Genomic DNA, 54992 nt, shown 5'->3' with positions numbered 1-54992 from the left:
AATAAATGTCAAACATTCTTTCTGTCACCTTCTTTTGTCACCCCTTGTTTTTAATCCCGTGATGGTTTAATTTTCAATATCCCAGCAAGGAAGCTCTTCACATTGAGCCGGTCATCATCAGTCTGTTTTTGGAAGTGAACGTTCTGATGACACATCACTGTGTTTGTGGAATGACACTTTGATTTTGCTGCCGAAAGGAGATCCTTCTGTAGTTTTCCATTGATCATCAGGCTCACGGACGGCCTCAAAAACAGGGTGTGATATGTCCGCTGAGGTGCTAATTATATACTGGAGGAGCCATTGTGTGTTATTTGATTTGAAAGCAGGAACGGTGGGGGAGGAGAACATGTCTGTTGGATTAATCCACTTTAAGGCTCTCTGGGTATTTACACACAGGGGACCTGTGATCAAATTTGGGCACATCTGCAACCCATTTGGCATTACGCTGATTCATCTGCTACTCTCTGAACATACAAGCCTCATTCATTTCACATGTGCAGCAGTCTGCCAGGCAGACAATAGATCTGAAGTGAATTATTACTCCTATCAGAGATTTTATATAGTCTTTACAGTCCATTGTGCACAATAGGCTATATACATCATAGCATGTGAACTGCAGAAGACTGACATTGCCATAGGAGTGAATAACTTAAATACAGTAAACTCCCTGACCAACCTTATCATATGATTCACACACTGGGTAAACGATATGGTCAATGAGAGGACAATTCGATTTTCCCTTTGAGTGATCAGGGAGCCTGGATCAGGTCTCAGATTGGGTATATAATGGCAGCAGTGCCAAGTTTTGACACAACGCTTGCATCACTCTCTCTTTGGTTCTTTCTCAGAATTACTACATTGGAATTATCTGTTCACATAGATCAATAATACATTCATGGATGGATGTATCAACACAATCTCATGGCAATTTGTAAGGCAGGGACACCTTCATGCTTACTTTATTCTTATTCTGTAGGCTATTACTTTATTCTTACTTTATTTCGTAACATAGTTCATTTGAATTTTCAGCATCATTACTGGAGTACTTCAGTGTAAAAAAAGATTTCAGGGCAGGATTGCACATTGCTACCCAATAATTTGCTACCCAAATCGAATCTAGAATTAAAATTCTTGCCATGTGAATTCACATACATCACAAAAAGAATTTTAGAATGGTCTGTTTAAGGACCATAACTCAGGACAGACATTGATGCCCTGTCTCTGTTTAAGAGCCTGGTCAGGTTAAACATCTTGACCTCATGGGATCACACCACTGAATTCCCTTTCCCAGGACAGTCAGGGTGACAGGCATTGTTGCTCCTCTTTTTCCCTCGTCTCCTCCTTTTGTCTGATTTATTTTCCTGGCTGTCTCAATAGGGGGATGGGCTGGGGTTAATAATTTAAGTGCTGTGGTTAGTGTAGTGGCCGTGTCATCCCCTCTTCTGCAGGTCCCCTCTGAATTAGACGGACTCATTCATCATCATAAAGTGGATGTGTGCACTCTGCCGCTCTTCTGCGAGCTTTCATCTTTATTTCTCACTCTTCCCCACTCCACTTCCCTGTTCTGTGGACACTGCCTCCCGCTTCAGTCTGGTGGGAGTGGTTCTTCTGCTACGTGGGTGGGGTCCACTCTGATGACCCACACCGTACCGTCGCCCCAGCTCTTTATTCTCAAGGTCAAGCATTCTCAAAGACCCACATTCTTACACTGTATTCTGTGATCATTTTCTGTTTTCTGTTTTCTGTTTTCTCTGGTCATGTTCATATGTAAATTGTGTGAGCTTATTAGATTGAAAGATCTGAAAAGCCCATAAATTTACCCGGCCATAGACCCTCCCCTCGAAGAAATTAGGACAGAAGTGTTTGAAAGTGGACAAAAGAGACGGATTAAAACACCAGGTGTAAACGGGTATGTGTCTCAGTCATCTACCATGTGATGCAATCGACCAAAACACATCTTAATACCAGGTGTAAACAGGAGGAACTCTGCTCAGTGCTATAATACCTAGCTATAATTGCTAGATTAGCAATCCAATTCCTTTCACTGTCTAGCATTACCCATATTTTTATCAATGGTGTAGAAAAACATTGTAAGTTTGTTTGTGTGTGTATGTTTGGCTATAATTGTGAGGCCCAAATGTCCTCACTTATATGGTGAAATATTATGACAACCAACTAGTAAGGACATTTTACTTTTCCTGATCTGATAAATCCTACATTATGGGGAAAAATGTCCCCTCAAAGATGGCAATATCCAAAATCCTTTTCTTTTGGGGACATTTTTGGTTCCCATGTGGAAAACAGCTTATAAATCGCTAACTAATGTTTTTTGAAAATGTAAAAATGCAGAAAGTTTTCTGTGATAGATAGGTTTAGGGGTAAGGTTAGTGTACGGGGATATAATGTACAGTTTGGACAGTATAAAAATAAATATCTCTATGGAAAGTCCCCACAAAACATGCACGTGCGTGCGTGCGTGCGTGCGTGCGTGTGTGTGTGTGTGTGTCTGTGTGTCTAAAAATACTGCATGAAAGCTGGGCTTCTTATATTGTATTTGATTAAAATGCTACTGGATTTGGCATTTTGTATCTATTGCAATGACATCATGCATTTTGAAGTGTGGTTTAAGTGTCCAAATATGTTTCGAGGGCACAGTATGTAAATTGACAGTGGCATCACAAGGACTTCATTTTCTCTCCCATATGTTAGTTTCCTGTTCTATTGAGCAATTGAGTGTTTTTTGTGTGAGATGAAGGATAAGGCCAAGTAAGAGCGCAGGTGTTGGGTAGAGTCTTTTTGTGTGGCAAAAGAATGAGAGAACTGTGTGTTTGTTATACACCTGAGTCTCTCCCCCCTCCCCTGTCCTCATTGCACCTGCTATACACACCTGTCCTCACTCTCCCTCTCTTCCCCCATGGGAACCAATCAGAAGGATTATTTGAGATTTGACACCTAGACATAGTGGTGATAGGAGCTTCTGTTCTCAAGCAGCAATGGAGCAGAAAGTGGAGATTCAGCATCACGTAACTCCCATGAAACTCTGACGACTCCTCCACTCTATTGCTTTCTCTGCTGTTCTCTGTTTGTTTGGCAATTTCAGGACTGAAAGTGACTTGAAAAGTAATCAGAGGTGTCTTACAGTAATTAGTCGTCTTTGTAGCTGTGGCGGGGGCTTTGAATAGTCATGGGGGTTTTGTGTGCGGGATGGTTGGCTCCTTTTGTAGCCCGCCTCGGTTTGCCCTGCACTTGCTGCGGAGAGGGAGGGAAGAACGAGAGCGAGGGGCTGGAGGCAGCTGTCACTTAACATGTGAATGTTCGGGAGCAGCCTGGGGGTCTTTAGAAAGCTTTTTTATCCACCTCGTTTTCATTAGAAGCGGAGTTTGTGAGCCAAAAGAGGAGCTGGGGGAGGGGCTAGTGCTGGGAGGGAAAGAGGGAGGTGAAGGGACTGCTCCTCTTTCTAAATGTCTGGCACAAGAGTTCACACAACAGGCTGCCGACTTACGGACCTGCCTTAACTCTACCAAAATCACCAGATGGGGAATATGTAGGATTCTTGACCTGGAAACACAGGATTTAAGGAACTTTTTTTAACCGCTGAATGTCCCATCATTTGGTTCACCAAGGAATTCCTCTATCGGAGTGTGTACAACAAAGGCAAGAGAGAGAGAATACCGCTGACGGGAGGGGGCAGCCGGAGGGAAAGAGGGACATTGTTTGCTTGTGGCTGTGGGCGACGGAAAAGCATGGGTCATCTTGCATAAAGTGTGTGTGTGTTTAAACCGGGATTTGTGAGTAAGTGAGGTCCTGTTTGAGCAAGTGAATGTGAAGGTTTCGCATGTTTATACGTCGCTCCCGCTGGAAAGGAAGGCCTCTCAAAGGATGCTGAGAGAAGACAGGTTTTTTGTTCTCCTGTTTGAATAATGACGGAGGAACTTGTGGAATTGTTCGGTTAGCCGTTTGTCCTACTCTATGAACAGGGGTAAGTATGCACCACCGAGACCCCAACCGCCACAACCGCCACCGCTTTCAGCTCATGGTGGGCTCATTCAAACTTTCTCACTGAAACCGCCAGCTGCTTTTGGATGCAGGGAGACAGTGATGCTATGCACTGAAGGGGATTTTGGCACAAATGTGGTATGGATAGAAACAGCTTGCAAGGATTTGGGTGTAATTAGTTCATTTGCTGCTTTTGTGACTGCTGCTACTGTACTGTAAGTATCTTTTTTTTTTTTTTCATATTATATATTCATTGGCAATTACCAAAACCCTCTACTAAAGTTAAATAAAAAATATAATTTGTTATTCATCCCTTTTGTAGTATAAACTTTTAAATTCTATATCAACATGTTGGCTAAAGTATAAAATCAATCGCTAGCACTTTATTTTACAGTCCTGTTCCCCATGTACATACTATGTACTTATTATAGTAATCGCAATAACTGGGTAATAACTAAGTACTAACCCTGAACCTAACCTTAACCCATGTAGTTTATTTATATTATTATTTATATTAACGAGTACTTTCTTAGGTACGTACACTGTAATTAAACGTAAGTGCACATACTGTAAAATAAAATACAACCAATCAATTGGACTAAAAACAGTTTACACATATTTTGCATTTATGCATTGACTTTGTATTTATGAATTATCATCAAACACTCTTATCTTTCTAGTGGGTTACCACACTGCTCTCCTCGTTAATTAGAGAGACCACTATAATGATTACCGCTCAAACTCACCTAGACAGAGAGCAGTAATTTATGATTATTAGGAAACACATAAGTACACTTCAAGAGAGCCAACACTCTCACTGCTTTGGATACGAGTTAATCCACCAGCAGAAGGACACCAGTATACACCGTCTGTCTGCCATATTGAGGTCAGATTAGGAAAGGGTATTGTCAGGGTGCTCTGACAGCACCCACACCCACTGGTTTAATAGGTAAAGTGGAGCATTTCTGCCCCCTTTATTTATTTAGCATATCATTAGTTAGAATATGACAGAAGAATCTTTCAGTTTGAGCTCAGACTTAATTAATCTTGCTTTATGGATTGTTGATACACAAAGCTGTCCATCACAGGGGTTAATATAACTCACTGGGAGGCCAGTCACAGACTGGCCTCATAAATCAATATCAAGAGGCTACACGGGGTGGTCTGAAATCAGACTACATCAGAGTTAGGCTAAGTGGAAGGTTGGTTCAGATAAGCCTTGATAAACATGCAAAGGGGAATCAATCGGTATCATTTATCACAAGCTTTAGAAAATGACTTTCATTCACTCAGTGATGTTAGTGTGCTGCTATAACAAAGTTTAACCAGCAAGACTTCCATGGTCAAACAGCATCATTACAAAAACCTTGCTGGCCTTTTAAGCAAACAAGGAATTGCCTCATTAAATGTAAAATATGGCATCACCTCTATTGAGATGTTCAGTGCTGAGGTGTAGAATGTTGTGTCACCTCCAACTCCATTGAAACGGCCATCACAGGTGTTAGACACCATGCCATAATGCTTGTAAATCTTTATATTCAAATGGCTGCGGTGTCACTGCTCTTACATCAATGACTATTTCTACTTTCCCTCCCATCCTCCTTGTGTAAACCACCAAGGCTAGGCATGAGATGGATGGAATGAGTTAATTTAATTAAAGTTAATTTGAAGAAGAGCATTTATCAATGTTGATATTGTTACAACTGCATATAGATTTTATGGCTTTATGTGCTCATGAATGAAGAAAAATGGGTAACACTGGGTACTGTTCCGTCATTAATTAATAACTACACTGGAACAAATGAGTAACGCAAAATAAACATTCTCATAACTACTATTAACTAATAGGAAACTTTGATTAACGAATTAGTAAGTAATAGTGCTCAGCTGAAGGAGGTAGTTCACTATTAACTAATCAGTAATTTTTTTATACCTTCCAGAGAACTACTAAGAACTACTATACAGGTTCAGAATTAATGGGAATAATGCATAATATACAGTTATTTTAATGTGAAGATCATGATAACCTACTAGTAACACCTCAAGTATTACCAAATCCTCCAGACAGATTTTTTATTTTTTATTTGGATCAGTATTCTAAAGTCAAAAACATTATAACTCTCTAGTAATGACTGAAGTCATTGTAAGCTTTTGAGGTTTTTGTAAGGTTTTGGATAGTAATGACTAAATTTTTACTACGTCCTTCTAAAGGAACTACTAATTATTGGATCAGTATTCTAAAGTGAAGATCATTGAAAACCTCTAGTAATGACTCAAGTGTTACCTAAAACCTTACAAAAACATTTAATGTTTGCAATGACTTCAGTCATTATTAGGTAGTTATCATGCTTTCACTTTAGAATACTGTTCTAAATAATTTCTAATTCCTTTACAAGGATGTAACGCTTGATTCATTACTAATGGGTTACTATGATCTTCACATTAGAATTAATGGTCACACTTTAGATAAGGGTCCATTTCTCACTATTAACTAACTATTTACTATGACTTTTGCCTCAATAAACTCATAATTACTGCTTATTAACAGTAAATAAGGTAGTTGTAGTATGTAGGTATTGGGTGGATTAAGGGATGTAAAATATGGTCCTGCAGAATAAGTCATTAGTACGTGCTTTATAAGTACTAATAAACAGCCAATATCCTAGTAATATGTATACTAATAAGCAACTAGTTTATAGTGAGAATTGGACCCTAAACTAAAGGGTTACCAAATGAATTCTACATTAAGCATTAGTCATGTTAATTATGAACCTGTATATAGTTGTTATAAGTAGTCCTCTTGGAGGTATGACAAAATAGTGGTTACTGATTAGCTAGTGACAGTGAACTACTGCATTCAACTGAGTGCTATCAATTACTAATTCGTTAATCAGAGTTTCTTGTTAGTTAATAGTAATATCTTAATTGTTTCACTCAATCAGTTTTTACTCCCAACATTTTTATTGGTATTTAACAAGAAAAAACATAACTGTACATTCATTGAATCGAAAAATTACAGATTGTCTCAAATGAAATCCCTCCCCCCATCCAAATTAACATAAACTCAGTTACTCACACGCTACGTTCAAGGTAGGGGAAGAAGTAAAGAAAAAGAAAAGCTCAATCAATTTTTATTCTATGTCCAGTGCATCAGACTCATCATTACAGTATTTCCTGTCACGTGTTAGCAATGTCAATTCACACATTATACAAGTTAATCCACCCTGCTAGAATGTGGGCTGATACTAAGTCTTCTGCTCCAGTGATCTAGAAACACTGAGTCTGTCTGGTGTCTGGAGCCAGTTCCCTCAGCACCCGTCATTAGCATGCAGTGAACCACAATGACCTGGACTGACCCAGATCACCTGTGCCAATTAACATACACTCTTATCTGCATTCAGTAGAGCTCTGTATTACCTACGCAAACAAAACTGCCCGGCATATTGTGCCTGGAATGTCCAGCTAAAAGGTCAAAATGTCATTGCATTCTTTATTTGTTTTAAATGAACAAAATGTAAATAATGAGCAAGTACATCATAAATAAATAAAAACATATCTGTAAATAAAGGAAAGAGGGTCAAACTACTACTATATGCTGTGTAAGTAGCTTGAAGCCACAACATTTGAACCTAAAACTGAAAAGAATTTGTAAGCAAAAAAGAAAGCGACAGTGCCGTATAAATCATGAATCAACACATTTTGCATACCATCACATTTGCTGTGCATTGATTAGTTAAAAAAAATAAAAAAATAAAATAAAACAATGTTAATGCTTTTAACAATTCCAATCTCTAAACCAGTTACTAATTTGGTATATTTGCCAATAAAATTCTTGTCAAGTTATAGTTTCCACCATTGCCTGAAATTAATAGCAATCATTATGTCTAATGTCAGCAATGCCAAACTTTAACGTTGTTTTAAACCAACTGATTTCAACAAATCAAAACAACAATGGCATTTAAGTTACTTTCCTGCTAATAAGACATATTTTCCACATATCCTTCTTTGATTATTGGGGGAGTTTAGATGTTGTTAGTGGCATTTATTCTGACAAGGTGATTTTTGTAACCATGGGCACAGTGGTGCACCTCAAACCATCAGATGCATCTGCACAGAATAGCAGAGCCGAAAGCACAACTCAAGCAATGACCAAAACACTGTTCCCCACAAGTAACTTGCAGTTAGAGGGCCAAAAGTTACATAGTAAAGCTTTAAAAAAGTATGAATTTGTTATGTATAAAACTTAGAACACGGTTTGAATCATTTAGTTTTGATGTTTGTTCGCTTTTTTCCTGAGAAAGAGACCATAGTAATTATATAGTCTCCTATTGTTTCAATATCTTCTCAATCAAATAGTGTTGATAGTATCGTATAGTATCTGTGCAGAGTAGACTGGTTGTGTCTACGTGTTCATCCCTGTCCTGATACTCAGGCTTGTGGTCTGTGTCTCCCAGTAAACCATGAACACGTGCACTAAAAAAACACTGTTCATTCTTTTGTGGCAATGAAATGAAGCAGCATTTCCATGCCTGTCATATTTGATCAGGAGCTAAATAGTTTCCCAGGGCCATCCCGGGGACAGTCTTGGCAGAGAACAGTGGCTGTGTCTGCCAGGAGGAACCGTGGGTATCCTGGAGGAGACTGCCCTCATAAACAGGCTTGTCACTTGCATTTGTATGGCTAGTACTAGCAATTCTGTGTTCATGTTGTAGTTCTCCAGCAGTAATCTGGCCCCTCTTGATCAGGACAGAGTCTCAGTCAAGTGTTACCCTTTCTGCCGTATAAATAATGATGGTGGTGTTTGTTGGCGTGAAAGTGGTAAAAGACTCTCCTTTGTAGGACTAAAAGGAATCTAATTGAGATTTTAACTCAGTGGTCTTCGTCAGACCTGGATGAACCTGCAGTAGGAAACTGGAAACTAATACCATTTCCTTAAAGGGGTAGAAGTGTTTTTACTGTTTAAGAAGAGTATCTTCTCACTTTGACCTTCCTTGTGTTGTAGGTAGTTTAGGCGACGGCTGTATGTATGGCAAAGGGACCCGATTAACCTTTGGGTTGAAGAATCATGGGTAACCTCATTAGCAGACCTAGCTGTTTGGGACAAAAGTCCAAACATGTTAAGTCAGATGAGAGCGTCTTGAAAGAGTGCTACCAGCAACGGAGAGAATGGCCGCTCCCAGAGCCTCCTAGAGAAGAGAAAAGGAAAGAGGATGTGGAAGATGTTCTTCGACAAACTCCAACACCGGACAAGCAGAGGAGTTCCCCAGCCCCTACTGTCACCACTACCAGCACTCTGGACAATGCTTGGAGAAGCACCCCATCCCCAGTTAAAACACCACGAAATGGGTCTTTGCCCAGAAGGTCTAACGTTCCCGAGTACAGAAGATCCCCCCTTAGTCAATATGGATCCATGGACAGAAGAGCCAGCCTGCAGAGAAGGGATTCTGGAAGTCCCTGGTCCTGGAAACCTCTGAACACTCGAGAGGTTACCGAAGTCACAGAGGTGACAGAGACTATTGTGACAGAGATTGTGGAGGTGACAGAGTATCCTCCTGGGGGGAAAGGAGGTGACCCTATTGTCACCAGAACTGTTAGAGTCCTTACTGGAGCTGCTGAGGAACTTGCAGAGGTTATTCAATTTATAATAATGATTTTAAACAAAAACAAACTACGGTTCTTCATCGAGTTTTTCTTTTCTTTTTTACCATCATTTACCATTTTCATTTAACTGATTTTGGAGTCAGTGTATCAACTGTGTTCACCAGTTGTTAATTTTCCAATCAATTAAATTGTTGTGATTCACAGCTGCAGAGTGATGGTCAGTCAAGCTCAGACCAGGAATCAAGTGTAAATCAATGGAAGGTACAGTTCAATGACCTTTTCTTAAATTGTACTTTCTTTATGAATTTTTGTAAAATTTTTAGCATATTGTTTTGTCTTATGTTAAGGATGGCAGAAGTGCTTTGGCTCTGAACGAAGAGTTCAGGGATCCGTTGACATTCCAGCAAAATCTGGAAACACTGATGACTTGGGTCTGTGATATTGAGGAGTTGACAGCCAATCAAAAACCACCATCCTCAGAGTTCAAGGTAGTGAGAGCCCAACTGCAAGAACAGAAGGTATGTTAAAAAATCAGTTACTGCTATATAAACAAACATGCAAACAATAAATACATAAATATGTATACAAATGAATAGTAAAAATAGATTGACCTATTTTAAAAGTCTTGTCATGAAATTCCACATCCTTGAGTTGAGAAGCCGAAGTTCATGCTTATAATGAGCCTCTAACTGCCTTTGTGTATATTATAGGAAAGGGAGGGAAAAACAAGTCATTCACCTCATAATTTGAAATAGCCATCTTTGTTAGCTTAGTGAGTGGGGTGAAACATACCCGAAAGTACACAATGCTCCTCTGATACATGATACAAAGCGTTTGGCTTAAGTGCCACAAAAAGAGAACAAGGTGCATTATAAAACTTGTAGATTTTCAGAAGTAGCAATACCTCTGTAAGCACAATGTGTGTTTGCTTCCTCATACAAAGCGTCTTCAAAAACAAAATAATGATTTTGAGACGGAAATGTTCTACAACATTGTGTTAGGAAGTTAATTCTGCAAGTTTCTTCAATAGTCTTCAATAAGCCTTCTACAAAGATCAACACATTAAAGCAAGCCACTTAAAAAGTCCAAAATTGTACGTGTCCAAAATTGCCAAAGGGTGTACAATTTCCAGTGCTAAGGTACTCTGGGACCAGGATTGAGAACCACTTGCTTGCAAGCCCTTGGCTTTGAAGGAAACATATTATTTTTCCAAAAACATTTCTTGTCCTGCAGCTCTTACAGCGTCTCCTAGAGGACAGAAGACCCAGTATGGAGACCATGATGCAGGAGGGTCCACACCTGGCAGAAGGGCTACAGGGAAATGACAGTGAAACGACCAAAGTGCAGCTCTCACAGCTCAAACTCAAGTGGGAGACTCTACTTGAAGGTGCAAACAGCAGGTCAGTCTGGTCCACACTGCAGCTTACTTTGGTCCAGAACTACCCACTTAGATGGGTCTGCCTGATTGACATATAAAACAACCAACCAGAACATCTTTAACATTATGCTTTGGGTGGGTAAATCTGAAACCCTTAATATCCCTGGCAGCAGAGATAATACACAGGTATACTCATATATTGCTTGAGACTTATCGATTTACCATTATAAATATTCTCAATGCAAATTTACACTTCCAAAATTATGTTTTATTGACAAAATTCTGGAAGAACACGTTCAGATACCTCTGTCCTATGACAGTTTTCGAGCATCACTCCACTACCCCAACTCCTCACTCTCGATTGTTCCTATCCCATTCAGGGATATGGGGGGAGAACTCTGGGTTCGGGCCAAATTCCGAACTTGGAGCCCTCCTCTCGGACAGCACACCAAATATGCATACTCTTTACTCTATCTGATTAGATGTTAGTGTGAACTCAATAAATAATACTGCCACATATAGAAAGCAGTGAAGGAATACAAGTTTTTTGACAGACACAGGATTCTGGAGGTCATTCTTCCAAGGGCTCAGCTATTCCAGGAGAGGACAGACAGACTTCAGCAATGGCTCATATCTGTGGATCAGGACTTAGCCGAGCTCCGCTCTGCCGAGAGAGGGATGCTCCATCTGCAAGAAGCCACAGGACAGGCCAAGGTTAGCAAAACATTGCAAAATTTCATTAATAAATGTACTTGCACAATGGCAATGTGGAAAGAAATAACATTTCTCTATCACCATTTAGTCAGTCATGGAAGAAATCAAATCTAAGAGTGTCGACCTGGGGAAACTTCAACAATGTGCTCATGAGCTCATGGAAACGATTTCAGGTGGGGTTTCCTCCATTTCTACTTTTATTTAATTGATTAAACTAAACTTCGTACAATACCCACAAGAACATTTTTCAAACATGTTTTGGTCCTTCACATGCTATTCTAAAGAGGAGGAAACCCAGCTGGTGCAGGAGCGGGTAGACAGTCTGCGTATCAGGTACTCAGTGATGAGTCTGGGTAGTGCTGATGTCCTGCAGAGGCTGGAGCAGGCTCTAGAGGCGTCTAGTCGATGTACCTCCAGTCAGGAAGACCTCCACCTGTGGCTGGGTCGTATTGAGAGAGAGCTGCTGGTTCCTGCTGCTCAGAGTCAGACTGGGGACGCAGTCTTGTGTTCTGCTGAGAGGCAGAAGGTAAGAGGCATATGGATAATTGCTTTGTCCATTATTTGGCCATGTCAAAATCTATTCACATACACAATATATTGTTCTGATGGACCGCTGTGGCCAGTGCAGTGCAGCATTGTGTGTAGTGGTCTAAAGTGTTTTAGGAAGTGGCTTCCTGAGCAAGGCATCTAAATTCAGGATGCTGAACTTTACTGTAAGTCACTTTGGATAAGAGCAGCTGCTAAATTAACCTGTTTTTCTTAGTTGGAACAGGCTGTTGAGAAAGAGTTGGGTTGGTTTCAAGACACCTCACTGGCACTGGAGGAGCTCAGAGTCATTCATCTTGACCCAGACATCATTGCATCCCATCTCAATGAGCAGAAAGTGAGTTTTAGCACATTTACAAAGATTTTTTCTGTGTGTATATATACAGTACTGTTAAAAATCACAGACGGACTCGATGATGGTGAGCAGGGGCGTTTCTAGGTTTTAAAAACACCAGGGGCTGAGCCCAAAACATCAGGGGCTGGGTAACAAGATAACATGATTCGATACAGAGAATAATGTATATTTTGGGCCTATATGCAGGGGGGCAGACTGGTTAAAAAATGCAGTCCTGGCACTGCAGCCACACCATGGCATACTACCACACAGACACACACATTAAAATGTGAGGTAGTTAGGGGGGTTGGGGGGCATGCTCCCCAGAGAAAATTTGGATTTCTCAGACCTACATATGTGCATTTTAAGGTGTTTGAACTTTGAAGGCCAACATTTTTTGATAACAATAGCTTTAAAAGCATGTCATTGGGCAGTAGCATAAATTATTTGTCAAGCAGATAACAGATTCTTAAACATGAGAATGAGGATAAATGTTGAAATTAATGATCCACACTATAAAATGGAAATGCAAAATGTTTCTGCTTATTGTTGACAATACACAACCACATATTCCAAACAGGAATGGCCTTAAATGAGAAATCTTTCAAGGATTATTTTGCATAGATGTAAACTTTTTAGCATTAAAGATTGGTTTCAGCAACTTGTTTCTTTCTTGAGTTAATCAATGTTTTTGGCACTATTAAATCAGTTCAATTAAATTTCAATTGTTCACTCATAAAGACAGTCACTTGTCACCATTACTGGCCTAATGATGCAAGTTGTGCAAACACAGACAAGCGGAGTGATAGAAACTGTGAAAAGGCTGATGCTGGTGAAATATTCGAACACATTCGAGGACCTTATATATAGGCTACATATCAGAGTTAAATAGGAATACATTGTAATAATGTTAATCAAGCAGACTAAATCACACGACTGCGCAGCAATATTTAAGCACATTATACAAAGGAAATAATACAGATCTAGACAAATTGGGTTGCTTATAGTTAAAAGAATGTCATGAACGATCATTTAGGCTAGATGTAGGCCTATTTTTCACATTTTTGGTCACAAAATATTTAGTCAGTTTTGATGACTTTGCAATATTGATAAAATATTAGAATATTAATAATGAAAATTGAGTAGGGCTACGCCAAAATGTGTATGTAGCCTACAAAGGAATACAAAAGCCCCGACATAGAGTTTTGACGCAGCTTTAATCTCCCTTTTGGTTATTTCAATAAGTTACTTATTCAATAAGTTAATTTTTTTTGAGATCCGGGGCTATACAAAAAACATCCGGGGCTTCATGTCTAACGACGCGCCTGATGGTGAGATCAGATCATCCTGGCTGTTGTCAGACTCCTTGTGCATACACAAATCTCACTGGATTATTACAATTAATGGCAAAAAGAATGTTTGGAAATGTAAACTGATATTTGGGGGGATATTAACATGCCTAAGACTTTTGCACAGTACTGTATCTATATATATACTGTTGTAAATGTTGTAAAGTTCTTCAAAATCAATCATATGATGTATGTTGTTCTGCAGATACTTGCTGTTGAGATTCTGCAGCATAAGTTTAACATTGAGAAAATGGTGAAGATATTGGAACTCCTGCAGACATACACTGAGGAAGGGGAGACACAGAGACTCCAGGTAAGATAATGTCCTGGAGATAATGTCACTTTTGAAATATTTCAACACAAGGACCTACTCAAGGACCAACAAAATACTACTCTGTGTTAACATCTATCTTCTCTTTTTTTGTCTCCAAAGTCATCCCTAGGCACTTTACAGGAGCAGTGTCAGGTTACCACTGCCACTAATTCCCACGTTGTGCTTCAACTGGAGCATGCTCAGTCGCTCTTGTCTCAGTTCTCAGAAGGCTATGCTGAGGTATTACCATGGTTACAAGAAACCAAAGCCCTTACTGACCAGTTTACCCTGAACACCATCAGCTACGAGGCTTTCCGAGAACAACAGGACCTCTTGCAGGTACTAAACAACCTGCATCTTTAGAGCTCCTTATTAACTAGTGTATTAACACACTATTTGAGTGTGTTACATGTGCTACAAGTACAACCCATTGGACTATTGGACTATTTCAGAAAATGTATAATTGTTGTGCAGTATGCAGTATTCTCTAAAGATTTGAATAGCTCATTTGTATTTAATAATCACACAGTTCATTGGAAAATGATTTAACTTTGTAATGTTATTCGACTTCATAAATAGTTATTCATTAAGTAGTTTCAGATAAAGCAATACAAAGACCAACATTTAGTCATGGTGCTCCATTACTTCCACACAGGGTATCAGAGAGTCCATAGCAGAGCATAAGCCACTGATAGCACGGCTGATCATGCTAGCCCAGCGTCTATCAGACCTGAATACAGCTCAGGGACAGGAGTTCTGCCAGAAAGCCAGAGACACTGAAGAACAGCATCTGTCCATCAGAGACAGGGTTCGAGAAGCTGCTGGAGTTCTGGAGGAGTCTCTACCCCGCTATACACAGGTGACATACCTGTACATGCAGACTTTTATGTTAGCTACATTTATGCATTTTGGCAGACACTTTTATCCAGAGTGACTTAGATTGCATTCAAGGTATACATTGTTTCATCGCTTGCTTACCCTGAGACTCATGACATTTCTAGTGCTGTGCCCAACTGTTTGAGCTACAGGAACGCCACCTTAAACAAATATAACCTGTTTTCCAGAAGGCATATGTTTCATGTTGCTATAGAGGTATAGAAAGACATTATTGCCACATTTAGCAATATAAATGTTAGCTCACTCCATACTCTCTGTATGCCCTTGTCAGCTGAATGAGAGGATGACTCTGATTGGAGAGAGACTGGAGCGTCTGTGTAGTCATCTGCAGGCCTCAATTGCTCTTCAAGGCCTTACCCCACGAATTCAGGAGCAGCTACAGGACAACAAGCACACACTGTCTGAGCTCTCCAAATTGGATCTTGACCTCAGCAGTGTGAGGACACAGGCTCAGGAGCTCCTGACCAACACAGGGGCTGTTGGGGACAGTTCCATTTGCGCAGGTACCTCATCTCCTTGTACAAACAGCATTGAAAGATACACATTATAAAGCATCTCATAAGCATATTGTTTTAAATGCACGGTCTTACTATGATAATCTTGGTCAATCTCCTTCTAATTCCAGCTATTCAAGAGCGGGTTTGCAGTCTAACAAGCCACTGGGAGGAGGCTCAAAGACAAGCTCAAGAGAAAGAAAAGTTGCTTCTCAACCTCCTTGATCTGGCAGTCAGGTTCTGGAATGACGTGAGTGACATGACAGCTGGACTGAATGATGCACAACAAGCTGTTCTGGACCTCAATTCCAGTCGATCAGATTCAGAAACCATCCGACAGAGCCTGGAGACCATGCAGGTAGGGTACAAATATGACACTGTAGTCAATGTTTCCCTGCTTAAACAGCTTGGACTTTGCTGGTTTGGTGCTGGTCCAGCTGGTGAAACAGAAAAGCTGAAAAAAGCTGGTTGACCAGTGTAATCTTGCTAGCAAGTACATATTATGCTGGGGACTAGCATCCAAAAGAGTATTTAAGGATGTTCCCTCATTGTCTCCTGAGTTTTGAAGAAACTCTTTGTCTCATGCCATCCATATTTTCTTATTCTGCCTTCTCAGACTCTCAGGGAAGACATTGATTCTCTACAAGGTGACCTGGACACACTAGGAATTCTGGGAATGGAACTCATGTCAGCCTGTGGTGACACAGACAAACCAGAGGTCACCAAATGCTTGGATGAGGTTTGTATTTGAAACTGAAATGAGACTAAACCCTATAGAATTGTTGTACATCATACAGTTAATTATTCAAATTTCACTACCCAGCAGTCTTTCTCCGCAGCTTTACGGCACATGGAACAATCTCAGTAAGATTTGGACAGGGTGCAACAGTAAGTTAGAAGAATGTTTACGAATGGCTCTCCATTATCAGGACAGCATGCAGGTGAGTTAGCCACAAGAAACAAGTCTAAATTCTTTTCAAGACGTCATAATGCATGCTGTACTTGCTGCTGACAACATTTAAACAATCACAAAGGATTGTCTGTTCATCCCTATTTCTATCTTGTCTCCTCCATTGGTGGTAGGTCTCTGTCTACAGTTGTAGTATTTCAGTATTCATGCCTCCATGTGGTTATAGTAATGAGTCTCTGACAGACTGGCCAATGTCCTGCCAATTAGATGCTCTTCTGAAAGAGACTAGCAATAGAGAATTTAGATTTAGATAGAAGTCAGTTTATTTCAGTACATTTTCTTGTTGGTTTTCTTGGATTTTCATGTTGACAGTGAAAGAACCTGACAAAATGTGCATTTAAAATATTCATATCTATTTTAGGGTGGGTAAAGAAAACTTTACAAAAGGGTTTTTAAAAACAGGTTTAAAAATAAGACCTTCTTTTGAAGGGGCTCTTTGAGTGGCTGAAGTCTGTGGAGTTAAAATCCACTGAGGAGTTCTCAGTGGGATCTGACCTGGGATCAGTTAAAGAGCAGCTATGTGACCTAAAGGTGAGACCAAACAAACAACCTACCTTCAGAAACTGAAAATTGTGTGAATGAAATGAATTATCAATTTCATTAGGGCTTTTGTGATGATGTCATCACCTCTCTTGTCAGGAATTTAAGCGGGAGCTATATCAGAAGAAGATTGAGATAGAGAGTCTAAACCATCGCTTTGTGTGTCGTCTTGCCCCGGGTACTGAGAGGCCTGGGTCCATCTCTCCACTGTGCGACTTCCGTCAGCGGTGGGACAACTTGGAGTCAGTGACTGTTAGCAGACAGGTAAGATCTTAGCTAAGTGAATACAATTATTGTTTCATCATAACGATACTTCAACGGAACAATGTGTTTTTGAGCAGCACCAGTTGGAGTGTGCACTGCTGGGCTTGGGTCAGTTCCAGAACACTCTTGATGAGTTGCACTCCTGGCTCTCCCACACGGCTGACCTCCTGCAGGCCTCTCAGCCAATCAGCATTGACCTGCAGACCTGTGAGATAGAGCTAGCCAAACACAAGGTACAAACACAAACTCTAATGGCGCTTTTCCATTACCAGTACCAGCTCAACTCGACTCGACTCGCCTCGTCTCAGCTCGGCTCGCTTTTCGCTCCGTTTTCCATTGCAGATAGTACCTCAACAATAGTACCTGGTCGTCATAGCGACGCCGCAGGAAACTGCCGTGACTTAATCTTTTACGCGAGACGCGCGAGACACACCCGCTACCTACACACACAGGACAATGGAGGAAATCGAGTGTATGCTGTTTTTGGATGTTTTTGTTTTTGTTTTTGCTGTTTTTTATTCAGGATACTCCGTCTGGCGCGTGCAATGATGACGCAGTGAATAGTGACGATTCTCTCTGACCAATCAGCAGTCTGCCTTGTTTTCACGTCATATTTTAGTATCGCCTCGGCTCGCTTAGAACCTCGCCGGAGGTGGTACGAAAAAAAGTACCTGGAAGCAGGTACAGGTACAACTTTTACACAGTGGAAAACCAAACAGAGCCGAGTCGAGTCGAGTCGAGGCGAGCCGAGGCGAGCTGGTACTGTGTAGTGGAAAAGCGCCATAAGTGTCAGCGGCATGTTTTATTGTTGAAGATGTGGAGTCCCCTCTTTTGCAGGGATTTCTGCTCATTTCAGAATGAAATAAGAATGTACTGCTTACTGTATGCTGCATAGTATCTACCGCATGGCTACTACTTTAAAAAAATACTGTGTGAAACAGTATATCGTACAGCATAGAGTAAAAATTGTAGAATGAAAATGTTATTTGTATTCACTGCTTAGTCACAGAGCTTGAAAAGGGTATAGCTCAGTTTCACATTATTATGATCATTATTATGATCATTATTGATCATTATCGTCAACTAGCCAGCACTCATCAATAAGAACTATCAGTGGATGCACACATTAAATAAGCATGATCTGCAAATATGCAAATGTTTAATTTTATTGACAAACTGCCGTACACTATCAAATAATTAAACTTTCAACCTCAAGTTGCTGATATTTCAAGTGTGTGTGCAATCAAGTGAAAACAGCAACAAAATATACAAGTATTTTTTAAAAAGCCTGCGTAAATGTGAGGTGACAATGTGCAACAAATAAAATGTACAAAGTACAATAAAAACTAACCAAATATGGGACAAAAATGTGTTTTTCAAAATATTTTAAGAACTCTATCTATGCAATTGTTGTGGTTTTCTATCATTTGAAATCTCTAGTACAAGGCAGCAGGGAAAATACATTAGGTTTGCAGTATTTTGGCTAAAGTGGCCCACCACATAGGCTACAGACAGTATGTTTCCATCGAAAGTTGTGAATATAACTTATGCGCAAAATTGGAATATCGCATAAAAAATCCAGCGAGTCGAAGAGAACAAAATGGTCACTTCCTGATAAACGACATAACTGTCGATAATATCACTAAGAAAAATGGAAGTCTATGCAGTAGGAGAAGCCACTGTGTATATATCACACTCCTCACAGCGTGCAGACGAACCACAATAAACGCGGTCATGTTAACTTGCTTTCTGAAGCAGATGTCTGCCGTTTGGGAACACAGTCGTGTAAGACAATTCTGAAAGGTAATTAAACGAAACACTTGACAACAAATGTTTCTCAGGCATTTCAGAATGACCAGAACAGCCACGAGATGCTGCATGTGCAAAAAGATCGGTCGGCTGGTTGGCCCAGTTATGTCGTCCCATTGCAGAGTCATGTCTTTGATGCGTATTGAGGAATTTATTCGGGAAATGTGTTTCCATCGTAGTTTATTCACATATTTTCTTATCAGATAAAAAGCGCATACATTGAGTTGAGCGCATACGTTTTATGCGCATTTTAGAATGTATGCGTATCTTGGCGTTTCTTTTATGGGATATCCCAAAATGCACATAAAAATAGTTGGATGGAAACATAGTGATACACAAATGTAGTTATCTAAATTTAAGCATTTCATACAATGAGCTTAATGTCACCATGCAATCAAAATTGACAGTTCTCATTTTTTGTGGAATACTGCAGTATTTTTTTTATAAATGATTTTCCTGCAGGCACATCAATACATTTTTTTATTCATGTGTCCTCATAAACTTGAAACAAAATAACTCCCCCTCCCTTGTTGCCTACATACACAGGGGTTCTTTTTTGTGTAGCCTTTTAGATTAGTAGATTAATTTGGGAATTAATTGTTCAGAGTGATTTGTGAACTGATTCAACGGCTCAATAGAGTAATTTGTTAATTAATCTAGCTATCTAACGAATCTATCTAATAAAACTATTGCATCTGGGATCAGGTCCTGATTTCTTTAGTTTAAAATAACAAAAACAGTGTGTGTTTAAAAAAAAATAATGTAATTACATTTTGTAAAAAGTAGTATGCTTTGGAGTGAATTAAATGTTTCCCGGAATAAATTATCTGTTTTGATAATAATTCTAGAAATACTTCAGTTTCATTCTTGAAAAAAAAAGTACAGTAACAAAGTAGAAATATTAATTATTGTCCCCAGTAATATGTCATTACTATAGTGGTTATTACATAAAAAATTACTCACTGTAATGGTTGTTGTGTGCATCTAGGTTCTGCGGAATGACGTGATGTCCCATGTGCGCACGGTAGACTCTCTGAACCAGGCCGGCAGAAACCTGATGGAGTCTGGGGCGGGAGACAGTTCACATGTCCTGCAGACTCGCCTGGAACAGCTGAATGAACGCTGGGAATTTGTGCGCTGCGAGACAGAGCGCAGACAGCTAGAGCTGGAAAATAACCTCAGTCAGGTGACCACAAACACCAGCAAATAAACTTATAATAAAATTACAGAATCTTTAATCAGTCTCAGTCCCATTGTGCTCATATGTTTACATTTCACTTTTCTCAATTTACATAACCCGTTACTGTATATATACAGTTAAGGGTTATACATATATATTTATACATGCATACATACATACACTTAATGTATAAGTTCAAGTTCATGCAGAACTCAACAATTATAACTGGATTTCAGGTTCAAGACGTAACCATGGAGATCCAAGATCTCCTGCAGTGGCTGGAACACACAGACCTGAGGCTGTCGTCCAGTAAGACAGTGTGGGGTATGCCAGACTCTGCCAGCGAGAGACTAAACACTCATTTGGTAACAATGACTTTCATTTTGCTTGCTGAATTTGCAGTCTCAACCCTGCAAACTGTGTTTATAAAACATGATTCTACAATGAAGCCTGACTAGTTTCGTTCTTGTTTTACAGGAGTCGTGTAATGAGATGGATTCTAAAATGCACGCCTACACAAACGTTCGCAACGCCATCCACAGGATGCTAGAGGGCAGTGAGGTGGCCCGGGGCTCCAGCACGGAGCATAGCTTATGCATACTGGAGCAGAAATGGAGCACTGTCTACGCTAAAATGCAAGAAAGAAAGGTGATGACAGTATACTCTGCCTAATTATATACAGTTGTGCTAAAAAGTTACATACATCTTGCAGAATCTGCAAAATGGTAATTATTTTGACAAAATGAGAGGGATCACACAAAATGCATGATATTTTTTTATTTAATACTGTCCTGAATAAGATATTTTACAAAAAAGATGTTTACATATTAGTCCACAAGACAAAAAAATAGCTGCATTTATAAAAATGACCCGTTCAAAAGTTTACATACCCTTGATTCTTAATATTGTGTGTCGTTACCTGGATGATCCACGACTGTTTTTTGTTTTGTGATGGTTGTCCCTCATTTGTCCTGAGCAGTTAAACTGCCCAATGTTCTTCAGAGAAATCCTCCAGGTCCCAAAAATTACGTTACGTCAGAACTGAACTGACGAAATTGGGATCTCGCTGAGAGATCACGACAGCCTGTGCTTCCGGGAGAGTGGAGACTCCATCCGCAGGTGGTCCAGCTGATCTAGAGGCGCTTCGGGACCGCACAGGTAGTCCTGTTTGAGGGGACTCCCTGACCGAGGGGACCCTCGGCACAGATGCGCTGGCACACAGCTGGCCCCGGGGCCTACGCATGTATGTGTTTCCCCCAGTGCGCCTACTTGCACAGACACTGTGCAAAGTCAGGGAGGACGAGGAGCAGGTTTTGCTAGTTGCACCATATGGCACCCGCGTCCAGACCTCTGGAATCCCCACCCAGAGAGAGAACCCTCTACGAGGTGTGCTTATGCTTTGAAGTGGAACCTGTTCATTGAGTGGTGTTCTCCTCACCAGGAAGACGCCCAGAGATGCCTGATCAGAGCTGTGCTTTCATTCCTGCTGGAAGGGTTGGAGCGAAGGCTGTCACCCTCCACCCTGAAAGTATATGTTGGCACTATTTCCGCACATCACGATGCAGTAGATGGTAAATCCGTGGGGAAGCACGACCTGATCATCAGATTCCTGAGGGGTGCGAGAAGGCTGAATCCTCCTCACCCTCACCCTGTACCCTCTTGGGATCTCTCATTGGTCCTAACAGCATTACAGAGAACCCCCTTCGAACCACTGCAGTCCAACTGAGCTGAAAATTCTGTCATCGAAGATGGTGCTCCTGACCATGCTGGCTTCCATCAAGAGGGTAGGGGACCTGCAAGTATTTTCGGTCAACGAATCGTGCCTGGAATTTGGGCTAACTCTCACGTTATCCTGAGACCTCAGCCCGGATACGTGCCCAGGGTTCCTATCACTCCTTTTAGGGACCAGGTGGTGAACCTGCAAGCGCTGCCCCTGGAGCCCTTTCTTTGCTCTGTGCCGTCTTCGCTTTGCATCTGTACGCGGACAGAACACAGAGCTTCAAGACCTCATACCAGCTCTTTGTCTTTTAAGGAGGCCAGCAGAAGGGAAAGGCTGTCTCTAAGCAGAGGTTGGCTCACTGGATAGTGGATGTCATCGTCTTGGCGTACCAGACCCAAGGCGAGCCGTGCCCCCTTGGGTTGAGAGCTCACTCTACCAGGAGTGTTGCTTTCTCCTGGGCGCTGGCACACGGCACCTCGCTGGCAGATATATGTAGAGCTGCAGGCTGGGCAACACCCAACATGTTTGCCAGATTTTATAATCTTCGTGTCTCAAGTAGCAAGTAACACTGGGGACCCATTCCCCTCCTAAGGACCAGATACGTGCACTTATCTTGCTCCTCAGGTGAGTTCCCTAGCTGGTGAACCCTGTTGGACTTCCTCAACCACCCTCGGCAGTCAGACATGGCGGAGACTTCCTCCTCCAGGCCTTACGTTCGTAAGTACGCCCAGTGGTTGACACCTGTGCTAGGCTAGTTGCCCATATGTTGTGATCCCTATGGTAATCCCATATGTGTATTCTTCCATGGTACGGCTTCCCCTGCAGGTGAGCCTGTGTCTTTCCCTTGGCAGAGCCCGCTCTGCCGGTGTTGACTCCCCCCTAAATAGGCCGGAGCTACCTCAGAGACCTTCCATATCTTGCACTGCCTAATGGCCAGTCCATATGTGTAATCTTTACATGATATCTCCCTATGGGCAGGATGTGGCCTCCGTAGCATCCCTTTCCGCTTGGAAAGGGTACGCTTTCCCAGTGTTATCCAATAGTCTTACTGTATGGGTCAAGCGGAACAGCAGTAACCCTGCGTAAGCCCTGTCCCATCTGCCGCTCCAGTAGGTGTGGGGGGATCAGGTGGCTGGACACGGAGCGTTGGAAGAGGCAGCTATAATGGCGCTTTGGTAGGGATCCCAATTTGTCAGTTCAGTTCTGACGTAACGTTGAACGTGACTAAATGAAAGGGAACGTCTTGGTTACGTATGTAACCCTCGTTTCCTGAAGGAGGGAATGGAGGCTTTACGTTTCTTTGCCTTAATTGCTGTACCAACGCTTGTCGGCCGGGTCACCGGCTCGGCTCCTCAGCGAAAACCTAAATGCGGGACCGGGCGGAGCGCGCAATGCAAATCTCGGCACACCCCAATGTGCATTGACTCATTTAATTTACACTCGAAGGTGTTTGGGCTCTCAGGCAAGATCCCAATTTATCAGTTCAGTTCTGACATAATGTCTCCATTTCTTCCTTTAGGAAACGAGGGTTTCATATGATACCAAGACATTTTCTAGCATCTTTTGCATATTTTAACCCTTTCCAGCAGTAACGGTATAATTTTGGGATCCATCTTTTCACACTGAGTACAATTGAGGGACTAAAACACAACTATTAAAAAAGGTTCAAACATTCACTGATGCTCCAGAAGGAAACACGATGCATTAAGAGCCGGGAGTTGAAAACTTTTTGAATTTGAAGATCAAGGTAATTTGTACAAAATTTGTCTTCCAGGAAACATGTATAGTATATTCTGTTGCTTCCGAAGGGAAGTACTTATTGATTTTTTTTAACAAAATAAATGTGGACGTCTTACACCTGTTCAAAAGTTTTCACCCCGGCTCTTAATGTCATTTTGATGTGTTTTTTTATTATTAAATATGTCAATAGTTTTTATACATTTTTATTTCCGTATTTTTACATTTTATTTTAAAAACCTTTTTATTTTATTTTTTTTTAGGCAAAGTTAACAGAGGGACTTGGTCTTGCAAAGGAGTTTAACAGTAATGTCCAAGACCTGCTGACCAAAATGGCCAAGTGTGAGGAGACCATAAACACTCTACCTGCGCCCAGCTTCATCCTGGACACCATCTCCTCACAGCTTCAGGAGCACAGGGTATGTGTATCTGCACATGGATTTGTGTATGTCTGTGGTAGTGTACGTGTTTGTGTGATTTTGTCATCTTGTGTGTAGATGCTGATAGGTGAGGTGCAGTCTTATGGAGAGAGGAAGATGAGCGTGGAGAACGCTGCTACACGTTTGTCTGAGCTAAGCAGGAAGGAAGACTGCGATGTTGTGCAGAACCTGATCATGACCGTTCAGGACAGATTCAAGAAACTCCTCCAACACACTACAGAGAGGGGAAAAACGCTTGAGGACGTCAAAAGACATGCTAAACAGGTATTCACTTTCAACGCTATCTCACGACCAATTTGTACGAATTCGTATGAGTGATTAAAAAGGTTGCTAATTCATACGACCTCACTCATACAAATTCGTAAGATTTGTCTAAACTTACGTAATGGGTAGGTTTAGGGGCGGGGTCAGGGGTAGGTCATTTGTACGAATTAATACGAATTGGGCAACTCGTAAAATATTTACGATTTAGCAAAACTCGTACAAATTCGTACCAGTGAGGTCATATGAATTCGTACAAATTAGCCATCTCGTAAAATTCGTACGAATTGAGAACGTGAGATCGGGTTGTCACTTCTCATATGGACTTCGACACAGACAGAAAGAGTTAGTTCAAAGTATCCAGGAAATAATTTGGCAAGTACTACTAAACTTTTGTGCTTTCCACTTCCACAGTTCAATGAATCATGGCACTTACTGGTGGACTGGATGACGGAGGTTGAACAGACACTGGATACACACAAAGAGATCGCTGTGTCACAGGAAGAGATCAAACAACAGCTTACTGAACAAAAGGTACTTCACATTTCAGGTCTCAACAAAGAGGGTCTGAAGCCAATGTCAGAACGTTTCGGGTCAGTTGACAGTTTGGCCTTTTGGGCTATTGCTGCACTGCCACAGAAAAATGTTCATTCACTGGTCTTGTTTTAATTATTATTATTTTATTTTTTTGTTGGAAACTAAATATAATGTTTTGCATTGTAAATGTAAAAAAAAAAAAAAAAAAAAAAAAAACCACTTTACAGTGTATTGCAATTGCAAAAGAGTTTATGAATTCAAGGAGCTATATTATAGCTGTATATACGGTGGCCGAGAGGGCTCAATGCGCTGCAACCGAAGAAAACACATGCAAATTAAGAAAACATCTTCATCAGTTTCACAACACATGTGTGCTCCAAGTACTCACAACCAAATACAGAAACGCGCTGCAAAAGTTCACAACACAACCAAACACAGAAACGCTGCAAATAGCACAGACCACAACAGAAATGTTTCCAGGGGACCCCAATAAGTGTCGAACCCGACTGGGACTGCTTATAGCTCAAAATCTGCTTTTTTTTTATTTTTTTTAAACATACAGAGATGACATGTTTATGACACATAACTTTGTATACAATATACAAAATGTTTTAATATGTTCAATGTCATCAGAATAAAAATAAGAAAAGAAGAGTTAACAATGAGTTAAAAAAAAAATTTGAGAAAAGGAATATGAGGGTAAGATATTAATCTATACATCAGTTACATTGTACACATTTTGTCATGTAATGTTTAAATAAGTTTCATGGGTCCAAAGATGAGAAGGCACGTTTTAAAGTTGAGACATTCCACACAGATATATAACGCATATTTTAAAAGCTTTTTTTGTATAAAATGTATATTTATTTGCAACAGTTATGTTAACAGTAATAATAAGACATTTCTGTCATAAATAACAGCTATTCAGCTGATGGACGCCGTGCTGCGTTGTCATGGGAACATCCCAGGTGAAAATAATGAGGAAATTACGTTGTCTTTCTTTGCTCCCTTTACCAAGTGAGTTCCAAACGGCTACATAATGGCACACAAGTGCCCTGCTCACTCCAAAGTCCCCACTTCAAGGGCTCTGCCCTTTCGTCACTTATTGGGGTCCCCTGGAAACATTTCCGTTGTGGTCAGTGCTATTTGCAGCGCGTTTCTGTATTTGGTGGTGTTATGAACTTTTGCAGCACGTTTCTGTATTTGGTTGTGTTATGAACTTTTGCAGTGCGTTTTTGTATTTAGTTGTCTTGTGAGTATTTAGAGCACACGTGTTGTGAAACTGATGAAGATGTTTTCTTAATTTGCGGGTGTTTTTCTATTTTTATGTTTTCTTCAGTTGCAGCGATTTGAGCTCTCTCAGCCACCGAATGTATCGTTTCCACTTTCCAGCTTATTTTCTTTTTATAAAGCAAAAATATTTAATGAAGCAAAACATTTGGAAGGAAATCTTAACATTTAATTAAAAATATTTATAGCAAATCCCCCAAAAATGCTTTGTTAAAAATGTTTAATTCTTTTGTGGTGGGGCCAGTGAAAATGTTAATAATAGCAAGCAAAAATGGGGGTTAAACTTTATTTCAATAGTCCACTTTAGACTAACTATAAGTAACTTTGCAACTGTATGTTGACTAACTATCATTAGAGTATTGGTAGACGGTTAGGTTAGGGGAGCATCAAAATAAAGTGTTGGCAGATATTAAGCAGACAGTCTACTGATACTGATAGTTGACATAGTTGCAAACTTACTTACAGTCAGTGTTGGGGAAAGTTACTTTTAAAAGTAATGCGTTACAATACTGTGTTACTTAGTTATTTTTGATGGAAAATGTGTTACGTTACTTTTGTATTACCTTTTTTTTTTTTTTTTTACCTGGGCTGGGCTTGCTAGTTTGCTTTTAAATAACAAAAAAGGCTAGATTTTGTGCTTATTTAAAGGCCCTTTCACACCAAAAGTTAAATGGATAAGCATCAGGGTTAAGAAAAGGCAAATTTACACACATACACACACACACACACACACACACACACACAAAAGAGAAACAAATGTGATGTTTGTCTAAAGTCATTTTTTATTAGTATGTTTTAATTGGATCATCAAAGGTCAGCAGCACAGACATGTTTAATAGACAGGGCTTAGATTGAGCCAGGATTAGGCCTTAGTTCAATTAGAACATTTAAGTAGCTTTTATAAACATGCCTTTAAAAAAGCATTACTGGTGTGCATCTTGAGACAAAACAATGGCAGTGACAAATTTTAAGATATGCCAGTGCAACTTGCATTACTTACTCCAATATTTTGACGTACATTTAAAAGTAATGCTTTACTTTACTTGTTAATCGAAAAAAAAAGTAATCTGATTACGTAACTCACGTTACATGTAATGCGTTACCCCCAACACTGCTTATAGGAGAACGTGGATTATCAAAATAAAACGTTACCAAAATTGGAACTACTAGCACGACTGGCAAGCAGGAAAAATATCCTCAAAAACCTTTATAAATTACTTTTACATTATTTTACATTTGGTGCCCCATAAAAAAAAAAAACTGGACAGTGAAAGTAAATAATCTATAGTATAATATGTATAAACCACACTGGAAATTTCAATTTCACAGAAATAAATTCTTCACAATGGCTCATTTATGAAGTGCATTTGTATATCTTCAGGAGTTCCAGAAAGTTCTCCGCTCGAAGCGGCCCATGTATGAGGCTTGTCTGAAGAGTGGCCGCTCACTCCAGGAGAAAGCGCAGGGACCAGAAGACACACAGCACCTGGAGAACATGGTGTCCGAGCTCAGAGATTCATGGGACACCATCAGCGGGAAATCCAGTGAGAGGTGAGTCTGATGTGAGCTGTACCATCTGATCCGTAGTGATTTGAGAATATTCTCTGAGCTCTATGTTGTGCTTTTTCCCCCGAAGGCAACACAAGCTGGAAGAGGCTCTGCTGTTTTCCGGGAGATTCACTGACGCTCTCCAGGCTCTTAATGACTGGCTGTACAGGGCAGAGCCACAGCTGGCTGAAGATGTGCCTGTCTGTGGTGAAAAAGACCTGGTCAACAATCTGATTGACAAGCACAAGGTACATCTCTGCATATATTACACTGTAAAACCAATAAGTTGGCAAACCCCCAAAATGTAATCATTTACATCAAAAATTGTAAGTTTAAGTAAGCAGAACTGGCAGATTTTTTTCACTTTGTCTGTCATTCTCACTACTTTGAGTAAAGATTAAGCATGGAGCAAGATTTGTTTTTACCAACCTTTATGTTACAGTCATTCACGCTAGAGCTCGGCTAATGTATGCACTGTTATTGATACAGTTTCCACGTGTTCACCGCAATAAATGAGAAAAATACATGGTAAATAAATAAGTATAAGTAAAATAATCGGTTTGTTGATGGACATGCACTTGTTAATGCTGATGGTGAGGAATTACAGTTGCAACATCTCATAATGTACCTCAAAGTGCGTAGTGTATCACTGAAACGTCCTGCTAAAGTTGTCCTTGTGATGGAGGTTCGGGTTGAATGAATAGTTCTTCCAATGTTTCATCATCGGACTCATGCTTGCATTGATATGGTAAAATCAACATCATTGTTCGTTAAATTAAACAGTTTTTTGACCTTTGATACATGCAAACCTGTTGTCGGAGACTCCTAAACAACATTAGGAAACTTTAAAATAGCATAATAGGGGCACTTTAATGATTAATAGCGTGCAGTCATTATAAAGTGTTATACCCATTCATTTTGCACAAAAAACATTAAATAACACTTCATTTTAGCATTTACACTTCCTTTTAAGTGTCATGGCAAAGCATGCATTGCTGGGAAATAGAAATTCCGGCCCATGTTTCAGTTAATTTTAAGTTTGTCTTACCTAAAACAATGAAACAATTCAGGTTACATAAAAAAATGTCATTTTGTGAACTCAAAAAAAAAAAAAAAGTTCTAAATACTAATAAAAGTTAATTTGATAGAAATAATTTGTTAATTTAAGTTTACCTTACTCAAACCAGTTCATTATTTTGAGGGTTAGGGTTTAAATTGCATACACTCTTAGAAGAAAAGTTTCTATATAGAACCTTAAAGGGTTCTGTGAGGTACTTCATTTATAATCTTTTAAGGGTTCCCATCATGGGATCATATGGATTTAGTTTTAATTCATTCATTTTATTTTAATTCATAAATGTTTTGAATTAAACAGCTCGTAAACATACTTTTTCATTAGAAAAAAAAAAATCGAAATAACCCATTCAACATGAAAGTGTCATGCAATCATTTAAGATGATTGTCTTTATATAGAAGCTTTTTGACATAAAGGATTCTTTCAAATTGAGTCAAGAACCCTGTGGTTCTATATAGAACCCCACTAAACGTTTGCTTCTAAGAGTGTAGACTTTAGGTCTAAGCTGCTAGGTGACCCGTACACCTTCTCTGTGACTGCAGGTGTTCCAGCGTGAGCTCGGGAAGCGTGCCAGCTGTATCCGGACACTGAAGCGTTCGGTCAGGGATCTGACACGGAGCAGCATGGCTGATGCCCACTGGTTGCAGGAGCAGATGGAGGAGCTGGAGGGCCGCTGGGAGGCCGTGTGCCAACTCTCGGTGTCCAGACAGGCTCGACTAGAGGCGGCCCTTCAGCAGGTACCGTCACTCCACTGTGTTGTATGATAATCGGGGAACCTTCGATCACAGAAGTTATATTTACACTGTGCATGTGGCTGATACTTTTATTCAAAGCACTTAAATAACATTCAAGGTACTGTAGTGTTGTCATAAATAAAAATAAAAAAACATGAAATAAAATAAACGCTGACAGAAATAAAATAGATAAAAAAACTTTAACTTAAACAAAATAAGTTAAGTTGAATTTCTAAAAAAATATATAAAAATGGTTACACTTTACTTCAATGGTCCACTTTAGACATTCTACTAACAATAAGAAACTTTTTAACTATATGTCAACTAACTCTCATTAGAGTATTAGTTGACTGTTAGGTTAGGGTTCTGGTTAGTAGAATAAGTTGACGTTGTTGCAAAGTTACTTATAGACAGTTGTATAGTCTGTTGGGAGCATTAATATAAAGTGTTAGCAGATATTAATAGACAGTCTACTAATACTCTAATGAGAGTTAGTTGACATGGAGTTGCAAAGTAACTTATAATTATTATGTCTAAAGTGGACCATCGAAATAAAGTTACCATAAAAATTAATAAAAACTAAATAGGCATTTTTAAAACTAACTAATAAAATTGACAAAAACATGCAATAAATTACTAAGACTTTATATTATTAATAAAAAAGTATAGTCTTTTTTCCTTTGAATGCGATGAATGTTTCCAAACTGTTGTTATTTGTTAGGTACATTATCATTTACAGTTTTTTATATATATATCTCTTAATGTCTTAATGTCTCTTATGCTCACCAAGATGTATTTGATCAAAAATACAGTACAAACAGTAATATTGTGAAAAAAGCAATTTCTTTAAACTTTTGAACAGTAATGTACAGTCAGGCATATTGATAATCCCAACATTTTGCACACTTTGTACTTCTGTCGTTCTCAGGCGGAAGAGTTTGATGTGATGGTTCATTCGTTCCTGGATCATCTTTCAGATGTTGAGAGGGTTCTGAAGTACGGAGTGCTGCCTGAGGAAGAGGAGGCTCTTCTGGCGTTTCGTACATGTCATCGGGTATGGTGGACATGGACCCACTTATTACTCCAGAAATGTATACAGAGTGTCTATAGCCCGCCTTGTTGGCAGAGGCTCTTTAAACTAACTCCATCCACCATTGTCTGGTTAAGCCAGACGAAATTACAAAATATTACAAGAAACAAAAGAAATCCTGCTGATAACAGGAGCACTGCCATGGAGAGTAAGGTGGGTGGTGTTGGCTTTTGATGCGACCAACCTGAGTTCGAATCCGCCTTTTTCCGAACTCATTCTTCACTCTTTTCATTTCACATCAGCTTAGACAAGGTGTTTATTTTCAATAAAAATTAAGAAAATATTTGAAAAGTAGAAATAAAGTGCCTAACGGGTATTTAATAGTGGGAATAAAGTGTTTATTGGGTAAGGATGACCTAATAAGGCAGCATGCATTTATGATTTTAATAAATATAACCGTATACACTGAATACATTTATTATTATTGCATACTTTTTCATAATATACTACAATACACTAAGGTGCAAATAGTATCTGCCACTCTTTGCACCAAGTATAAATAGCATCTAACAACTATTTACACTTAGTGCAAATAGCTGCTGCCAATGTTATCATATGAGTTGCATGATTGTGTCTGTGATCTGCAGGAGTCAATGAGTTCCTTGAACGATCAGCAGATGGAGCTAGAGAACATTCGCAAACTGGGTGAAGAGATTCTGTCCTCCTGTCATCCTGACTCTGTCATCACCATCAAGTCATGGATCAGTATCACAAAGACTCGCTATGAGGAGGTGAGTCAAGTTAGAGGATGAGCAGGCCTACTAGATATTAACAGTTGCAATCTGTTGACAATTAGAGTGCAACAGAAAATCTAATTCTATAGATCAATGGACTTTTACCAATGTACCAGTGTAAACTTTAAAGGCAGACCTACCATGAGCTCTGAGGTTGCTGCTAAGTGATGAAATATGGTTCCGTAAAAATTATTTCAAATTAGGTTTTGAAAAATCACATAATTGCTGAACTCCTGCTAAATAATTACACTAATTATAACCCTGAAACAAGCTCCACCAATCAGAGTCTTTGTCACCCTGTAAGTGGAATGATATGTTGTAAATTATATAATCAAGTCAGTTTCCTACTTACTGGTGGTACTATAAAACTATAGACAGTGAGATTATAAGAAATATATTTGACTTTTCTGAGAGTGCAGGCTTAGAATTTTTAATGTGCATGAAGAACTTTTGGCGGTAACTGTTGTGTGGTTTATTTTTGACTGTTGTCAGTGTAGAAGTATAAGTGTGTTATATGTACATGTGTGATTTCATGCATCAGGTCCAGATGTGGGCGAAGCAGCAGGCCGAGAGGATCCAGACCACACTGTCTGCTCTAGAGGCAGAGAGAGAGGAGGTACAGCGGTTATTGGACTGGATCTCTTCCACTGAAGAGTCTCTCAGTCTAAAGGAACAGGAGCCATTGCCTGAAGACTTAGAGATCACTGCAGAGCTCATCACTCAGCATGCGGTACTACCCAATAATAAACTATTCATATTAAACACCCAAAAATGACAATGCTGTCCCACATTATCTCACCCTCAAGTCAGTACACAAACATGTATGACTTCTTTCTTCTTTTGAGAAAGAACTTTCTTTTATGTTCCACTGAATAAATAAGGTCATACAGTTTGGAAGAACATGAGGTTGAGTAAATGATGACAGCATTTTCTTTTTTGGGTGAACTAACCCTTTTAGAAAAGCAGATACATATTGTACATGCAGTAGTGGCCAAAAGGGAATTTTTTTATTTTTTATTATTATGTTACTACAAGTCTGACGGAACCATCGAAATGTATTTAAAAATATTTTTGAATTTAAAAAAATTTAAATATGAGGGAAGAACAAAACACTGAACTTGGTTAATTTAAAAAAAAACTTTTTTTTTATTATTATTTTTATTATTTTATTTATTTTTTGGGCAAAAAAAAACTGCATAGAAAAACAAAAAGCTCACAAAAAAGCGTACATTGACTACAACTGTAAAAGTTGGTGGCTGTATTAAAGCACCCGAAGACAAAATAGCAAAACAAACAGACTTTAATAAACACTCTTAGAACACTTAGGGAAGTGTTTCCCGTCTTCGGGAAAACTGCCCGGAAAAACACCAAGAGGCTGGTGTCATCAGTGGACGAAAGGAACCAGATCCAAATACCTCTGTGTATGGATCTCCAGGGACAGATCCCCCTGGGAGAGGAGGAGAATCTTCACTGCTGCTAGATCCATGTTTAGTTCAGTTCTTCTGTCAGCATTGGTTGCAGAAGAGATAAAATAGGATCTAAGTGCAGCAGTCTTTATTTAGAAATAAACTGAAATCTTCACAAAACAGAATCTCGGGAACAGGAACAAGATCAGGAACAGAACAGCCAACTTAACACAATGTACACATTGACAAGAACCTACAAACACTCACAAACTGAACGGAAGTTAAATAGTGGCGATAATGAGACACGCCTGAACATAATGATGAAATCAAATGAATAACCATGCCAACTGACAAGGAGCGGGAAAACACAAACAAATCCATGCGGTGTGACACTACCAATTTTTTTTTTTTTTTAATAAAGGATAAAGGTCCATTTTCCTAGTCCAGACATCCCTTTTGGACACTACTGTATGTCTTTACTACAGTCATTACTGACAGAAGGAAAAAGTTAATTTTAATACACTTTTTATAAAATGTCACACCTGTGCATATACTTTAATAGCCTTTATAAAATTAGGCAAAATCAAAGTCAGGTCCTCTTTCCATATTTCACCTTCTTTGAGCTTTAATTCACCTTTAATGATTAGATTTAAGGTTGTTTTTATAATATTAGATAACTGTGCTTATATTTCTTTGTCAAAAATGAATGAATTATGTATTACCGGTATTATATGATGTTAACTTTTGATCTAAGCTTTTATTTTTTTTAATCCTCTATCCTGTTTTGTCTTGTCTTAGAAAACAATTACTTGCTTTTAGTCTTAAAAATTTGGAAGTTAAATAAAACTAAAACAATAAAAAAAAAACACATTTGTTGTTACCTGAATTAAAATAATATAATAAAATAATAATACAAAACTTATTATATTAACTTGATGTACTAAAATAACTAAAACAGAAATAAAACTAAATAAAAACTATATAGACATTTTAAAAAATGACAAAAAAAACTCAAAACAAGAATACTAAAAATGTAAGGAACATTTTTAATAAAAATTGGGAAAATAAAAACTAATTCAAACTTTTAATAAAAACTACAATAGTATCTCAATGATTGAGCAACAATTAAAAAAGTTCAAAAAATCTAAAGAGTTCACATCAAAACAAGATCATGATGACATCACAGCATTTAATCATCATTTAAATAAGGTTTAAATTCAGAAAATTATGCTTTTGCAGGATTTTATGGATGAGATGAAAGGTAAGATTCCAGAAGTTGAAAATGCCACGAAATCCTGTAAACACAAGCTGGTTCCCAAGCAGCAGGTTTCCCCCAGTCGCAAGGCACCAACAAGTGAGTAGAGAATCAGTGCGATTCATTACTGTGATTATTGTGTGTATGCATTCAACTGTAATCTCTGTGGATTGCATTGCATGAATAGAGAGAAGAGGCATGGCAAAGCCTCCGCTATCAGTGCCTCTACCACTGGATAAACTGGACCCTCAAACCCCCTTGATGTGTCAGCTGGTGAGTCATTGGCAGAAGCTCTGGCTCCTGGCACACGGCAGGCAGAGCAGACTAGAGGAACATCTACAGAGGCTAAAAGAGGTGATCATGACTGTGCTGTAGCTTTGATAAAAGAATATGTGTGTGTTTGAATCTATACGGTTGGTCTAAGAACCTTCTCTTTGGCACATGCAGTTGGAGGAGTTTGCTAATTTTGACTTCAACATCTGGCGGAAAAGATACATGCAGTGGATAAGTCACCTCAAATCCCGGATTTTGGATGTTTTTCGTAGCATTGATCGAGATCAGGATGGCCGAATAACTCACAAGGAGTTAATCGACAATGTTCTGGCCTCTAGTAAGCGCAGTTTTAACACTCTTGGTTGCTCATTTTTTGCATCGTTTGATATGCATGTGACTTCACAATATTTGCCTTTGCATATGGACAGAATTTCCCACCAACTCCCTGGAAATGACGGCTGTTGCTAACATATTTGATGTAAACGGTGATGGATTCATTGACTACTATGAATTTGTGAGTGCTCTCCACCCAAGCCGAGACCCTTACAGAAAAGCAATAGATGTAGACCAAATCAATGAGGAGGTATGTGTAGTTCTGTTTCATCTTTCATATACACACTGCAAAATCTTACTTAGAATTTTTGTTTTTGATATCTAAAATTTCTTAAATCAAGATACATTTACTTGAGAAGGAAAATTACTTGAGATATAAGTCTTGGTTTCTAAAAATATATATATATCAAAATTAAGTGAGTTTATGCTCAAAAAAAAAAAAAAAAAATCTGTCAGTGGGGTTCGTTTTTTCCAATTGAATTAAAGGCTTAGTTCACCCAAAAAGGTAAAAAAAAATATTACTCACCCTTATGTCATTCCAACCCAATAAGACTTTCGTTCATCTTCGAAACACAAATGAAGATCTCTTAAATTAAATCTGAGATATTTCTGTCCCTCCATTGACAGCTACACAACTACCACTTTGATGCTTAAAAAAGTTCATAAAGACATCGTAAAACTAATCCATATGAATTGAGCGCTTAAGAAGAGACTTGATCGCTTTATATGATGATCAGGTTTAATTTAGGCTTTTATTCACATATAAACATTGATCAGAGAACATAAGCTCAACCGAACCTGCTTGACGAGCAAGAACAAACCTTTAGCGGAAGCTCAAGCGTGCTGTGTAACGCACGAGAATGAACCTGGTGCTGCCTAACAAATAAGGGTGAACCTCATTGGTTCTCGCATGTCAAGCGAACATGCTCGAGCTTCCGTTTACCAGATCTGATGTGTGCATTGATGAATGTTTAATTAATTCAGTCTGTTCATCATATAAAGTGATCGAGTCTCTTCAGAAAATTTTGACTAAACTGCTCGATTCATATGGATTAGTTTTACTATCTATTAATGAACTTTATGAAGCGTCACAGTGGAAGTTGCTTTGACTGACTATGGAGGGTGTTTCAAATATGAACAAAAGTCTTACAGGTTTGGAATGACATGAGGGTAATTTTTGGGTGAACTATCTCTTTAAAGGGATAGTTCACTTTGAAATTAATTTTTGGTATGTTTTAGCTTACCTCAAGGGCATCCAAGATGTAGGTGTCTTTTTTTCCGCAGTAGTTTCAATTTTTATATTTTTAGGTCAAACCGTTCTTGTCTGTCAGTCATATAATGCAGGTCTATGGTCACTTGTCTCAAAACACAAGCACAGAGTCCAAATTAAAACAATTCCCCGTCGTCCAAATTAAACAATTCCCCATCGTAAGTACACATTGATGGCCTAAGACACGAAACAAGCAAACCGTGTGAGAAAACAAACAGTATTTATATCGTTTTTACCTTTTATACGCAGCCATGTCGAAGTGATCTGATCTGACGTGTACGCAGACTGGTGCATAGATATATACACTAGATGTCGCCTTTAAGACATTCGTTCCAATGAACTGCCGTAGACAAGGCGACATCTAGTGTATATATCTATGCACCAGTCTGCGTACACGTCAGATCAGATCACTCGGACATGGCTGCGTATAAGAGGTAAAAAACTATATAAATACTGTTCGTTTTCTCACACAAACCGCTCGTTTCGTATCTTAGGCCATCAATGTGTACTTACGATGGGGAATTGTTTAATTTGGACGACGGGGAATTGTTTTAATTTGGACTCTGTGCTTGTGTTTTGAGATAATGACCATAGACCTGCATTATATGACTGACAGACAAGAACGGTTTGACCTAAAAATATAAAAATTGAAACTACTGCGGAAAAAAAGACACCTACATCTTGGATGCCCTTGAGGTAAGCTAAAACATACCAAAAATTAATTTCAAAGTGAACTATCCCTTTAAGTTTATTTTTCTTACAACACTGACAGACATTTTTTCTTGTTTAAGCATAAACTCAGTTTACATTTTAATTATCAAACAAGACTTACTATCTCAAGTAAATGCATCTTGATTTAATGTATGAAAATATTTTTTTTCCCAATGCATTCTTATCATCTACATTGGGTTTTTCTGTAATATGACTAACAAAAACACAATTTTGCAGGTGAGTCGTCAGGTCTCTCAGTGCAACTGTCCAAAGAGATTTCAAGTCGAGCAAATTAGCGCAAACCGCTATAGGGTGAGTGGAAATCTATTCTAGTTTTTTGCTAGTTTCAGCCCGATGCAGTTTTCATTTTCATGTCCTGCGTCAAGTTGTTTAAATAGCAAATACATTGGCGCCCATTTGTTCGCCCATAGCGCCTGTACGTGTACACTTTATCCCGTAGATGGTCTGCTCGCGCTTTAACCTCGCGCACGAGCAGATCCGTTTCCTCTCTGGAGAATCATTCAGTTTTTCCGCTTGCAAACTCTGTCATGTAAATAGCGAATCCGCCATGGCACAAGCGCAACTGGCTTTTAAAGGGAATGGGAGATGAGACTCTGATTGGTTTATTTAACGTTACGCCCAAAACACACCCATTACTCATTAAGAGAATAGGGGCAACCTTTTTTAGACCATGCACCGGGAGTGCCGACCATTTTTCCCGTCGTTAAACTAGCAAAAGTGGATTTGGACACGCCCTCAGTGCACTTGTGCTGTGCGCTTTAGACCATGCGCTTAGATCGTTAAAATAGGGCCCATAATCTTGGATGATCCAATTACACCTGATGGTAACGTGTCTCAAAAGTGTCTTCTGTGGCCACTTGAGGGACGGATCTCTGATTTCATGACTACATGCATCACTTACTGCATCAAATTGTATGGTCACTGTTTACACTCTATTTAGTGCCCAAAACAGAGATCAGGTGTAAATGGGGCAGCACAACTACATATTCACAGCTACATGCTTGACATATGATTTTCATTCAAATCTGTGATTTTCACTAGTTTGGAGACTCTCAGCAGTTGCGGATGGTTCGTATTCTCCGAAGCAGTCTGATGGTTCGAGTTGGTGGTGGATGGACGGCATTAGATGAGTTTCTGGTGAAGAATGACCCCTGTAGAGGTGAATAACTTGCATTAATTCAAAATCTGCATATCATAGATCAAATCAGTAGAGGACAATGTAGGAAACTCAGAAGTGAAGACCAGGAGATTCGGTTGTATCTTCAGCAGGATTCTTTATTGAAAACGCGCTGTTGGTATAGCTGCAGTCATCAAGTCTAACTAAGGCAGTGTACATTGTAGTTTCAGATAGATGTTAGGAGGCAGTGTTTAGAAATGGAGACAAAGCATCTGGGTGACGACCTTAAACAAAGCATGCAAATGAAGTGTCCAGGTATAGGAACCCGCCCTAGACTCTACAGTGTTACCAATCCTAATCCAATCAGCATAACTATTCAAAGAATGGGACAGTGGCTCCAAGAGCCATTAAAGACAAAGGGTGAGAGTTTCAGTAATCTGACTCATTTGACGTACAATAAAGAGAACAGGACTAGCAGGAACCTCTTGCTAAAAGCTTTGCTTATCCGAATCATTCTTCTGATGTCATCATCTTTACCTTAAATGCTAAATACAATGTACTTCCCCTTAGTTTTTCATGTGATGTTATGTAAGGATGTAAGATCCTTAACACATTCTTAAATTTGTAATTCCACAACAACCAATATATGGCCAAGACAATATTCTTAACAGCATTGGCTGATATCATCTCCCGTTTGGTTCCTTTGGCTAATTACAAACCTGTGCACCTCTAACTCATGAATGTTGTGTGATGATCAGCCAATGAGACCCAAGCATCCTGGAAAGTCTTGCTATTTTCTTAGATTTCAAATGATGTAATAAGTAATTGTTCGCTATTAATCTCATATTCATTGTGTACTGTATAATTACTTTTTCCATGCTTTTGTAGGGGCACAGACTTTTCTGTCACTACTTTCTTCAGTGTTTACTTTTTTAATAATATTAGTGAAGAAAAACAAGGAGAAGTTGCTACTATAATACAAACTAAAGCACATACAGTACCATTCAAACGTTTGGGGTTGGTAAAAGTCTCTTCTGCTCACAGAGGCTGCATTTAGATGATCAAAAGTACAGTAAAACAATAATATTGTGAAATATTATCACTATTTAAAATAACTGTTTTCTAGTTGAATATATTTTAAAATGTAATTTATTCCTTTGATCAAAGCAGTGTCACATGATCCTTCAGAAATCATTCTAATATGATGATTTGCTGCTCAAGAAACATTTCTGATTATTGTGAATAGATTTTATTTTATTTTTGTAATTATGTAAAAGTCTTTACTGACACTACTGATAAATTTAATGCATTCTTGCTACAGAAGTATTGATTTCTTTAAAACCTTCGAATGGTAGTGGATTTATTATGTATTTTAAAGTTAAAGTTCTTGGCACTGCCTATTGAAGAACCCATATCAACCACCACAAATGAGTAATTCATAAACATATAGCCAAATCTCTGAAATAAATCAGCATCACTATCAGCTTCTGAAACAAACACTGACAAACATCATTTCTCCGGTTCTTCTCACACAGTAAAGGGACGTACAAACCTGAAGATCAAGGAGAAGTATCTCTCTCCAGACGCGTTCGAGGCATCGGGTCGCAGAGGGAGTGCTAAAGGCCTGACTGTCAGCAGATCCAACTCCAGCCTGAGTTTATACAGCAGCGCTTCGGCTCCCAGCAGCCCACTGACACGCAAGGTACACCAGACAACCGCTAACTGACTGCATTCTTGGCAACAATACTAAAACATTGTAGAGCTCCTAATGTCATTGGTAGGATTTATTTTTCTGAAGTCACTCTGTTTTTGTCCTGACACAGGCATTGCTACGCAGAAGTTTCTCTGGTGAGAGGTGTATTCGACCCAGGAGCTCTATTGCTGCACTGGGGAGCGACCATTTCTGTGCCGACATCGACTCGCCTTCACATTCAGGTTAAAGTCGGGTTTAAACTCATCTCTGTCGGAGTGTGTGATTGCCATACAGTATGCATTTGTTTTCCAGTATAAATATCTAAATGCAAAATATTAAGGCTTGTTTTGGATTATTCTTTAAGAAATCTGGTAAGAAAATACAGTTCAAAACCGTTGAAAAAATACACTACCATTCAATAGTGGTCAGTAGTGTTCGGTAAATAATTACATCTTCAACAGTTTAATTAGATTACTGTACTAATTACTCTCTCTAAAATGTATTGGATTACTTATTAGTTAGTAATTACTTTATAAACCCCAGATAAACCTCGACCAGTTGAACAATACGATGACAGACATGAAACTCAACCTCTTTCAAATAAAAAATATACAGTTACATCATTTATTTTTGAACTCACCAAAGTGTGTAAATGGAGAAGGTTGTATTAAAAACATATATTTTAACATTAGATTTTGATGTAAATCCACTATTTATTTTATATAATAATTATTTATTCTACACAGTATTTAATGAAATTACATCAGACGTAACTGTAATTAAATAACAGAAAAATTAAGAGTAATCCTTTACTTTACTTTGTCAATGGAAAAGTAATCAGATTACTTCGTAATTAATTACACCCAACACTGGTGGTCAGTAATATTTTTTTATATTTTTGAAAGAATTCTCTTCTGCTCACCAAGGCTGCATTTATTTGTCTTTTTTTGTTGTTGTAAAAACAGTAATATTGTGCAATATAATTACAATTTAAAAGAGTTTTATGTGAATATATTTTAAAATGTAATTTATTCCTGTGATCAAAGCTGAATTTTCAGCATTATTACTCAAGTCTTCAGTGTCACATGATCCTTCAGAAATCATTCTAATATGGAAAATATTAGTCATTGCTCATTAAGAATGGACCCTTTTCACATTTCCGAGGTTCTCAGAAGTGGAAGTGGAAGCAAAAGGAAAAATAAACCACAACTTTCCAAAAGAGGGAAGAAATATAGAGAGATAGATAACAGCAGTCAGAAGAGAGAATGATGTGAAATTTGCTGTCACTCCCTCAGCCATTAGAAACACTCACACTTCAGTGTTAATGCATTTTTTGTATTTACTGCCAAGGAAATATAACACAAAGTATAGCGTTACAATGAAAAAATTGACATATGTAAAACTTTATTACATTTGCGATGTTGACAGTCTGTAAAAAGGGTCCATTGGATTTCCTTTCAGTGTGAATCCTGTTTTTACTGTCTAAATGTTATTTTCACCTTGTAAACTTCTGCGACCTGCCTATTTATTTTTATTCTCTTATTATTACATTATAAATAATTTTGTGATTTGTTTTGTGTAGAAGAGGCAGAAAGACCGCCAACATGACCATATCTTGTCCCACACCATGAGATCAACCACAGACAGACAGGCAGGCGTTCCTTACTGTTCTGAACCCCAGGATGGACAGAAAACCACCCCAGCAGGCCTCAGATCAGTGAACACATTAGGACAGTTTGCTCATCACATGAGCTCCTCTGCACTAGTGCTCTGAGGTGTGTTACACCATCAGTTTCCTATCATAACATGCCTTGATTTGTTACCTTCACAGACTTTGTTTTTACAAAATGAACTCCCTGCTGTCCAACTGTCCTGCTGTCTCCATCTTTGTCGCGGCTTGCGAGCTGGCAGTGACACTGCTTTGAGTGTAATGAGAGACTGCTAGAATGTTTTGCATGGGTTTTGAACAGCACGATGTCCATAGTCTCTGAGAGCAATAGCTTGTGTAGTGCTTTACATAACATACATGCGCTGAGGTCTTTATTTTCTGTAGTTGCTCGCGGTTGGGGCAAATGTTTAATCTTACCCTGCATCCTCAAGAGTAAAACCACTGCCTTTTTATTAGTTTCACATAAAGACACCCCACAGTTAGTGATGCAAAATACAAACCAAAAACAAACAGATGTCTGTTGTCTTATGGTTTAGGCTTTATGATAAGCACTGCTTTGGGGGTCGATGTTATTGTTCTGTGTAACTGTGGCTATTATATCCTCAGGTTTCAAGTGCTAGAATACTTAAGGGTCTAGAGCATGAATTTAAAGACCACATGAAATATACTCATATGCCCCTCTAATATCACCTGACACCATAAACAACAGCAAGTAAATAATAATTCACGGTGGTGAATGAGGCTATTGGATTTTTTATTTTTAGAAAGCGAAGAGCCCATCAATATGTCCCTCCTGAAGCTCCTGTTTTAATAGAAACTATTGCTGCAAGTCCTCCTGGGACGGTCTTCATTAATGCTACTCAAAATGTGTTTAAACTAAATTTGTACAGTCAATATTCTTGTTATATTTGAAAAAATAAAAACTGCCTTGATTCTTTAACTAAAGGCTTTAAAACTAGTACTTTTATCCAGATTTTTGAAAATCAGAAAATCGCGTCTTGTATGATGGGCACAGACTCGTCCATTCAGAGGATATCAAACATGTTTTGAGCTGGTTTTAGAACACATATTGTTTTCATTTGTCACGCCTCTCCTTGCAATGAAACGCATGAAAGTTTCTGTGTAAAAGTCTGGTAGTGATCCTCAGTGATTTAGTGTATGATACCTAGGCTCTGTTTACACCTGGTATTAAGATCCGTTTTGGTCGATCGGATCCAATTGGTCGAAAATCCAGAGTTTCCTACTGATAATTATGACTTGGTGGTGTAAATACAATCATTCCAACATGACTTGAATGCAACACATGAAAAAAAGTACTGCACTCCTTGAGTCATTTCATGAGGTCTTTAAATACTTGATTGTTTCTATTGTGAGCTTTGAGTCTGTTTAGGAATGTCCTTTAGCATTTGATTGTGTTTACCACATATTTCACATCCCAGTGTCTGTAAAATGTATATTAGTATATTTCCAGTATATATACACCTATAGAGTATTTGTTTTTTGTTTTGTTCTCCCCTAAAAATGTCTTTTTTGGTTTTGTACAATCATGCCACCAGTTGTAATAACTTCCTTTGAGGATATGAAAGTGTAGGTCTCAATGAGATTACATGACATAAAACCCTACCGCAAATGCTCCTTTATCAGTGCCGGCTTATTTTTGACTTTTATTTGAGCCAAACAAAACCACATTGATATGACCTGCTTTTCTATTGTGTCCTGCTCAGGGCAAAGTCTGCTGTATTCATTATTTGCCTTAAACCTATTTGTGAATTGTCATGGGTTGAATTCTTATACCATTGTACCAAGTGTTATGGATGTAGCATTTGATTCAAATTACATATCAAATATGTGTGTCTTTTAATTTTGTGCATATGCAGTTCGGTTCTCTTAATTTTGGAGAGTTAAAATGGGTTTTGAGTGTTTAGGATTACAGCATTTGAGTTATTTCTTGGCAGGTGAAATTATTGTGTTTTATTGCCATGTCTAACCTGGCAGTGATTGATTATTATCTATGCAAAATCCATTTGACACTCAAAATCCATTTCATTTCCTTGATTATTCATGTTCAGCTTATAAATGCTGGTTTATATAATCCATTTCTTGAACACTAGAAAGAGATCGTCTTTTGCTATGCACCTGCTATTATTGTACTGTAAATCTCTGAGCCTGTAAATAATGGTAGCATTATTGCTTATTTTCTGTACGTTTCTGTACGTTTCTGATCTTGTAAAATAAGGTTACATACTGTAGAATTTGTGTTCAGCACTGCATTACTTTTAGGACCTAGTTGTGGAGTGACACTAATTATGACATTTCTTGTGATTACAAATCTGTTCAAATAAAATGTTTTATAGAATGTTGTGTATAAAATGTCTATAAACTGCTTTGTACATTTTTGCAAAATGCAGCACTCGAAGAAACGTTTGTTACACTTTTTAACATGTCCTTGTAACAGTGTAATTATACATTTAAAGGAATAGTTCACTTAAAAATGAAAATTCTGTCATCATTTACTCACCCTCAAGTTGTTTCAAACCTGTATGAATTTCTTTCTTCTGCTGAACACAAAAGAAGGTATTTTGAAGAATGTCAGTAACCAGTTGATGGACCCCATTGACTTCCATAGTATTTTTGGTTACCGACAAAAAATAAAAAAAATAAAAAAATCTTCTTTTGTGTTCAGCAGAAGAAGGAAACTCATACAGGTTTGATCCAACTTGAGGGCGAGTAAATGATGACAGAATTTAAATTTTGGGGTGAACTATCCCTTTAAGGAAGGTTATTGATACATTTATCTCTCTAATATGAAAAAAGAAAAGAAAATGAAGTGAAATTAGAAAGGTGAAATGAAGAAATGACATGAAGATACACATATTCAGATGTGTTTACCCACCTCACAGGGAACGTTCTGGCAAGGTTCTCTCAAAGTTATGAAAAAAACATTCTTTAAGTAACATTAACAGAACCTTTTTTTAAAGTGTTCTCAAAATGTTAGCACAAAAACATTATTTAACGTTATTCATTGAAAGTTTTTTTTCTTTAAATGTCTTGGACGTTCATCTAATGCTTTTTAAATGTTTACTTTTGGTTACTTTTGTTACATTCATTATGTTTGCGAAATGATCAAATAGAATGTTTTCAAAACATAAAAAAAACAGACATTTTAAATGTTCAGAGAACATTCAGAAAAAACATACATATCTTAATGAGAACATTAGCAAAACAGAACATATTTTTGTTAGCTGGGTAGACAACTAGGGTTGCAAGTTCCTCTTCAGTCGGTCAGTCGGCGCCACGTCGAGACCGACGAATAGGAATCTCGCTAGAGAGGCCAATCTACTTCGAGTGAAACTAAACGAGCCAATGCACATTGGCGTGCAATGATTTGCATCAGCTGTTCAGCCACGCAGCGCGGGTATATAATGAGCAGTAGGTGCGATTGCACTTCAGCTTTTTGCTTCGGAGCCGAGCGTTTCGATGCTGTCCTCTTCAGTGAGTGTCTATAAATTAAATGAGCGAGCTCTCCAGGAGGATCTCTCACGTCTGGTGTGGGAAATACAGTGCGGCAGCAGGGTCAACTTCTCTCTCTCTCTCTCTCTCTCTCTCTCTCTCTCTCTCTCTCTCTCTCTCTCTCTCTCTCTCTCTTTCTGTCTTTTTGTGTTTGTGTTAGTCACTGAGCAAAACAAAAAGGCTGTTCTTACAGCTGGTACGGTGCGCCAAGAGCGCTGAAAAGCCGTTTTTACATCTGGTAAGATTGCTGTGAGAGAGAGAGACAGCACACGACAGGCTGCACACTTCACTGTCTGTGTTCGCGGCGACCGTTCCCCTTGCGTGCTTCAGCACCAAGGAGAGCAGTCCCCTGAAAGAGCTTACATGGGTGGAGCGCGTCTTTTTAAAGATGTCACTCTACCTGTGTGTTCCATGTTCCATGTTTGTCTCTTATCCAGCCGACTACGCCAAATTTTAGTGGCAAACAATTTTACATCACTGAATAATAGACAAACGTGCCAATTGTCTTTAAAGATTATTTATTCCCTTACAAGGAAAGGTCAGCAATCATACAGTCATGCAGAGTGTGACAGTGAATGGAGGACATCCTTCCTCCTTTATAGTTGTGACTCCCTCTATGTCATCAGAGTGAACTAACACATTGTTGCATCCTCCTTTTTCTATAGTTGTTACTTCCTCTGTTATCAGAGTGGCTAAATGAACAACATGTCCCATAATTAAAACATTGTTGCATCCAACTACCCTTGAATAAAGGCCCTTTGTCTCAGTCATACATTAGTTACACATTTCTCATTGTCCAGTCATGTTTTCTAAGATTCTATGCTTTAAAGTTTATGCAAACATATAGAACATATTACATTTCTTCCATAGGTCGTTACCTGGGATCGTCATGAACGCAGCATCGTGTGTCTGGGCATTGAACATGCTGAAGCAGCATTCCTGGATGAGTCATGTACCCATTGTGGGAAGGTGACCATCTCAGGAGCTTCGGTCGAGACTCTCGTTCCTGCAAAGGGGCAGAGTCCCTGCGCCTCTGCCGCGATCTAACCCTCCTCAGAGGGTTGCTTCAGGCAGTGGTGCGGGTGACCTGAGGATTACAGTGAGCGTGCTTCCTTCGGAGAACCAACCCCCTAGGAACCTTCATCCCTCCCACGCTCCGCAGCCAGTAGAGCCGCCGATAGAACGTGCTGGACCATCCACGAGGTGTGTACCAGTCGTTTCCTTCGGCGCTCCCCACGATGAACAGACGTTGGTCTCTGCATCGGAGGGTGGGGTCCCGGTGGCTCCTCCTCCCTCAGTACCCTTGATGGCGGGGCGGCTAAGAGGTACACGCGTATCCCACCAGTGGAGCGGGCCATTGCAATGCAGCTCTGCCCTAACTCCACTTGGCGCGGAGAGCCGTGTCTCCCTTCCCGGGCCTGTAAGTACTCGTCGGAGTTAACCGGCAAGGCTTACAAAGCCTGTGCGGTAGGTCTCTGCCCTACACGCTATGGCGTTGTTGCAGGTCCATCAGGCCAAGGCACTGAAGGACATGCACAAGGGTGGTCACAATCCCAAAGTTCTTCAGGAACTTCGTGCCGCGACGGACCTTGCGCTTCGTGCGACGAAGATGACCGTGCGGTCGGTGGGTTGTGCGATGTCCACTATGGTGGTCCAGGAACGCTATCTCTGGCTGTGTCCTGCTGACATGAGGGAGACCGACAAAGTCAGGTTCCTTAACTCCCCCGTGTCCCAGACTGGCCTCTTCGGCGACGCGGTCGAGAACTTCGCCCAGCAGTTCTCGACTGTACAAAAGCAGACTGAGGCAATTAAACACATCCTGCTGCGACGGTCAGCTGCTGCCTCCACCCCATCGCCTGCGGCCCCTCAGTCTGCTCATTGCCGGGGGCATCCTCCTGCGTCTGCTCTTGCTCCCGCACCGCAGCAGAAGCCTCCACCTAAGTGGCGCAGAGGAGCCAGTTGCAGGCAGGCCGCCCCTCCCGTCCAGACCCCCGCCAAGAGGGGCGGAAAAGCCAGGGGTAAGCGGCCCTAAGACAGGCAACCCGGAGATGGATGGGACTGCTCTCCAGGAGATGGTTACCGCACCGTTCCCTCCCCCGGAAGAGGGCCGGGTGGAAAATCTTTTGTTCCCTTTTATTTGTGTTCCCAAATCGTGGACCTGAGGGTTTGCAGCGATCGACCTGAAGGAAGCGTACTTTCATGTCTCGATTCTCCTTCAACACAGGCCGTTTCTGCGCTTTGCGTTCGAGGGTCCAGTACAGGGTCTTGTCCTTCTGGCTGTCCCTGTCTCCCTGTGTCTTCACGAAAGTCACGGAGGGGGCCCTTGGTCCCATGAGAGAACCGGGCGTTCGCATCTTCAACTATCTTGACGACTGACTCATACTAGCACACTCTCGAGATCAGTTATGCGAACAGAGACCTCGTGCTCAGGCACCTCAGCCAGTTGGGTCTTCAGGTCAACTGGGAAAAGAGCAAACTCTCCCCTGTGCAGAGGATCTCTTTTCTCGGTATGGAGTTGGATTCGGTCACACAGACAGCATGCCTCACAGAGGAACGCGCTCGGTCGGTGCTGAACTGCCTGAATACGTTCAAAGGCAGGACAGCGGTCCCACTGAAATTCTCCTGGGGCTCCTGGGGCATATGGCAGCGGCAGCATCAGTAACACCGCTCGGGCTGCTCCATATGAAACCGCTTCAGCACTGGCTTCATGGCCGAGTCCAGAGATGGGCGTGGCATCACGGCACTCACCGGGTGATAATCACACCGGCACGCCGCCAGACCTTCAGTCTGTGGTCAGACCCCCTCGTGGTGTCCAGGTATGCTGTGGTGTTCACAGATGCTTCTGCCACTGGCTGGGGTGCCACGTACAACGGGTATGCAGTGTCAGGGGTGTGGATGGGCCCCCAACTGCATTTGGCACATCAGCTGCCTCGAGTTGCTAGCAGTATGTCTCGCTCTGAGCCGCTTAAAACCTGTTTGCCTCCTCAGAGACCGGCCCCGGGGCCTCCGCAAATATGCATTTCCCCCAGTGAGCTTACTTGCACAAACCCTGTGCAAAGTCAGGAAGGACGACGAGCAGGTCTATCTGGTGGCTCCGTATTGGCCCACCCGGACCTGGTTCCCCGAACTCATGCTCCTCGTCCCTCCCTGGCCCATTCCTCTGTGGAAGGACCTTCTGACTCAGAGACGGGGCACCCTATGGCTACCGCATCTGGACCTCTGGAAACTCCATGTGTGGTCCCTGGATAGGACGCGGAGGTTCTAGGTGACTTACCCCCAGAGGAACTTAACACCATCACTTGAGCGCAGGCGCCGTCTATGAGATGTGCGTATGCCTTGAAGTGAAACCTGTTTGTCAAGTGGTGTTCTTCTCGCCGAGAGGACCCCCCGAAGATGTTCGATAGGGTGCATGCTTTCCTTCTTGCAGCAAGGGTTGGAACGAAGGCTGTCTCCCTCCACCCTCAAAGTACTATTTCAGCATATCACGACCACATAGATGGCAAAACAGTAGAAAAGGACGACCTGGAAGACGGTTAAACCCTCCAGGATGCTCCCTTTGAGCCTTTGCAATCAGCAGAGTCAAAGCTTCTCTTCATGAAGACTTTGCTGCTGGTTGCACTGGCCTCTATCAAGAGGGTAGGGGACCTGCAGGGATTTTCGGTCGACGAATCGTGCCTAGAGTTCAGGCCGGGTGACAACCATGTTGTTCTGAGACCCCGGCCTGGCTATGTGCTCAAGGTTCCTACCACTCCCTTCAGGGACCAGGTGGTGAACCTGCAAGCACTGCCCCTGGAGGAGGCAGGCCCAGCCCTGGCTTTGCTCTGTCCTGTCCACACTCTGCGTCTGTACGTGGACAGAACTCAAAGTCTCAGGACCTCAGACCAGCTCTTTGTCTCAAGGCTGTCTCCAAGCAGAGGATGGCCCACTGGATAGTGGATGCCATCGCCTTGGCTTACCACGTTCCCTGCCCGATCAGGTTGCATGCTCATTCCATGAGAGGCGTTGCATCCTCCTGGGCGCTGACATGTGGCTCCTCGCTAACAGATATCTGTAGAACTGCGGGCTGGGACACACCTAACATGTTCGCTACATATTATAGCCTACGTGTAGAGCCGGTCTCCTTCCGTGTTCTCACCCTAAACGGGTAGAAGCACTGAGGGTGCTTTCACACCTGCCTCATTTAGTTTGGTTGAATCGCACTAGAGTTAATTTTCCCCATTGGTGCAGTTCGTTTGGGCAGGTGTGAATGGGACAATCGCACTCGGGTGCGCACCAAAAGCGGACCAAACTAGGAGCGGTTCATTTGTGGTGAGAACGTGATCCGACCTCGAACAGAACCAACTGACAAAGAACTGCGTATTTTTGGACTAAACCAGTTGCCGTAGTCAGCTGCGCTGTGCATTATGGGATGAGGAGAAATGTTTGTTGACAGTTTGCACTTTAAGCATGGCAGCTTGCAGACAAACTTGGAGTTGTGAGGAGGTGCGGAGCCTGATAGAAATTTGGTCTGATGACCATATTAGGTCCCAACTGTCAAAAACCCACAATCATTTTTTGGGATGATGAGCATGTCACTGTTTAGCAACATTAATGCACACCTCCTCCTGAAGTGACTTGCGATGCGCCTTCGCCACGTGCAGTGCATTAACACATTATTTTCGAGCCGCATCCTCGCTTCATTCTCAAATATTATTGTTTGTCTAAAGTGGTGTAGACAAACTATATAATAAAATATGACCAGGGATACAATCAGCCCACGCAGTCGTCTCTCCATAGTAAATAGCGGTGTGTTGTCTCCCGGATTTTCCACCTCTTTGCTTACTTCCGGGAGTTCTGTTGGAATTTTCCCGCACGTTAATTCTGACCAATCGAAGTGCAGTTATGGAAATGCGTTCAAGACACATCTGGCCATCGAGTGATGTGGATGTTGTCACGTGACTGCATTTTGGTTTGTTTTATCAACTCATAAACTGATTTGGACCAGAGCGATCAGTGTGGTGTGAAAAGGAACCAAAACGCCTGAAAAATGCTACAAAGTATAATTTTTCACCCTTGGTCCGGACCAAATGAACCGAACTACAGATGTGAACTACTATCGTCCTTCTAGACAAGAAGGGGCAAGAGGCTTGCACAGGGCACTGAATGGGGTCAGCAGCTGTGGCCCTTTGGTAGGGATTCCTATTCGTCGGTCTCAACGTGGCATCGACCGACCGACCGACCGACTGAAGAGGACCGTTCCTTCAGGGAACGAGGGTTACCATATGTAACCTAGATGTTTTCTTTATCTTACTGAATCCATTAAGAGCTGCTGGCTGTTTGAGAGATTGCTAATGTTCCTGTCTAGTTCATTACATTATTTAAAGTGAACCATTTTAATGCATTTAATGACATTGTAATATTTACGCACCAAAGTTATGCACTAATTCTGCTGTGTCTGACACAAGGCTGTTTTAGGTTTTTGGGAATTGTTTCTTCTGAACTTATCTTCTCTAGCCTCAACATTCCTTGTGTGCTAACATACTCCAAACACTGCAGGCTATTGATTTCTACTTGACACCATTCAAGGGTATTAAAAATGCTGACAACTCTCGCTGTGAGGCCTTGGAAAAGCCAATCTGAACAAGTGACCATGGAGCTGGACTCTTGGCAGAGGTGAAGATAGAAATTAAGTTCACTGCCAGAACACATCAGTGTAAAGGAACTTTCCATGTATCAACAGAATAATTAAAAGAACACATCAGTGTAAAGGAACTTTCCATGTATCAACAGAATAATTAAAAGAAATCAACAGTGCATACAATTTTGGGAAATAAAGTTAAAGTTGACATGAAACAGAAGTTGCGATAGTATTTTCTTCCCTATTGTGACGTTTAATTGGCTTCTCAAACAAGAACAAATGTAGGGCAGGCTTGATTTTGTCCATTGGGAATTAATTGGATGGTTGTGGATTGCTATTGGTGGATCTCATGTGAGTGATAGGTTGCCCCGCCCTCATCATCAGATAAGAGAAGAGATGTCGCTGCAAGAGGGAGGGGAAGTTATTTTGATTCAAGATTATGGATTGAAAAAAATAAATGGAAAAATAATTTACAATAAATACTGCACTATTCAATAAAAAGGGGTCAATTTTGATTTCGTGGTAAATTTGAAATGATGAAAAAAGTTTTTCAAGAACCTTCAATCTAACAGCCTTTCATAAACAATGACCACTTCCATCAGGCTCCAAATACACCATTCAAATATAATTTGACTTATACTAAGTTCCAAGTCTTCATATGTCATTCAATAGCATTGAACAGACTGAACGTTTGCTCACTGAAAACCTTTTCCTCTGCCAAAGTTCTCAGATCTCATTTGTGATGGTGTTCATATTTAAAAATGGCCAATTAACACATTTGACATTACTGAGCTACAGTAGATGCCTTCAGGTGATATGATATACAGTAGAGAACACAAGCTATATAGACTTGTTTTTGGTCCAAGACATGGTTACTATGATACTACTATATGAAAGATTTGCATGAAGGGTTGACAGAAAGTCATATGGGTTTGGAATGACATGAAGGTGAGTAAATGATAGGATTTTCATATTGAGTGAGTTGTTTCTTCAAGCAAACTTTCCTTTTGTCATTGTGAAATCTGTTGAACAAAAAGCGCTCAGTCCTGCCTCTTGAAATGAAGCGTCTGACACACTCCCTCCTGCTTTACTCTCGTCTCACTCTCATCTGATAGCAGCAATTCAGCTCTTCCCTTCATCCAGAGCGTTGACTCTCACTGTCTAATAGATTGAAGAATACAGCAATTAAAATAACGGGTGAGTGTATGCTGTCAGGAATGATTTCATCCTCCACAGTCTGATGTGACACGTTTTGCATTAGTTATTTTCTGTTGTAGAAAAGCTCTTTGCAGATTTCTGTGGCTTATTCACTTACCAGATGCTTTGTTGAGAAACAGTGTCATTATTTTTTTTCAGTTACTTGGAAATCAGACAAATCTACATAATTGTTCAATTTTTTAACTTAAATGTTCAGGTTAACATGTTGGTAAAGACTGCAGTCTTCAACGTATCAGATTTGAGAGAACATTTTCTCAAGTATTGAGAAAAATCAAGTATTATTTATTTCTTGAAATGTACAGTAGTGGCCAAAAGTGATGTCCGGTCTAGGAAAATTGACATCTTCATGCTCTCTTTAAATATAGTTAAACGTGTAATTAAATGCATATTGCGTAGTTGTGTTTGGAGTCGATTGTTTTATTTGTGATAACGCAATGAAACATGCCGAATTGTGTGGCATAATTTTTGTCCTGGTTGTTATACAAAGAAATTATGAACATGCAAAACAAGAGAGAACCAACAAAATATGAATAACTGATTATGCTGCAGTCAATGTATGCTTTTTCCTGTGAGCTTTTTGTTTTTCTATAAAACATTTTTACATAGTAAAATAAAACCTGTAGCCATAGTTTGCCTTTTTTGGCAAATAATGTTGTCAGATCAATACCTTTACCAAGTTTAGTGTTTTGTTCCTTCCTCATATTTAAATTTTTTTATTATTTTTTTATTATATTTCCCTCATATTTTGATGGTTAAATTGAACTTGTAGGGCCATTAAAAACTAATTTCCCTCCAGACATCACTTTTAGCCACTATTGTACTTTTTACAGCTGTTATCTTTATTTACGTGTATTCATTCACTTTTATCTAACAAATGATAATAATACAAGAATAAAGTTACAAATATGAAAATAAGGCAGAAGCAAAGCGAGGAAATTATATTAAAAGTAGTGCTACCATACCATACCAGACTAGTGCAAAGTGCAAAAGGATTGCTAGCTTTCTATAGAAAAGCTTTCTGTCCTCCGAATGAATAATATAACATTTATGAGTTATCCTCAAGAGTAACAGAGCACCAGTCAGTGATCAGTGCAGTTCTACTCTAACATAATTTTTTTCATAAACTTTAGAATGACAGCCAAGCCTTTTCTTTTCCCTTTGGTATTTTTGTTTCCAAATGTCAGGAGTTTCTCAGAGCTTCTAAATAATATTGTGCTTCCCATGTGTGTAGGTTCCCACTGTGTGGCAATAAAGGCTTTCAGGATCTCATTAAGCTTCATACAATAAGTGAACTGTATTTAAAGCCTCACTTGGCACTTGACTTGAGTAACAGGATGACAAGAGCCAGTTTAAACCGCAACCCACAGCAATCAACATAACTATAAAAATAATGAAATATGTAGTTTAAAAGACATATAAAGAGCTCTTATGTGTACAGTTATTGTGTTTATTATTGTAATGAAAGGAACAGAAGATTTTAGATTAGAAGTTGACAGATTGAGTGATAAGATTTTGAAACTGATACAGTGAAATTAAAGTTTTATGCATTTAATTAATTTCCAGAGATGTGTTATTTATTTATTTTAGAAGTGCTTTAAATGCCGATGTTTCTTTCAGATGTATCATTATGTTGTATCATTACAGATCTAAATATGTATGGTCAGATACTTTACAGGATATATCCCAGGATCATAAAACTTTAAAGAGTGTCAGAGTACTGGCTTGAATACTGACACCTTGGGGATAACAGTGGTGAAAAATCAATGTAGTTTAAAAATCGATGCCTTCTTAATGGAATGGCTTTTGTTGTACAAATGATATAAAATCTTATTTTAATGCAGCTGCATTTCAACAAGAATGAGAAAAATTATCACATATTTACACACATTTATAACAATTTTGAGATGTTGCAGTTTTTCTTTCACTGAGAACTAAGAAAAAATTTAATGTCAAATAAAAAAGGAGTTAGTAATGGTGCAGGCAGTGACCGTGTGCCCTTGAGAAAGAAGTATTACACTTCAGCATACTTTTGAAAAGTGTATTTATTATGGAGATTGCAATTGAAATAAACATGTATTGTTTACATTTTTATTAAATGCAATTAGCTGAACTTAAAAGTGCTTTTTTGCTTTATATGTAATTTCATAGTTCTGTTGTCTTTGAAATATGGTTAAAATGTACTGACAAACATTTATGGTAAACTAAAATATACTTTAATGTAATAATCCTTTATATCATGCAATTAAATATAGTTGTAATTACACATTTGTAATGAGGAAGTTGGAATTTAGTATAATATATCAACTTTAAATGTAACATCAAATAAAACACTACAGTTAATTAATCAGATACTTTGCAAGTGATTTAGTATGTTAGTCAACACATTAAAACCAGTCTATGATTAAAACACGTGTACTTTAAATCATGACAAAAGATTATTGATTTTAAAATGTGTATAGTTAAATTACACTTTTATTGTTGTTTTTGTCAGTCTTTTAAGAAACAGCAATGAAAGTGTTTTAAAATTTGAAGTAGCCTACACTACAAGTGCACATTACAATTCAATTTACATTACAAGTGCAATTAAGTGCACTTCTTTTTCTCAAGGGTTGTATGGCTTTGTCATGCCGAGGTACTCAAATTATAAATGTGTTCCTCCCAAAGCTGTTGCTATGGTACATGTTATAATAAAAGATTGTGAGCTGCTCTTGTATGGGGTTTAACCCGTATTTAGTAAATAAAAATACTTTTAATTGTTGGTAGAGTGAGTTCACAGCAAGGGTTAAAGAATCGTTTCAATGTCAGTTCAGCCTCTGTCATGTAATAAGATACACTTCCTGTTTCCGATCAACGCCAAGGTTGTGAGAGAGAGAGAGAGAGAGAGAGCGTGAGAGAGAGAAGGGGAGGGGTTAGTTGCATCATGCTTACTTGCCTTCCCTGTTCTCTCCGTCGGTCAGTTGACCACATGGTCTTGAATGTTTGCCCACTGGGATAAAGGACCCCAAGTTCACACAGCTCGCGCATGCGCAGCCTTATTCCCATCAGGTGAGTTAATATCAGAGTAAGAGAGAGAGAGAGCCAAGGAGAAGGAGCGAGAAAAACAGAGCTCAAACTCACGCGGAAGGCTGTTCAAACTGCTGCCAGAATGTACTGAAACCTCAGGAGAATCAGGTGGGATGTATGTGTGTATCTTTGTGTTTAAACATGAGTGTGTTTTTGGTAAACCAATGAACCAGAAAAAGATTCAAGGGCATTGGAGAGTTCATTGCCACTGGTATGAATGAACACAAACTGGTTATTGTGAATGTGGTTAATTGATTATACAATCTGGTAGAAGGAACCGGTTAT

The 54992-nt window shown here is 39.7% G+C and overlaps 2 protein-coding genes across 8 annotated transcripts in view; both read left to right on the top strand.

The window, feature by feature from the left end:
* Positions 1-3428: 3428 nt before the first annotated feature.
* Positions 3429-43886, top strand: macf1b (microtubule actin crosslinking factor 1b). 3 transcript variants are annotated; one of them, XM_082150228.1, is made up of 40 exons: positions 3429-4211; positions 9003-9625; positions 9802-9858; positions 9945-10115; positions 10831-10997; positions 11530-11689; positions 11778-11862; positions 11974-12215; positions 12453-12572; positions 14124-14231; positions 14352-14570; positions 14887-15090; positions 15400-15631; positions 15754-15980; positions 16239-16361; positions 16462-16563; positions 17022-17123; positions 17232-17396; positions 17474-17629; positions 20194-20391; positions 20622-20750; positions 20863-21033; positions 24106-24261; positions 24340-24546; positions 24958-25077; positions 27752-27921; positions 28007-28166; positions 29536-29730; positions 30656-30781; positions 31405-31548; positions 32093-32281; positions 34197-34311; positions 34400-34566; positions 34660-34822; positions 34914-35068; positions 37037-37111; positions 37862-37979; positions 39473-39639; positions 39761-39872; positions 41213-43886. In XM_082150228.1, the coding sequence occupies exons 2-40, from the start codon at positions 9062-9064 to the stop codon at positions 41236-41238; spliced, it is 6267 nt and encodes a 2088-aa protein (XP_082006354.1). In that variant the 5' UTR covers positions 3429-4211; positions 9003-9061; the 3' UTR covers positions 41239-43886. The 3 variants fall into 3 exon arrangements, with proteins under 3 accessions (XP_082006354.1, XP_082006353.1, XP_082006352.1); XM_082150227.1 differs by having other exon boundaries at positions 8999-9625; XM_082150226.1 differs by lacking the exon at positions 3429-4211 and having other exon boundaries at positions 6276-9625.
* A 10648-nt stretch (positions 43887-54534) lies between these two features.
* Positions 54535-54992, top strand: part of slc52a3-2b (solute carrier family 52 member 3-2b) — a 6601-nt gene continuing 6143 nt past the window's right edge. For 4 of the 5 annotated variants that reach the window (XM_082151035.1, XM_082151038.1, XM_082151037.1 and 1 more), the window contains exon 1: positions 54538-54815. The gene's annotated coding sequence lies outside the window, so the exon portion shown is untranslated. Of the gene's footprint in view, positions 54816-54992 lie in introns of all 5 variants that reach the window. The other variant, XM_082151039.1, reaches the window with a different exon arrangement.

Source organism: Leuciscus leuciscus (genome assembly GCF_965113295.1).
Source record: "Leuciscus leuciscus genome assembly, chromosome: 20".
Lineage (NCBI taxonomy): Eukaryota > Metazoa > Chordata > Actinopteri > Cypriniformes > Leuciscidae > Leuciscus > Leuciscus leuciscus.
The sequence above is the reverse complement of the archived record's forward strand: the minus strand, read 5'-3'. Positions and strand labels throughout refer to the sequence as shown.

Coding starts and splice junctions, on each gene's coding strand:
- macf1b (XM_082150228.1), top strand. CDS start 9,062: ATGGGTAACCTCATTAGCAGACCTAGCTGTTTGGGACAAAAGTCCAAA. Junction 31,549..32,092: donor CAAAGACTCGCTATGAGGAG/GTGAGTCAAGTT, acceptor TTCATGCATCAG/GTCCAGATGTGGGCGAAGCA. Junction 37,112..37,861: donor TTAGCGCAAACCGCTATAGG/GTGAGTGGAAAT, acceptor GATTTTCACTAG/TTTGGAGACTCTCAGCAGTT.